Genomic DNA, 69,793 nt, shown 5'->3' with positions numbered 1-69,793 from the left:
ATACTGTCAAATGCATGCCACAGTAACTCATTCGAGAAGTATCGAAGGGGAGCCTGTGTAAGAGCGAAAAATCAAAGTATTCTAAGTGTCCGTCAATGTGGAACGGGTAGGGTAAATTGTAGGACTATGGGACACTCCCTAGACCTTAAAAAGAAAGCTTGTGGGGGCGCGTGGGTGGCTCAGTTAGTTGAGCGCCTGCATGCAGCTTGGGTCATGGGGTTCTGGGATGGAATCCCACATCAGGCTCTCTGCTCAGCAGGGAGTCTGCTTCTCCCTCTCCCTCTGCTGCTTCTGCCACTTGTTCTCTCTCTCAAATAAGTAAATAAAATCTGAAGGAAGGAAGGAAGGAAGGAAGGAAGGAAGGAAGGAAGGAAGGAAGGAAGGAAAGAAAGAAAGAAAGAAAGAAAGAAAGAAAGAAAGAAAGAAAGAAAGAAAGGCTGAGATGTCTTTAGCTGATTCAGAACAACTTGAAAAACATTTTATGTGAAAAATACCACCGAGGAGCAGGAGGGCACATGGGATCAATCATTAACGTATAAATAAAAACCATTATGTGGTTATACAAATGGTAGGATATGCATCAATTCTTTTTTTTTTTTTTCCTGGAGGGAAAAATAACTGTGAAGACATTGCTTGAGGTGGAGAACTGATTGGAGGTGGCACGTGGTTCTGGGTTGTGATATGGGGACATGTTGTTATCATCCCTATCTGTAATTCTCACATTTGATAACAGAAGTTTTTAGAATGCTGACATGGCAAGATAGCTGGACATTTTTCTTTTTTCTCTATTCTTTGCTTTAAAAAAACCCAACACGGTACTTAAAAAAAAGTTAAATTACCCCTAAAACCACAATCATGGATGTTGCTAAGTCAACCAGATTTTCCTACAGTTCCTGGAAGTGTCTCCTGCCATCTCTGAACAAATATTTGCACTTCATATAAAGCGTCTTTGTTTTGGAAGGTGTATCCCTGTGGACACTTGGTTAGAGTTTAGATTTGGGGTATGGGCACGTCCATGCCTGAAAAACTCTAGCAACTATTTCTGCAAAGCACATGCCTTGTCACGCTCAATGACAAGAAAAGCTCAGGACAGCTGCCAGGGAAGAGCTCCAATCTCTGCGTGATCAGTCCATAAAAGCAAGTGAATGTTTAGCAACTGAGTGCGTACTCATGTGCCGAGGTGGGGGGGGGGGGCTGGGTGCCTCCCCGTGACTTTGACATTCAGGCTGAGCCATGTGAACAGCTGTCAATGGTCTTAGTAACTTTAACTGAAAAACAAAATGAGAAACCTCCCCACTGCCTCTTTGTCCAGCTCCTGGAGGTTAACCTATGAGTTGCAAGATTAGCTGTTGAAAACTTGTGGTATGAGAGTAACCGAGAAATTTTGGAGAGGACGTGTAAGTGGCAGGGGAAGGGTGGGGTGCCCAGTAAGCGGAGTCTGACTGTAAAATGATCATAAACGTATGACATTCTTAACAGTGTGGTGTCCCCCCAAATATGAGGTTTTTAGGTTTGATGAAGGCAGTGTTATTGCAAATCAGCAGGCAGGATAAGAACCAAGAGGCCAAACCTTTGGAGAATAGAGAACTGAAAGCTGGATTCCTATGTCCCTGTTGCTGAGACAAATTCCTAATGGGTCAAAAACTTAAGTGCAAACCATGGAGCCATCCAGTGCTCAAAAGCACGGTGAATCGTGTTAACTGTACTGGAGTTAAAATAAAAGAAAATAAATGCTGAGTTAGTAGATGTTCTTGAAGTGGAGGAAATGTTTTCCTAAATAGAAAAAGAAAGCTCAGAAGGTATTAGGGACAAGCTTGACACATTTGAATTCTGAAGCTTATACGTGACCAAAGAATCATAAAGAAAGTTTTAGGGGGCACCTAGGTGGCTCAGGGGTTGACCGTCTGCCTTTAGCTCAGGTTGTGATCCTGGGGTCCTGGGATCAAATCCCGCATGGTGCTCCCTGCAGGGAGCCTGCTTCTCCCTTTGCCTGTGTCTCTGCCTCTGTGTGTGTGTGTCTCTCATGAATAAATAAGTAAAATCTTTTTTAAAAAGTTTTAAAAACTGACAGATGGCGAATGCATGTATTTAAAATCATCTTGCTGATGTGTTTTTCTCCTCTCTTTTCAAAACCTTTTTCAAAACCAATGTATTTATCTATATTTAAATAATCTCTGCACCCAGTGTGGGGCTCGAACCCACAACCCGTAGATCAAGAGTGAGAAGCTCTACCAACTGAGCCAGCCAGCACTCCTCACCCCCCAAAAGACCTTTATTTATTGTATTTTTTAAATTGTATTTTCCCTGAACGTTTTGGTGGTTGTTAAATGCACTGGTCTCATTTTCTTTTCAACAGTGCCCTGGCTCCTGTGACCTGGTTTTAAACAGCTGCTTCTTCTACTCTCTGTCACAAAGATCCAGAAGGACACAAGGTGGTGCAGTGGGGGATTTTCTTTTTTTTCCTGAGCAGAATTGCAAAACTCTTGTCATTTCTTATCATAAATGAAAAAGTTATGAGGGAAATACCCCAAATTGGCCAGAATGGAACCATTTAGACTAACAGCAAACCTTTGTGTTCAGGCTCATTACACAAGCATTTGTAGTGATGAAGTTTTTATGTCACCAAGGCTGAATAAATCCTGGGCAGATGCTCCTGTCATTTCTCGGAGCCTGAGGAATGTGAGTGGTGACAGCTGCTGGGTTGGACAATCTCACATGTGTGGACCCGTCGGGGTTGGAATATTCGGATAGGGCTATGTGTCTTATTCAGGCAACAGATTTACAAGAGCGATCAGACCTGCAGAAAAAGACAGAAAAAAAAAAAAAAAAAAAAAAAACAAGGAAAGAGAAAAGAATCACTGTAGTTGCAGCCAATAATGTGGTCTTGGCTTTAAGCACATTTTATTTTTAGGCTGTGGTGGTTTGGTTTTTATTTAATAAGGGCCCATATAAAGAACAAACAAGAAATGACCCATAATCCCACAGCCGAAATAGCCCCTGTGGACATTTTAAAACAAAATATGCACAGCGTTAGGAATTCCAAAAGCACAGGATTGAAAATAGAAAGCACTCTGCCATCGGTCCCCCTTCCCTGCCTCCTTAAAACCAACGACCATAACTCGTTCTTGATTTTCCTTCCAAGAAGAAATGCTTTATGCGTATATCAGCACATCTCTCTCTATGTGTACATGCATAGATGCATGTATTTGTGTGAGTGCGTGCGTATGTGCATATGTTTTTGTAGATACATGTGTAAATGCGTGCAAATGCTTGTATTTATGTGTATGTGTGTATATGTGTGAATACATAATTGTGCATTTGTATGGGTGGACATACGTGTGTGTATATGTGTGTATAAGTGTGTGTGCATGTATATGTATGTTTTGTGTCTACGTGTGTATGTGATTATGTGGGTGACAAGAGGAGAAGCAACAAGGCCTCTCAAGATCTAGCTTGGAAGTCACACTGTATCACTTCTGCCTCCGGCTAGTGGTCAGAGCAGCCACAAGACCCGCTCAAATCCGGGAAGCAGGATCTTTGCCACTGAGTCCTCTCAATGGCAAGTCACACTGTGAAGAGGCGTGCCCAGGGAGGCATGCTTCATCGAGGCCATTATTTTAACAATCTACTACAATTAATTATTACAATGCACTGTCACACCTTCCAAGTTGGGTAGGAGATTCAAGAGTGTTTATTATAAACAGAACAAATAAGGCAGGTGCATACATAAAGCAGACACTAAAGAGCACAGAGGGTTGGCGGGGAGGAGATGAGATCCCAGAAGGGGGCTTATGAGTAACTGAATTCTCTACATTAAGGTCTACAAAATAAAAAACAAAATTCTCTATTTCTCTTTATACTTCGTACATCCGGACCAAAGGATGATTCATCATGGATGTTATAGTTAATTTTGAGCATTTCCCCCAAATTTTAAGATAGCAAACTTGATGTTCTCCTTTTCATTTTTTTAATTTTTTTTTATTTTTATTTTTTTGCTTTTCATTTCTAATCGTTTTTTCTTGAGTGAGTTGTTTAAATGCAATGAAATAGCTAAATATGATTTTTTTAAAGTTTTATGTATTTAATTAATCTCTACACCCAACATGAGGCTCTAACTCACAACCCTGAGATCAAGAGCCAGGTGCCCCTTAAAAGTAGTTCTTTTTTTTTTTTTAAGACTTTATTTATTTACTCATGAGACACAGAGAGAGGCAGAGACACAGGCAGAGGGAGAAGCAGGCTCCATGCAGGGACCTCGATGTGGGACTCGATCCCAGGACCCCGGGATCACACTCTGAGCCAAAGGTAAATGCTCAAATGCTGAGCCACCCAGGTGCCCCTTAAATGTAGTTATTAATGGTTATTTTATATAATGTTATGAATACCAGCGCACTCAATCACTCAAAAAGATTAGACTCGTAGTAAATCACAATAAAGTCTAATATTTTTTAAATATTTTATTTATTTATTCATGAGAGGCACAGAGAGAGAGGTAGAGACACAGGCAGAGAGAGAAACAGGCTCCCTGTGGGGAGCCCAGTGAGGGACTCGATCTCAGGACCCTGTGATCACGACCTGAGCCAAAAGCAGAGGCTCAACCACTGAGTCACTCAGGCGCTCCTAAAATCTAATCTTTATTGTTTGTTCTTTTATTATTTTAAAAATCAATTTCAACTTTGGTTGGCATTATGTCCTTTTTAAATGTGTATCACCAAAAAGAAAAAAAAATGTGTATGGCCACCACATTCTCTAATATTTGCATCCACTTCTCTCTTTAAATATGTGTAAGCCTTTCTTTTGTCACAAAATCAGCTTTCACAATAATCATTTATTATTTTAGCAACTTACTCCTGAATTAATTAATTCTTTCATATTTTAACTGAAAACTTTTCAACACATAGAGAGCATGAGGAGATTTTTGCTCCTAGTTACAAAAACTCAATTAACAGGTACCTGGGTGGCTCAGTGGTTGAGCATCTGCCTTTGGCTCAGGTCGTGATCCTGGGGCCCCGGGATCGAGTCCTGAATCGGGCTCCTTGCATGGAGCTTGCTTCTCCCTCTGCCTGTGTCTCTGCCTCTCTCTGTGTGTCTCTCATGAATAAATAAATAATCTTTTTAAAAAAACTCAACAACTGGACAATGTGCGTTCAGATAATGATGGTAGATGGAAATTATCTCTCTGATCCCCCCCCCCCACTGATGGAATTAGGTGATGGTCACCTCGGCAATACAGTATCACAGATGCTACTGGGTTCAGGGGGACTGAGATGGCTGCTTGGCTTTCCAAAGGCTGAGGCTGTACTATATATCTTGGTGAAATAGACCATGCTGATCCTGCCTTAAATCTCATTATTTCTTACCCTTTTCCATAGGTGTTTTGTCTCTGAGCTCTGTCCCTGTTGCTGTTTTATTGATTTCCAATTCTGGAAAGTATTGTAAAAGGGAAACAAGTGACTCTTTACCCTGTCCCCTTTCTTGGTGATTGGAATTCAGATGTGATGACTGGAGCTTGAGCAGCCAAATTGGGCCATGAAGTGGAAGCTATCTGGCAGAGAATGGTGGAGCCACAAGTTAAAGGGAGCTTGGGTCTTTCATGATTGTGGAGCCACATAGCACTTCTGAGCTGTCAGTCTTCAGATTTCTCTTTTCTCATACATTAAATATTCATACCTTAACTTGAGTGATGTACTAAAGGCATTTTCTTTTATATATATATATATATATATATATATATATATATATATATATATTTTTTTTTTTTTTTTTTTTTTTTTTATGAAAGACACACAGAGAAAGCCAAAGACACAGGCAGAGGGAGAAGGAGGCTTCCTGTGGGGAAGATTTTTAAAATCTTAAAAAAAAAAATCCTTAACATGATCACATCTGGAAGGTCCCTTTTGCCATGTGAGGCAGCAGGGTTCCAACAAGTAGAAAGTAGTGCTCTTTGGAAGCCTTTATTCAGACAATCACAGTTTCTCAAGTCACACCTCGCAAATGCGCTGCAGTGCTGAGATTCGAATCCAGATCCCACTCACTCCCCGACCCCCAGTCCATCAGTCCATCATCTCTCTCCGCGACTGCCAGAGAGGACCCACCACAGGCCCTGCTTTCTCTGGTGCTCAAGCGCAACTTCCCACACTGCTTTGGAGGCCCTCCAAATGTGGGGCGCCGCCTTCCCTACAGCCCCGCGCTCCCCACCCCTGCCACGGGACTCCTGTTCCTGGAACAGACCTTGTTTGCTTTGGTTCTTGGCCTGTGAACACCCTTCTAGGCCTTTCCCTCCCCCTCAGCCTGGAGGACATGCTCTGTTCCCAGAGTTTCGCTCACACAGATCCGGTGGTCGGTGGGAAGGACACGGGCCAGCCAGCGCCAGATTGCAGGGCTCAGGGGTGGTGGTGAGGTGCAAATGGACTGTAGACTGGGAAAGGGGGCCACACTCCCCCCTCTACCCCACTCCTCATGCAAGTCATTCCCTGTCCCCATGCAGAGGGAAAAACATACATATAAAAAACCTCAAACAGCTAGCCTCCTGATTTCACAGAAAATCTAGTACCACAGACCTCAAAGTGTGAAACCCACTCGTTTTTCTAGTAAATTTTCCTCTCCAACCAGTGGTTGGTAAATCTCCTTTGTCATTCAAACGCTCCCACTGTGCCCCCAAGCCCCAGTTCCTGGTCTCCCATCTTCCTTTATTAAAAGCAGAGCCTCCAGTGCCTGGGGGGCTCAGTCCGTTAAGCAGCTACCTTTGACTCAGGTCATGATCCTGAGGTCCTGGGATCGAGCCCCATGTGGGGCACCATTCTCTCTCTCCCTCTGCCCCTGTTCCTGTGCTCTTTCTCTCTCTCTCAAATAAATAAAATAATTAAAAAAAAAAAAAAGGAACAGAGAAGCACAGACATTATGTGGTAGAGTCTAGAGTGTGGATTCTGCAGCCGGACTTCAAGGGGCCTTGCCTCTTACCAGCCGTGTGACAGTTGTGTGACCCTGGGGAAGTTGCTTGGCCTTTCTGCGCCTCAGTTTTTGCATTTGGAGGATGGGCACGAAATGATAGCAATACCCACCTCGGAGGATGATTAGGCAAATAAATTGAGCTGCATTTGCCAGTATGCCTTTCAATTTTTTGTTTTGAACTAATTCCAAACTTACAGTGTGTTGCAAGACTAGAACCCAAAACTCCTGTATACGTGGCACATCCTGCCTCATTTGTGAGCTCATTCCTCCTCTCTCTCTTTGCTCCCTCTGCTATGAGCTGTGTTCCCGCCCCCAACCCCCTGTCCCCCAATCCCCACCAAAAAAGATAGGCTGAAGTCCTAACACACACCCCCAGGCCAAATGTGACCCTATTTGGAAATAGGGTCATTGCAGATGTAATTAGATAAGGTCATCCTGGGGTAGGATGGGTCCCTGATCCAATGTGACTGGTGTTCTTGTAAGAAGAAGTCATGTGACAACAGAGATGCAGCCAGGAGCCCAGGAGCACCAAGGATTGACAGCAGCGCCCCCAGAGCTGGAAGAGGCTGGGATTCCCTTAGAGATTTCAGAGGAAGAAGGGCCCTAGTGACACCTTGATTCAGACTTCTGGCCTCAGAACCGTGAGAGAACCCGTTTGTGTTGTTTTCACACACCTAGTTTGTGGGGCTTTGTCAGGGCAGCCCCAGGAGTCTAACACACCCACTCCTACTGCCCCTTGTATATATTTACATATTTTTCAGAGCTACTTGTGGGCGTCACACTCCCTTACCCCTGAATATGTCAGTGTTCACTTCCTAAAAACAAATAAGTTTTTTTAAATAAAGATTTTATTTATTTATTCATGAGAGACACAGAGAGAGAGGCAGAGACATAGGCAGAGGGAGAGGCAGGCTCCCTGCGGGGAGCCGGATGCAGGACTCGATCCCAGGACCCCAGGATCACGACCTGAGCCAAAGGCAGACACTCAATCCCTGAGCCCCCCAGGTGCCCAAGGCCATCTTCTTAAACATCCGCAGTAGTCCCCAGGACGAGACGCTCAGCACTCAGCCCACACACCATCTGATCGGCAGCTCCCATCAGTCCCGCCGATCGGCCCAGTCCTTCCAGGCTCCAAAGGGGTGTCTGTCCTAAGCTGCACTGAGTCCTGGTGTCTTTCCGATCTCCTTCACGCTGGAGCCCATTCTGTCTTCTCTGGACTTTTGTGGCCTGACACTTTGAAGAGTACAGGTCAGTTACTTCTTTTCCTTTCTTTTCTTTTCTTTTCTTTTTTTTCTTTTTCCTTTCTTTCTTACTCTTTTTAAGGTTTATTTTAGAGAGAGAGAAAAGCAAGTGGGAGGAGGGGCAGAGAGAGAAGAGGGAGAGAGAGAATCTCAAGCAAACTCCCTACTGAGTGTGGAGCCTGACTAGGGGCTTGATCTCACGACGCTGAGATCATGACCTGAGCTGAATTTAAGAGTCAGAGGCCACCCAGGCGCCCCCAGGCCAGTTATTTTCTAGAATGACCCTTGCTCTGTCTGATATCCCCTCCAGATTAGGTTTGGGGGCTGCACTTTGGGAGGGAGCTCCTCAGAAGGGATGCTGTGTCCCTGAGAGTGCATCAAAGCAGGAGCACACCATCTCAACGGGTCCCATCCCTGGGGGTGTTCACTCCGATCCCCTGATTAAAGGGGTGTCTGCCGGGCTTCTCCCCTGCAAGTCACTACTTCTCCCTGTATAACACCCCCTGTGGCTTTTCTTTAAAAAACAGTGTCATACACTTTGCTTTATCATGTAAGCAATACTTCTTAAGATGTCAGCAAGTCAATTCATAGGAAGGGAATCTTTCTATATCAGTGTAGAGAGAACTCCCTTCCGATTTATATATCATCCTGATATATAGGTGATATAGATCTATTATATATATATATATATATATGAGATGATGATATGATGATATATGATGATATATACATATCATCCATTCCATGGGTGCTAAACTGTCCTCTGTGAATGGATATGTAGTCTAACTGCGATCTTTTACTCTTATTTTCCAATCTTGGGGGTCTCCCACTCCTCCCTCCCATACGATCCCTTTCTATGCTTCCTCCTCCTTTGCCTGACATTGATCCCCAGTGGGGCCCTGGGGGCTTGAGCCTGGGCCATCTCTCTCCTCTCCGAACACTGTCAAGATGAGCTCATCCAGCCCCATGGCTTAAAATGCCTCCCATGTCCCCATGACTTCTAAATTTATGTCCCTGCCCCACGTCTACCCTGAACTCCTGGCTCAGATGTCTAACTCCATTTGGATGTCTGCTAGGCGTATCAAATTTAAGACCTCTAAAAGTGAGATTCCTGATTTCCCAGATCATTGCTCCCTAAAGCTTCCCCATCACGGTGAATGGATCCAAGCCAAAAATAGAGTCATTAAAAAAACATTTTTTTAAATTGTGGTGAAATTCACATAATAAAAATGAACTTTCTCTCTTGGAAAATGAACCATTCTAACGTGTGCACAAGTGGCATTTAGTACATTCAAAGTCTTGTGCAACCATCATCTCTAATTCCAAGAACTTTCATCTCCCCCAAAGGAAATCCTGTAACCATGAAACAGTGATGAGCCACCCGGGCTGCCCGACTGCCCATTCTCCCCTGCCCAGTCCCTGGCAGCCACTAACCAATTTCTACCTCTGAACTTATCTATGTTGGACATCTGTTTTTTAATTTTTAAAAAAAATTGGGGTGCCTGTGTGGTTCAGTGGTTGAGCATCTCCCTCTGCCTATGTCTCTGCCTGTCTCTCTCTCATGAATAAATAAAATCTAAAGAGAGAGCACAAGCTGGGGGAGGGGCAGTGGGAAAAGAAAAGCAGTCTCCCTGCTGAGCAGGGAGCCCGACATGTGGGGTCCCCAAGACTCCGGGATCATGACCTGAGCCAAAGGCAAACACTTAACCTACTGAGCCACCCAAGGCACCCCTACATATGTTGGATATCTAATCCAAGTGGAATCATACATGTGGTCTTTTGTGCCTGGCTTCTTTGACTTAGCATGTCTTCAAGGCTCATCCATGTTGTAGTGGGGGGGTCAGTACATGACTCGTTTTTGTGGCTGAATGTTATTCCATTGTGTGGCTGTACCGCATTTTGTTTATCCATTCATCCATCAATGGATGGATCTAGGTCTCTATGAAGGTACGGGTATCAAGGCAGAAGTCTACAACACACTTTATTTAACAGCTTACTAATTTGATTGATAACATTTAAATATTTAACCCTATACAACCTAACAACAACAACCAAAACCCAATTCAGAACAGGCAAAAGAGTTGAAATGACATTTCGCAAAAGAACACATACAAATGGCAACCAGCATATGAGAAGATGCTCCACATTATTGGTCATTAAGGAAATGCTCATCGAAACCACAATGAGATACCACTTTACACCCACTAGGATGGTTATAATTTATTTTTTAAGTGAACGGAGGGTCACCTGGGTAGCTCAGTCAGTTAGGTGTCCCACTCTTGATTTTGGCTCAGGTCATGATCTCAAGGTCGTGAGATGGAGCCCCAGGTCCAGCTCCACGCTCAGCAGAGAGTCTGCTAGAGATTTTCTCTCCTCCTTTGCTCCTCCCCCCATGCTCTCTCTCTGTATCAAATAAGTGGATAAAATCTTAAAAGAAATAAAAGCGAACAGAGCCTAACAAGTGTTGGCAAGGAACTGGAGCAATTGGAATCTTTGTGCATTGTTGATGGGAGCATATAATGGTGTGGCGTTTGTGGAAAATAGTACGTGGTTCCTGAAAAGATTAAATGCAGAATTGCCATATGATCCAGCAATTCCACTCCTAAGTACACACCAAGATAATTGAAAGCAGACACTCAGACCAACACTTGTACACCAGGGTTCATAGCAGCATTATTCACAATAGCCAAACAGTGGAAGCAACCCAAATCTCTAAGAGCAGATGAATAGAGAAACAAAATGTGTATTCCATACAATGGAATATTAGTCACAAAAAGGAATAAAAGGGTGACACATGCTACAACATGGGTGAACCTTGACCACATTAGACTAAGATAAGTCAGATACAAAAGGGCAAATATTAAATGCTTCCGCTAATCTGAGGTTCCTAAAATAGGCAAAGCCATAGAGACAGACTAGAGATTATCAGAAGCTGAAGGGAGGGCTAGTTTTTGTTTAATGGGTACAGAGTCTCTGTCAGGGATGCTGAGAAAGTTCCAGAAATAGTGGTGATGGTTACACACATCCTGAATGTAGTAAATGCCACTGAACTGTACTTTCATAAATGGTTAAAGTGAGGGGCGCCTGGGTGATTCGGTTGGTTAAGTCTGCCTTGGACTGGCGTCATGATCTCAGGGTTCCTGGGATCGAGCCCTGCATCAGGCTTCCTGCTCAGTGGGGAGCCTGCTTCTCCCTCTCCTTCTGCTGTTCCCCCTGCGTGCGCTTTCTCCGCCTGTCAAATAAAAAATAGATAAAAGATATGAACAGAAAATTCACAGAAAAAATCAAATTGTGTTCTTAAAAATTCACTAGCTGTGTGGCCCTAGATAAACACCTTAACCTCTCCTCCGATCTTCATTTTTCTCACTTTAAAAGAGGAGATGCACAGTAAACATTTGTTCAGTGAATGGACAACTGAACCAAGAAAATAATATCTAACTCATGGATTTTTGTAAAACCAAATGACTCAGTAAAGATGGTGGGCTTGGAATATTATCTGACACATAGCATGCCCTATGTAAGTGATAGCAATGACTACTTTTTTAAAAATAGTGTTATTGTTGTGGTTATGCATACTTCAAGGTCCCTTCCAGTGTTACCTCCTCAAGGAAGCCTTCCTGGATGAGGCTAGACAAGGCTAGTTGCTCAATGCCACCAAAAAACTTTTTGCAGTCCTCTCTTTAAACTTTGGCCAAATGTGCCCCAATTAGTATATTCCGTATTTTATGCCCCACGCCAGAGATCAGTACACATATCCATGATAATTACAGGGCTTCTCTATCTAACTGTAAACAGGCTGACTTAGCCTGTCCCAACCACCAGACCAAGCTCCTAAAAGCAGAGCTTGTCTCACTCACTCCAGTATGCCCAGCACGTTGCCCAGAGCCTGGAACAAGGAAACTTCTCAGGCAATATTGGGGGATCGAATAAAGGAACCATTCTGTCTCCTGCTTCTCAATTTGGAATGTGCATAAGCCCAGGGATATGCAACGGAACCCCAAGGATTCATTAATCTCTGGCAATACTTTTTTTAAAACATCCATCACTATACATAGTTATAACACATTTTTTTCTTATGGTGAGAATTTTTAAGATCTACTCTGTTAACAACTTTCAAATATTCAACATAGTATTACTAACTATCGGTACCATGCTGCACCTTACATCCCCAAGACTTATTTATCTTGTAAAAGGGAGTGTGTACCTTTTGACTACCTTCACCTATTCCCCACCTCTGGCAATCATGTGTATATACCACATTTTCTTTATCCTTTCATTCATTGAGATGGATACTTCGGTTGTTTCCAACCTGGCAGTCGTAAAAAAATACTGCAATGAACATGGGGTACGGGCATCTTTTTGAGTTACTGTTTGCATTTCCTTTGGATAAATACCCAGAAGTGGAACTGTTGGATTCCATGGTAGTTTTAATTTTTTGAGGAACATCCCTACTGTTTTCCATAGTAGCTGAGCTAACCTACATTCCCCTGACAAATATTTTTGATTGCCAATTTTATTTCATGTTTTGAGGAAAAAGCCACCTTTGCATTAAAATGAACAATGGGGGGCACCTGGGTGGCTCAGTGGTTGAGCATCTGCCTTCAGCTCAGGGCGTGATCCCTGGATCCTGGGATCAAATCCCACATCTGGCTCCCTGAGAAGAGCCTGCTTCACCCTCTGCCTGTGTCTCTGTGTCTCTCTGTGTGGCTCTCATGAATAAATAAATAAAATTTTAAAAATTAAAAATAAAATGAACAAGGGGCGCCTGGGTGGCTCAGTCAGTTAAACATTGGGCTCTTGGTTTGGGCTCAGGTCATAATCTCAGGGTCTTGAGATTGAGTCCTGCATCAGGCTCCATGCTCAGCTTGGAGTGTGCTTGAGACTCTCCCTCCCCTTCTCCCCCTCTCCCTTGAATGCTTTCTCTCTCTCTCTCAAATAAATAAATAAATCTTTTTTTAAAAAAGAACAATGTCATGTTATGGAGTCAAATGTGAATTTTTAGCAATAATCATGCCTCCGGTAAACCTCATTGGCTACGATACTGTCACTGTCACAAATCTTCAAATGTGAATCTTTAATGCCAAAATAAGACTTCAAAGAAATCTCTGTCAAAGAGCTGATTCCTAAAGCCCCTAGATAAGAGGGCACATTTTCGCTCTCTCTTCAGGAGGACTTGAAAAGCAATGCATTAATCCAAACCTGTCATCTTATAAAGGAAGAGTCCTGGTTGTTTATGATCAGTCAGTGCCCATTAGAGAAGCAGGTGCACTGAGAGTGACCGGGAGATGAGGATCTCCTTACGGCAATTGGTAGGACTTCTCGATCATCCATGTGGACCAAGCAGGGAGAAGCACAGACCCAGAAACAGCAGGTGGAAACCTCAAAAAGTTACTAATTAGGGACCTTGAGGGTTTTGGGAGGACAAGTATATGCCAGGTCTGCGTCTCTGTAGCTAGTATTGGATATGAAGTGTCTGTCAGTCAGTCGGATGCATAAATAGTCACTCCTTAATTGCAGTTCTAATTTCTGGGGTTTTAGTTACCTGCAGTCAATTGTAACAGGGAACCAAATAGTCCTCCTTCGTTGTGTGCAATCCTCCCAACACCTGCACCATTGACCTCATTTCACCACGAGAAGTAGAGTGAGTCCAATCCAATAAGATATCTTGAGAAAGAGGGGGCACCTGGGTGGCTCAGCGGTTGAGCATCTGCCTTCGGCTCAGGTCGTGATCCCGGGGTCCTGGGATCGAGTCTCACATGGGGCTTACTGCAGGGAGACTGCTTCTCCCTCTGCTTATGTCCCTGCCTTTCTCTCTGTGTCTCTCATGAATAAATAAACAAAATATTTTTAAAAAAAGATATTTTGAGAAAGAGACCAAACTCACATAACTTCCATTACAGTAAATTGTTATAATTGTTCTATTAACCATTGTTGTTTGTCTCTTCCCCTGCCTAATTTATAAATTAAGTTTTATCGTAGGTATGTATGGAGGGGAAAACATTGGTATATATAGAGTTCAGTACTATCCACAGTTTCAGACATCCACCATGTATAAGGGGGGGACTACTGTAGCTGGGATGCTGGAACCCTTTAAGAACAACCTGGAACCCATGAAAATGAACCGGAAGCCCTATGTGTCTCTTATCTCCAACAACCTCAATTCTACGCGTGATGTGCAGGAGAAGCTGGTCCCCTACCCCCCACAGAGCCACGTAGGCGCCTGGCCCAAAATTCACAGAAGCTGGAGAGGAACAACCAGCAGGGGCAGGTGAAGCTGAGGTCTGATCCCATCCCAAGCCAAGAGATGAGACAGCAGATCAGTGGCAAGATGCATGAGCCACTGCGGTGCCTGGGTGCTGTGCAGACCTTCCTTCTATAGTGACTATCTGCCATTTAAACCCCATGCAAAATTTTCTTTTATTATTTATTTATTTGAGAGAGAAAGAGAGAGAGAGAGAGCAGGAGCAGGGGAAGGGCAGAGGGAGAGAGGGAGAAGCAGGCTCCCTGCTCAGATCGGGGCTTGGTCCTGAGCTGAAGGCAGACGCTTAAACTACTGAGCCACCCAGACGCCCCCCCAATTTTTTTTTTTTTAGATAGCTCTAACCCAGAGCCACTCAGGGAAAGGTACATAAGCCCTGCTTAGCTAAGTAAGATAGAACAAAATCACCACACAGCCCAAAGAAGGAAAGAATGAGCTGCATAACTTAACTTATCCTGACCAATAGAGAAGTTAACCAATCAATGTTAAAACTACTGGTAATAAGGCAGCCCAGGTGGCTCGGCGGTTTAGCGCTGCCTTCAGCCCAGGGTGTGATCCTGGAGACTCAGGATCAAGTCCCGTGTCAGGCTCCCTGCACGGAGCCTGCTTCTCCCTCTGCCTGTTTCTGTTCCTCTCTCTGTGTCTTTCATGAATAAATAAATAAAATTTAAAGAAAAACTACTGGTAATAGTTTTAGTATTTGTGGTGGTGTTATTATTGTCAGCATCAATATTGTTACAGATCCTCAATCTGGCATCAAACAGACCTCAACTATTCTCTACTTTCTTCTATACCTGAAAGTAATTTAGCTCTGCTAATGGAGGAACCATTGTACACATGGGCTGGAAAAAGGAAGAAATGACATAAGGGGAAGAAGTGACATAACAGGGTCTAGAATGGTGGGAAGGGGAGAGGAGAAAAGATGAGATCTGAGGGGTGTTCCCACTAAAGGCATCAGTGAGGTGCAGGGGAGCTTGACACAGAAGTGAAGGTTTCTGTGCCCAGGACAACTTGGTATCTACACCATTAATGGTTAAATCCCTTTGTGGAGAATAACTCAAAGATGTTGAAGGGTGAATTAATTAAAAAAACAAAAACAACAAAACAAACAGTGATGCATTTAATGGTGTAAATTAGGCGTGTCAAGGGCACCTGGGTGGCTGAGTGGTTGAGCATCTAGTCCCGGGGTCCTGGGATCAAGTTCTGCGTTGGCTCCCCACAGGAAGCCTGCTTCTCCCTCTGCCTCTGTCTCTACCTCTCTCTTTCTGTCTCTCATGAATCAATAAATGAAATCTTTTTTAAAAAAATTAGACCTGTTCAAAAAAAAAATAAAAATTAGACCTGTCAAATTCTAGCACCTACAAAGACAATGTAGATAATGTAGATGCATAACTATAGAGTGGGGTGGGGTACAACTGGGGCTGATGGGGTCTGTGAAAAACTAGAGAGCAGGGATTCCATTAAAGACAGACAAGCTTCTCAGCCTCAACAGATTTTAACAGAATGAGAATAAGGGTCTATGTTGACAGATTCTCTCATTTTTAAGGGAAGCCAGAAATCTGTATTTTATTCCAAATTTGGAATTTAAAAGTTGGCTATTGATTCAAATTTTTGGAAAGTAGGGTGGGCCAAATAAAACTGATATGGGGGTGCCTAGGTGGCCCAGTCAGTGGAGCATCTGCCTTTGGCTCAGGTGATGATCCTAGGGTCCTGGGATCGAGCCCCATGTCGGGCTCCTTGCTCCATGGGGAGTCTGCTTCTCCCCCTCCCCCCGACTTTGGCTCATGCTCTCTCTCACTTTCTGTCAAAGAAAAAACAAATAATCTGAAGTCTAATTTCCCGTGTGTAGGCTTGCAGCTGGTGGCCTCTGACCTAAGCAATTCCCTCCAACTTACAATGGATAGTCCCCAAGATATTGTCCAAGGTCCTTCTATCACCGCGCGCTGCCCTATGTTCTCACTGACTTAACACACCAATCATTCAGTGTGGCCACTCACAGATGAAGGGAGGTGCCATTGTGAGGCGCTGGGGGCAGGGTCTCCTGGAGAGGCCAAATTTGGAGTTCAGGTTGACTCCCAGTTAAAGGGTTTTTCGTATCCTGGGTCACCTCCAGGTCCCTGCCAGTCCTGCCCTCAAGTTCACATGTTCTTTTTTTCTTTTTGAAATTTTAAAAATTTATTTATTCATGAGAGACACCAAGAGAGAGGCAGAGACCTAGGCAGAAGAAGAAGCAGGCTTCTTGGGGGGAGCCCAATACAGGACTCAATCCCAGGACCCCAGGATCATGACCTGAGCTAAAGGCAGACACTCAACTACTGAGCCAACCAGGTGCCCCATGTTCACACATTCCACTTGTATATTCTGCTCCCAAGATAACTCAGAGGAGGAAATACTTTGAGAGTTGGAGAGGTGTCTTTGAAATTTAAGAGAGAGGGCAGCCCGGGTGCTCAACGGTTTAGCGCTGCTTTTAGCCCAGGGTGTGATCTTGGAGTCCTGGGATCGAGTCCCATGTCAGGCTCTCTGCATGGAGCCTGCTTTTCCCTTTGCCTGTGTCTCTGCCTCTCTCTCTGTGTGTTTCTCATGAATATGTAAATTTAAAAAAATTTTAAAGAGAGAGCGAGAGAAATTTCTTTTTTTTCTAATTTTTATTGATTTATGATAGTCACAGAGAGAGAGAGAGAGAGAGAGGGGCAGAGACACAAGCAGAGGGAGAAGCAGGCTCCATGCACCTGGAGCCCCATGTGGGATTCGATCCCGGGTCTCCAGGATCACGCCTTGGGCCAAAGGCAGGCGCCAAACTGCTGCGCCACCCAGGGACCCCGAGAAGTTGCATGATAAATACTAGCCCAACATTGTGCCTACATAATATAATTTAATCATGGCCACAACAATTACAAGGTGTGAAAAAGACAAAGCAAATGTTGCATGCAGTAAATACTTGGAAGTCTCTCTGTATTAATGAAGCTGCATTTTGGATACAAGTTGCAGAAAATCCAAGTCAGATCAGCTTAAAGCAATCGAGACAATATGCAGATTATATAAATTACAAATCAAAAATTAAATTAAATTAAATTAAAAAACTACAAATCAATAAGGAAAAGTGACAATCTCATTGTTAAAAAAAAAAAAGTGAAAGACTTTAACAGACTCTTCACAAAGTATCCAAATGGCCAATATGCCTCTGAAAAAAGTATCCTCAATGTCACTGGCCATCAGGAACATTCAAATTAAAAACACAATGAGATTCCACTCAGGAGACACCACAGGGAGAGACACACACCCAAGTTGCCAAAGTGGAAAATTCTGACAATAGCTAGTGATAGTGAGGATGTGAAGGACCTTGAACTCTCAAGTACTGCTAGGGGAGTGTAAAATTATACAACTACTTTGAGAAACTGGGAGTATCTACTAGCTTAACATCTGCTGAGGCTTATAACCAACAGATACGTACAAATATGTTGACCACGAACCAGACAGTGGGGGTGTCTGGGTGGCTCAGTGGTTGAGCGTCTGCCTTCAGCTCAGGTTGTGATCCCAGGGTCCTGGGATTGAGTTCTGAGTCAGGCTCCCCACATGGAGCCTGCTTCTCCCTCTGCCTATGTCTCTGCATTTCTCTGTGTCTCTCATGAATAAATAAATAACATCTTAAAAAAAAAAAAAAAAAGAACCACAGAGCGATTCCATTTATGTAGAATACAAAACCAGAAAAGATGAATTTATGCTAGTGAAACTCAGGGATGTGACTACCCTTGACAGGATATAGTGACTTGAAGAAAGCAGAGGACATCCTTCCGGGGATGCTGATGACATTCATTTATTGGATTTGGGTGCTGGTTATACAATGTGTTCAGTTTCTAGATTTTCCTTTATAACTTGTACACTTCTCATTATAAATGCATTTCATTTAAAAAGTTAAAAATAAGGTTTCAGAGGGTTCGACTTCAGGCATGGTTTGATCCAGAAGTCTGTGAAGACAGCGGGGACAATGGTTTGGTTTCTCTGTGATTCCCGCCGCTCTGCTTTCCTCTGGATGTGGAATTCATCCTCAGAACAGCTTCTCTCACGGTTTCAAGATGACCTCTTGCACCTCCCATATTGGTTCTTTCACATCTATTGGGAGGAGCATAATCCTCATAACTAGTCTCAAAACTCCAGAGCTTCATTTTAATTGCACTGAGTTCAGGTGTCCAGCCCTTAGCCAATCCCCGTGAGCAGGGAGATACAGCACACTGACTGGCTTAGGCCTGGGTTACCTGGGTGACCATTTTTGAACCAATCACTGTGGCAAAGGGGTGGGATTATGCTAATTAGTTCAAGCCATTCCTCGCCCAACTCTTGAGTTTGGGAATTTGTGGAGGATGTCGATCTAATTCAAACTCTGGCTTTTGCTACTGGGACAGAAAGGGGGAGAAATGGACATTGTGAAGGGGACCAGACGTGCGGGGCACTTCTTTTTTCTTTTTGAAAATAGCTCTGGGATCCCTGGGTGGCGCAGAGGTTTAGCGCCTGCCTTTGGCCCAGGGCGCGATCCTGGAGACCCGGGATCGAATCCCATATCGGGCTCCTGGTGCATGGAGCCTGCTTCTCCCTCTGCCTGTGTCTCTGCACCTCTCTCTCTCTCTCTCTGTGTGTGACTATCATAAATAAATAAAAATTAAAAAAAAAAAGAAAATAGCTCTGAAACAATCACAAATTTACAGGAAAGTTGCAAGTACAGAACAAAGGACTTTTTTCCCTTCTGAACCATTTTGGGAGAAAATTGCCAGTATGGTGCCCTGCATGCTGTAGTGGGTGTGACCTACAAACAAGGACATTCCAAGGGAAAGAGACACTTGTTCCTTTTGATTTGTAAGTTTTCTGTGAGACAACGTATAGCCCACACTTCTCCACCGAACTTTCCATTTATTAACTTTTTTATAACTACACAGACTCATGGATTCTTATTCTATCAAGCGGTTTATTATCTCATTTTTAAAAGATTGTATTTATTTATTTATTTATTTATTCATTCATTCATTCATAAGAGACACAGAGAGAGAGGCTTAGACATAGGCAGAGGGAGAGGCAGGCTCCCTGCAGGGAGCCCCATCTGGGGCTGGATCCCAGGACCCTGGGATCATGACCTGAGCCAAAGGCAGATGCTCAGCTGCTGAGCCACCCAGGTGTCCCTATGATCTCATTTTTAATACTGATGCTCAAATTGTCCCCGATTTGGCCAGTGGGAGTCCTTCAAGCTAGCTCTCTGTACTTCCACCTGTTCTCATCATTCTTGGAGCATTTCCTTACCTTCTGACCCAGAAAAAGATGTTCCAGGCTCTTCTTGCATCTTCTCTGTCCCCTCTCCCCTGGAATCAGCCCTTTTCTCAAAGGAGAAGGGAGGGTGCTTTCGAAGGCAGATGGCTGACCCCTCACCCCTGAGTGACCCCCCTGGACTCTGATTTCAATGCGGCCGGCCCCAGCCAATGGCAGAGGGGATGCTCCAGCGGTTGCCATGGAGACTTCAGGGCCGAAGAGCGGAAGGAGGCGGTGGTGACGTCACTGCGGGAGCAAGTGCAGCAGACACATCCTTGTCTTAGCAGGGCCACAGGGCACCGAAGGCAACCTCCGGCCCAACCGCCAGAGACCAGCCACCCTGCTTTCTGGGCCCTCACCCACGACACCCCGGTGGCAGCAGCCCCAAGGAGGTCCCCTGTCCCAGATCTGCCGAGATTGCCAGGACCGGTGAGCCCTTTGGAGACCATCGCCAAGAGAGGCGAAGTGCATCTTCAGACCCTCCTTGGTACGGCCTTGCCCGGACCCGGGACCCACGCCAGCCAGCTGGCAGAGAACACCTCTGCCTCCTGCCGTGTAAGTCCCTGGGAATTCCCAAGAGCCCTCTCGGGAGAAGGTGACAGAAATCTGGACGCTGCAGCCCTGAGGGCAGGGCCAAGAGCATCCCTGACTGGAGTCTGGACAGACCGGCCGGTGAGGCCTCTCTCCTCCTTAGCCTTCGGGAAAGATCGTGGCATCCTGGATCATTCCCTGGATTCCCGAGGCAGCTCGGGTGTGCACCAGCGGGCATACTGCTGCCTCCGGGAGCTGGGCAAGATGCTCTTTGGGGTGAAGGACATTGCTCTGTTGGAGCACGGCTGCAAGGCCCTGGAAGTGGACAGTTACAAGTCCCTGATGATCCTGGGCATCCCGGAGGACTGCGACCATGAGGAATTCGAGGAGATCATCCGCGTGCCCCTGAAGCCCCTGGGCAAGTTCGAAGTGGCCGGGAAGGCCTTCCTGGAAGAAGAGCGGACCAAGGCAGCCATCATTCGGCTGGAGGAGGACATCAATTATGCCGCGATCCCCAGGGAGGTCAAGGGCAAGGGCGGCATGTGGAGGGTGGTCTACATGCCCCGGAAGCAGGACATTGAGTTCCTGACCAAGCTGAACCTCTTCCTGCAGAGCGAGGGCAGGACGGTGGAGGACGTGGCCCGGGTCCTGCGGCAGGAGCTGTGCCCCACGGTGACGGGCCCCAGAGAGCCACCTGCCAGAAAGTGCCGGGCGCCCGGGCCCGGGGAGAAGCCAGGGGCCGGGGCCACCGCGGGCGCGGGCGCGGGCGCGGTCGGGGCGCCACCTCCGGACCCCGCGGAGAAGCAGAGCAAGGCTGGAGACGACAAGAGAGGCAAACGGAAGCACAAGAAAAACCGTCGGCGACACCATGCCTCCGACAAGAAGCTGTGAGGTGAGGTGGGGAGGGCGCGAGGGGCAGCGGGGCGAGGGGCGGTGGCGGCCGAGTGAGCAGGGGGGCATTTCCACCCGAGTGAATAACTTGTGGGTGACATCTGAGTGAGGTGGGGAACGTCTGGGTGAGCGTGGGCCATTCAGTCATTCCACAGACATCTACTGTGCACCTGCTATGTCCCAGGCACTGTTCCAGGAGCCAGGAGCCGGGTGCAAACCCAACACAGAAACACAGACCCTGCCTTCACGGCGCTGGTGGAGTCTGGGGAACCCGGGAGTTACTGGGGTACATCTGGGCGTGGGTTCCATTTGAGGAGACAGAGGCAACATCTGGTTGAGTATGGATCACTCCGCCTTTCAACAAACGTTTTCGGATCGCCCGCAGTGTATACCAGACGCTGTCCCAGGCGCTGGGCAGGGAGCAGAGAGACCCAGACCTTGGCCTCCTGGCACCCTTATTAATACCTGAGTAGGTGCGGGTACATCTGAGTTACTTGAATACTTGAATGAGCATCGTGCTGTTTGAGTGCGTGGGTAGCATCTGAGTTTGAACCCAACGTATGAGTCAGAGCGGGTAATATTTGAGTAGTTGTGGGTAACCTGTAACTGTGGGAGTGACACCTGGGTATGTGTGTGAGTGTCGTCTGAGTGGGCGAGAGTGAACACCCGGCAAACGACGTCTAACAACCGGGAGACCCCAAGGGACGAGCCGGGAGGTCGCTCGCAGTCTTAGAGAGAAGCACATCAGCATCAGCATCACCATCATCGCACTGTTAACCTGGAGATTGCGGGCTTCCCCACCCCCACCTCCCTGCATGAGCAGGTGTTGGCAGGAAACCACAAGAGGAGAAACGGGGTCCCAGATTTCAAGGGTTTGCAGAAGGTCTCTTGCCAGAGTTGAGGAAAAGCCAAGCAGGAGGAACATGGGGAAATCCGCTGCTGGAGAAAAGCCACTTATCTCCTTAACCATCACCTGCCCTCCTGTCCCCTCAGGCCTGATGTCGGGGACAGCCCCTTTTGCTGAGTACCTGATGCCAGGAAGACACACAGACTTTTAGCTTTGGGCCTTGCTGGAAATCCTGCTATTGCAAAGTCTAAACACCGCCCCCCCCCCTTTTTTTTATCTTTTAAAAGGATGGACTTTGAATGCACCTCTGGTGCAAACTCATCCAGAGTGGGCCACACTGTTTCACATGTGGCAAGCAGAAGCCATGCCTGACAAAGTGAGTTGCCTGCTTGCCACACCTGAGAAGCTCAGTGCTCTGTGTCCTACTCTGTCAAGAGCTATCACTGTTCTGTACACGCTCAGTCTCCCTTACAAGGACAAAGGATGGTCAGACATAAGACTCTTCTGCTCTGATTGGCACATGGGGTTAGGATATGGGTCTCCCCAAATTCAACTCCAGAAGCTCTGACTTGTGCAGAGGGGGCTCCCCACTCTAAAGAACAGAAGGCAAGACCTTCAGGAAATAGTCCAAAAGGAGGTAAATAATTAAGAGGTCACCTACAAGAGTTACCCATTAACAACATTAACTTTGGAGTCTCCTGTGATGGTGGAGGAAAAAAAAAAAAAAACAGGCAAAAAAGTGAATCAAGTAAAATCCAAGTGTCCATGGGTAGACAGAGCTCTATTTCAGGGAGATCTGATTTGTGATTTTACAAACTTCCATTAGTTCAGGGATTTGCAAAGGTTTGAGTTGAAGTTCTTTTGTTTTTTGTTTTGTTTTGTTTTTTGTTTTTTTTAAAGATTTATTTATTTATGATAGTCACACACACAGAGAGAGAGAGAGAGAGAGAGAGGCAGAGACATATGCAGAGGGAGAAGCAGGCCCCATGCACCAGGAGCCTGACGTGGAATTCGATCCCGGGTCTCCAGGATCGCGCCCTGGGCCAAAGGCAGGCGCCAAACCGCTGCGCCACCCAGGGATCCCTTGTTTTTTGTTTAAATACAATTTATACACCACACCCCCAGAGGCTCAGATTCCTACCTACCAAATCGTAAGAGTGGAGACTCCTAATGTATTACTGTGGTGGGCATCGGTCACTTTTATGACTTCCAGCATCCAAGCCCTGTTCTTATTTCTGTGAGGCTGCCCCTTGGGGCTCCCCTAACAGGGCCAAAAAGTGGAGATTCTCTACCCACCTCTTCACCTTGGCAATCAGGGTACAGGCAACGGATCCACCCTCAGGAGGTCAGAAATTCCTCCTAGGCCCCTGCATTCCGAGCAATGGTCAAGACAGAAGGGATTTTTAGAGTTCCCTTGCGTTGACAACCTAAAATCTGGAAGACTCTGATTTCTGTGAACTCCCCCAGCTGGCTCTGAATCATCGCCTCAACCATCTTTTCTCCTGTGCAATGGTTGGGATCCAGCTTTTCCTGCCCTCCCCACACATATATTTACTCTTCAAGTGCATCTGTGGTCTAGAAGTTTGTAGTCCTCTCTTGATCCTTTTCGCCCTTGTAACTTTCCAGCCTGAGCAAACGTACTCACGGTGTGTATTGTGCTACTGCGTTCACTGTTTCCTCAGAGTCCGGGCTTGAATAAGACCTCAGGCACATTTGCTTGTTGCATGCTGTTCTCCCACCAAGGCACAGTCATTATATCATGACAAGGGACAGTGTGACGTTCCTTATAGTCTTATTGCAGTATCAAGACTGTATTTGTGCTTATTGTGAGTTTCAGGTGTTTCCCCATATAACGTTCATATTTGTGATACACAACGTGAATGTGTGTCAATGTTCATTGTTGCCCCCAGAACCAAATCTACCAGTTCTCAAGGTTTTCTGGAAGAGTTTCCTAACACAGCAAAGCAAGCAGTTGTGCAAACCTGTTACCATTTGAAATCAGTTATCTGTGTGAGTTGAGACCTGGCTGGCACACAGCAAACCCTATGTGAAAATGCCCCCCAAAATTGGACGTGCTGGCTGATATAGAAGCCTGCAGCTGGCCTCGGTGAACTCCCATTTCCAAGAGTGGGTTCCGTTATAATTCTTCACTGTTCTTTGTGGTTGATGCTCTATTGTACAAATATGAACTTATAAAATAAATGTATGTTAATGCGATCACAGTATGCTCTTTGATATGTTGGGGGAATCTATGCTAGATCTAATTTAGAAAAATAATCTAGAAGCGCCTGAGTGGCTCAGTTGGTTAAGCATTTGGTTCTCGATTTCGGCTCAGGTCATGATCTCAGGGTCATGGGATTGAGCCCCACATTGGACTGCACGCTCAGTGGGGAGTCTGCTCAAGATTCTCTCTCTCTCTCTCTCTCTCTCTCTCTCTCTGCCACTCCCCTCACTCGCACATGCTCTCTCTAAAATAAATCTTTTTTAAAAAGGGAAAAATAGGGGCCCTTGGGTAGCTCATTTGGTTAAGCATCTGCCTTCGGCTCAGGTCATGATCCCAGGGTCCTGGGATCAAAACACACGTCAAGCTCCCTGCTCCCCAGCGGGTCTGCTTCTCTCTCTCCCTCTGCCTGCCACTCCCCCTGCTTGTGCTCTCTCTCCATATCAAATAAATAAAATCTTTCAAAAAATAAATTTAATTAAAAGGGAAAAATAATCTAGCTGCTAAAAAAATTTTTTTTTTTGAAAACTGCTTCCATGGGTTGCCTGAAGTTTTCCAGGGCTATATTATCTTTTTTAAAGCAGTGTCATCAGATCTCATGGCCAATAGAACACAAAACACACAACTTTCGGCTTCTAGTGACTGATGGAAATGGTGAAATGGTTTATCTGGAATAAGATAATAGCCATTCTGTATTCCAGGCACTGTGCACAGTCTTTCATACTCATTAATTTGTTATATCTTCCCAACCCCCAAAGTATGACACTATAGGTCCACAACCCCTTATCCAAAATCTTAAGTCAGACATGCTTCAGAATTCAGAAAGTTTGGGGATTGCCTGGCTGGCTCAGTTGGAAGAGCATGTGACTCTTGATCTTGGGGTTGTGAGTTTGAGCCTCACATTGAGTGTAGAGATTACTTAAATAAACTTAAAAAAAAAAAAAAAGGAATTAGGGATCCTTGGGTGGCGCAGCGGTTTGGCGCCTGCCTTTGGCCCAGGGCGCGATCCTGGAGACCCGGGATCGAATCCCACGTCGGGCTCCCTGCATGGAGCCTGCTTCTCCCTCTGCCTGTGTCTCTGCCTCTCTCTCTCTCTCTCTCTCTCTGTGTGTGTGACTATCATAAATAAATAAAAAATTTAAAAAAAAAGGAATTGGGAAGCCTGGGTGGCTCAGTGATTAAGCATCTGCCTTCAGCTCAGGTCATGATCCCGGGGTTCTGGGATTGAGACCCGCATTGGGCTCCCCTCAGGTAGCCTGCTTCTCACTCTGCCTATGTCTCTGCCTCTCTCTGTGTGTCTCTCATGAATAAATAAATAAAATCTTTTTTTTTTTAATCTTAAAAAAAAAAAGAATTCAGAGAGTTTGGGATGTCAGAAAACTGATACAGTGACTATATCTTGTATTGTGTAAGGCACCCCATGGGCAGATTTGGGCAGTTCCCATAATCAAACCCATTAGTATTCTGTAGGGAAATGTAGGATATTGACATTAAGGGAAATAAATGAAGAATATAAATAACCTTATGTAAATCTAGATCGTGCCTCTAAATGCTGTTCCTTGCTTTTATGGAGGGAGGGCGTGATGCAAAGCTTTCTGAGTTTTTTTGGATTTCAAAAGAGGAGATTAGTGATTATGAGCTGTATATTATTACTTTATCTCATTCTATGAATAAAGAAAGGTTAAGTGACCTGCCTAAAACAACATAGGAAGGCTCAAAAGGACAGAAGCCTAGGTCTTTCTGAGGACAATCTGTGCTCCTGGCTCAGGACTGGGTCTCTTTGAGGCTCCTTCAACAGTGCTCGTTGAGGGCCAAAAATTCTGAAGGAGGGCTCAGAACCTCCGAGAAGCCAACCTATATGTGATTCCCATGGGCTGGCGCTGGTGATTCTCCATGGGTTCCCCAGATTGCTTCTTTGTGCTTCTCCACCCTGCTCTGCTCCCCAGGAGGCCAACTTGGAGCCCTGTATACCAAAGCTCCTGTGCCCTAAGACTTCCTTGTTGGGATCAGCCAATGGGAGGCAGCGGCAGGAGTCAGAGGGCAGGAGGAAAGAGAGGCTGGGGTATTTCTTCCCTGTGCTCTGGCTACTGGGCTCCCTCTGCTTTCTGGGGACTGCGGTATCCCTCTACAACGATAAATCAAAATCAATCGGTGTGGTCACTCCTCTGCTTACTCCATCCCCGTTCAGAAGAAAGTTCGACATCTTTATAGCCCAAAGATCCCCACTTGCCTTGGCTCTCCATTTCTAGCCACCCCCAGACATACTCCTTCTCCCCTCCTCCCCCACCCAAAGAAATTTTGTCTCTGTACTGCCTCTGCCTAGGATGCTCTTACAGGACTCCTCCGACTCTTAACCCTCAGGTCTCTTCTTCCAGGAAGCCTTCCAGGCCACCCCAGGATGGATTATTCCCCCTATTTTATCTCCTCATTGTTCCCCTATATTTTTCTGGCTTGATATATCTCTCGATGGTGATTAATTTGTGTAGATTTTGTTAAATGCCACTGTGGTTTCTGCAGGCAGGAGTGGATGAGACAGGATAAGCAGACGCGACTGGCTAGTTTGAATAATTTCAGCAGATTTTGGGGTCTAGGGGCTGTCCCTAGTTGTCTGAGACTTGGCCCTGGGGTGAATAGCACAGGTGGATGGTGCCAGAATGGGAAGGTTGCTAAAGGAGGTAGTTGGAGGTGTGGGCTCTGGTTTGCATTTCAAGAACATGCTCAAGGGCAAGTACTGTTTACTTTCTCTAGGAATTGCCTGACCCCAGGAGGGGCAGCCCCTCAAGAGCCAGCCAGGCCCCAGATAGCAAGGCATCAGAATATGGAAAATAAAAAAACACAGTTATTATGGCAATAAATATAGAATGCAGATAAATATCTATGACGTAAATAAGGAAATCGAATCAGAAATTCCTCTAAATTGGCTTTCTCACTAGGCAACCTGCCAGTTAAGGCAGCAGATGCCTCCGCCTGGTGTATGGAGGTTTGGAGATGAAGGCTAGTGTTGGATATATGGCCTGGGTTCAAGTCCTAACTCCTCTCCCTCCCAAAGCATGAGCCTGGGCAAACCACTGAACCTCCTGTGTCTCAGGGTTGCTAATTTGAAAATGGGGATAGTAGTAACCTGTTTCACCAGGTGTGGGGAGGACTATATCCATTCAGACATATAAATGACTTAGAACAATGGCTAAGATGGAGGAAGCTGTTAAGCTTTGGCCACTGGGATCCTGGGTCCAGTGACCATTGTGTTTTTCATCCACAGAGAACACATTAGCCTGGTTTCATAGCTCAGATTCCTGAACTAACCGTGTGCCCAGCTTCCTAAGACAATATGCTGTGTTCTGACAAAAAGGCTGCTTTGGAATCTGGGCAAAGTAGTGAGTACACCAGGGTAATACCCCTCGGTAGACAGTACCCAACCTGTGCCCTAGCATCACCAGGGCACACGATGGAGAGAGCATCCAAGGATTCAGAGCTGCACACACAGACCTGGGTTCAAATCTTGACTCTGCCACCAACTAGTTGTGCGCCTTCAGGGAGGTGATTTTACTTCTCTGGGCCCTGTTCCCTTATCTGTAAAGTGGAGCTGATACTACCCATGCCACAGTTTCTTTGCAGCAAAGAGAGCGTACACCATGCATCAAAAACGTATGCTCTGGAGGGGGGCCTGGGTGGTTCAGTGGGTTAAGCATCTGACTCTTGATTTCAGCTCAGGCCATGATCTCAGAGTCGTGAGATCAAGCCCGCATCCAGCTCTGTGCTGGGCATGGAGCCTGCTTAATATTGTCTCTCTCCTTCTCCCTCTGCTCCTCCATACTGTGCACACATTCTCTCTCTCTCTCTCAATCTCTCTCTCTTTCTCTCTCTCTCTCTTCTCAAATCAATCAATCAATCTTACCACATGGAACATTAAAAAGACTACATTGTATAAGTATACCTCCAATAGAGCTGACTTTTTTATTTTATTTTATTACTTTTTAAAAAGATTTTATTTATTTATTCATGAGAGACACAGAGAGAGAGAGAAAGAGAGAGAGAGGCAGAGACACAGGCAGAGGAAGAAGCAGGCTCCGTGCAGGGAGTCCGATGCAGACTCGATCCCGGGACTCCAGGATCATGCCCTGGGCCAAAGGCAGGCGCTAAACCTCTGAGCCACCCAGGGATCCCAAGAGCTGACCATTTAAAAAAAAAAAAAAATGAAACTGGGATGCCTGGGTGGCTCAGCAGTTTAAATGAATAAATAAATAAATAAATAAATAAATAAATAAATAAATAAATAAATAAATAAAATCTTTAAAAAAAATGAAACCAAGAGTGGGGCAGTTGGGAGGTGGGCTGCCTGGGGGAAGTACTTCATTTCCATGCCTCAATCTCCTCATCTGTGAAATGGGTTGATAATAGTACCCATTGCTGAGGGCAGTCATAAAGATGCAAAAAGAGGCATCTTTGTGGGAAAATTAGGTATGTAATGCCAAAGTTTTCACAGACTCCTGAGAAAAGAGACATCTAGTGTTTGGATCACCCTGGGGTGAGGCTAGCAATGAGGGGCAGGCAGCAGAGGGAAGTCCACAGAGGGGGGACAGCGAGCATGTGAAAACACTTCCACAGGTCTCATCACCCATATCTGATTCTGGGGGTCAGAGGACGGCACGATAATTCTTTCACCTCCGGGATAATGGTTCTTAAGAGACAAGGTCACACAATAAAACTTGGATGTTTTCATTTGGAGCTTTCCTCATTGGAGTCTGGAGAATTAGCGGCCACACTGCAGGGTCGGGGGCGGGTCTAGACTTGATCCTGTGCCTGCTGTAGCAAATCGCCACAAACTGGGTGACTCAGAGTAACACAATCTATTCACTCAGGCTTCTGGAGGCTAGAAGTCCAAAATCAAGATGTGAGCAAGGCTGAGCTCTGTCCGAGGGCTCTAGGCAGGGGAGGCTCCTTCCTTGTCTCTTCCAGCTTCTGGTGGCTCCTGGTGCTCTTTGGCTCGTGGCCACATCACCCCCATCTCTGCCTGTGTGGTCACCCCGCCTCCACTGAGTCTTCATGGCTTCTCGTCTGTGTCTGTTATCTCTCTCTGCTTCTTTCTTATAAGGACACTCTTGAAGTCCTGCCCAGATAATCTAGGCTAATCTCATCTCAAAATCCTTCACAATATCTGCAAAGATACTTAGGTCCTTTTCCAAATAAAGTCACATTTTCAAATTCCAGGGATTCGAAGCTGCAATCCATGGGCATCCATCATCCAAACTATTACAAGATCTCAGAGATTCCCATCCCTCACCCCCTGTAAGGGTCCCTCTATGTTGCTAAAATTGGAGAAACCCTAATTTCCAATCTGGCTCTTTTGCAGGTGCCGGGTGGTATTTCCAGCTGGCCAAGGACCTCCCTTGCCTCTGCCCAGCCCCACCAACCATCACCTCTGTCAGAGTCATTTGGGGAGATTATTTTTTTAATGAAATACCCCACCCTAACATTCTCTGATCCAGTAGTTTGGACTTGAGAAATTGTGATTTCTAAAATTCTCGCTAATGATTCCTTTTTTTTTTTTTTTTTTAAGATTTTATTTCTTCATGAGAGTTACACAGTGAGATGCAGAGACACAGGCAGAGGGAGAAGCAGGCTCCGTGCGGGGAGCCTGATATGGGACTAGATCCCAGGACACTGGGATCACACCCTGAGCCGAAGGCTGACTCTCAACCACTGAGCCACACAGGCGTCCCTCACTAGTGATTCTAATGTGCAACCAGGTTTGGGAATCTGTGCTTTAGAGAAATGTGCCACATGAATGAATGAATGATTTTTCAAATATACAGCTATTCTGTCAGCTTTGCTTCCACACTCACCAAACAGCTTCCAAATTTTGTGCTGAAGAGGTGGGAGGCAGAGGTGGCCCAACTATGTGGCTGGTTCTGGAGGCCAGAGTGTGAACCATAAGGCTCCTTCCTGCTGTACTTCTTGAGGACCTACTATGTGCCATCAATGAGCCCACTGGTTAAAAAGTGTGGATAATCTATATCCCATTCATTCTAGGCAGGGATCTGATTTCTGGGCATTTGAGACTGAAGACAAATCTAGTGACTGTGCCAAAGTTTACAAATGTCACCTGGGAGAGAAGTCTTCAGGGATTGCTCATCAACCTTGCTCCCCATCCTCTACCCTCCATAGGAAACTGGGAAAATAAAGGAGGCATAAGAGTACAGGGGCTGGGATCTAAGGAACCCAAGTGATTCAAAGCTCTGTCACTTACAAGCTGTGTGGCTTTTTTTGGCCTCATTTTTTCTCATCTGGAAAATGGGAATAAGTATTTATTTAAAAGGGGTCATAAGGAGTGGGGCAGCTGGGTGGCTCAATCGGTTAAGCCTCAGACTCTTGGTTTCGGCTCAGGTCATGATCTCAGGGTCATGAGATTGGGGTTGTGAAATTGAGCCCCCCCCCCCCACCTCTGAGCTCAGCAAGGAATCTTCTGGAGATTCTCTCTCCCTCTGCCTCTCCCTGCAAGTGCGTGCACATGCACTCTCTCTTTCTCTCAAATAAATAAATAAATCTTTTTTAAAAAGAGGGGTTGTGGGGATCCCTGGGTGGCTCAGTGGTTGAGCACCTGCCTTTGGCCCAGGGTGTGATCCTGGAGTCCTGGGATCGAGTCCCACATTGGGTTCCCTGCATGGAGCCTGCTTCTCCAACTCTGCCTGTGTCTCTCCCTCTCTCTGTGTCTCTCAATAAATAAATAAAATCTTAAAAAAATAATTTTAAAAAGAGGGGTTGTAAGGAGTAAAAGAAAAAATGCAGGGGGACAGGGACAAAATAGGTGCTCAATCAAAGTAAATTATCAGTAAAAAACAAAATTTATAGGAATATATCTAGTGCAATCCTCTCCTTCATTCATTCAGCAAACATTCTGAGCACCTACCAGCACCGCTCTAGGTTCTGAGAAGTCAGCAGTGACCAAACCAAATATCCCTCCCCTCTTGGGACAAGTATTCCAATAGTGTGAGACAATAAATAAATAAGGAAATACTAGGAAGTGGTAAGTGCCATGATAAAAATAATTCAGGATGATGTGAAGAATCCCCTGGGGTAGATTCTAAAATTACACATGTAAGCATTTTTTTTCTGGAAAAATACAGAAGTATTTCACTGTAATTACTTTGCCGGGAGACACTGGAGGCTCGAGGCTGGGAGAGGGGACTTGGTTTTCATTTTATACCTTTTTGGCACTTCGTTTTCTTACATGTGTCACTTTCAGTATGATTTTTTAAAAGTGGCAACCAAGTGTCGCTGGGTGGAGAGATCTAGGCCATGTTTTGCTTTCTTCCCCCATTCTTTTTGGATTTTTCATGTCTTTTAACCAAGTATAAAAGTGGGAGCTGTGATAATGGTTTGTTCTGGGCCGGCTGGCGAAGGCTCTCCCCTGCCAGAGATCTGAGTAATCTAAAATACCCACAGTGGAACTGCTCAGGGGTTGGCAATTTTTGTAAGAATGTTGGATATTTGAGGTTTTCATTTCATTTCGAGGATAATCTTCCCCTCCCTACCCCGGCCCCACTCCCACACATAAACACACACACACACACACACACACACACACACACACACACACCTTTTACCAATTGCAGAACACAAATGTCTCAACAGGCGAGGTCATTCCACTTGGAATTCTTGACTTTGGGGACTTGGGTTCATAAATCGGCATTCCTCAAACGGGTAAGCCTAGGGATTTTGAGTTTCCGGTAGCTTTTCAGGAAGCTGAGTGGGGGGAATCAGGCCTAAGGAAGGGGTGAGAAGCTCAGAAGAGGTGCTGGCCGCCCCCACCTCCGGACCCTCGCCTCCCATTAGGGACTCGCTCTACAGACGCGGCGGCTCGTTGCCGTGGAGACCGCAGGGCGGCTCTAAACGCGGCACAGGGGAGGGGCGGGGCGGTGGGAGGCCAGGCCGGGGCGCGCGAGCCGGCTGGGCTGGAGCTTGGGAGAGGGAGGAGAAAATCCAGCAAAGCCTATCGACCCGGCTCCGCAAAGCAAAAACAACCCGAGCGAGCCAGGAATTGTGCAGAGGCCTCGCTGAGATCTCCACCAACCCCACCCGCCAAGCATCCTCCTTTTTCCCCTCTCTCCCTTCCCTCTTTCTCTCCACATCTGCCGGGTTCCTTCAAGAAGTAAAATCCCACATCGCCAGTTAAATAGAATTACAGGCGTTCCTTCTTTATACCTTTGTATTAAAGTCACTCTCTCACAGGGGTTTTTGCCGTTGTTGAATTTTTTTCTTTTTTAACCGTTGTTAAAAAAAAAATTGTATTTCATTACAATTGGTTTCCTTTGTCATCCAGTGGATGCAATTCTATGCATTGAAAAACTTTATCATGAAAAGAGCCTCATAGGATTTAGAAAGGAATAAGGATTCCTGAGATAGGGTAGAGGCCACTTCTGTAGTTGAGGGGGGTGCAGAATGACCTCTCTAAAAAAGGTGTCATTTGAGCAGAGGGAAATCTCCAAAGAGAAGGTGGGGCCATAACATTCTGGAGGTTGGGAAGGGCAAGTGCAAAGGCCCTGAGGCGGACATGAACCTGGTGTCCTTGATGGACAGTGAAGAGGCAGGTGTGGCTGGAGTGGAGTCAGTGAGAAGGAGAGAAAGCGAGAGGGAAGTAGAGGAGGTGAGGCCTTTAATTTTACTCCAAGTAACATGGAGGATTTTTGAAAGAGTAGAGATAGATCTGACTTAGGTGTTTTTTGTTTTGTTTTGTTTTTAATTTTATTTATTTAATTGAGAGAGAGAGTGAGCAAAAGACAGAGCCCACCAGCAGGGGCAGAGCAGGGGCAGAGGTAGATGGAGAAGAAGACTCCCCTGCTGAGCAGAAAGCCAGCCAGTGGTGGGGCTCGAATCCAGGAGCCTGAGCCAAAGGCAGTCGCTTAACCAAATGAGCCGCCCAGGCGTCCCCTGACCTAAGTTTTTAAAAAATTCCTCCAGCTGCTAGGTTGGGGTCACTGCAGACCGTGAGGGGGAAAGCAGGAAGCTGTTTGCATGGATCCACCCTACCAGATAGTTCTTTTTTTTTTTTTTTTTCCTACCAGATAGTTCTGAGAATTCCTAACAACAGTCCCATTTCGCACACAGCAGGGTGCCTGATGTCAAGGAAACTCTTCCTGCAAGTTAACTGCTATTATTACTAATGCCTTGTGGTGCTCATTGTTGCCGAGCTAGCTGCCTCAGAGTTACCTGGGAAGCTTCACACATCCTGGGCCCCACATCCCAGGGATCCTGACCTGCTGTGTCCATAGCCAAGTCTGAGGAACTTTTATTTAATTGACGAGAGACACAATGAGAGAGGCAGAGACATAGGCAGAGGGAGGAGAAGCAGGCTCCATGCAGAGAGCCCCATGTGAGACTCGATCCCAGGACCTGAGGATCACACCCTGAGCCAAAGGCAGATGCTTAACCAATGAGCCACCCAGGTGTCCCTGAGGAACTTTGATTTAATTGAACTTGCTTGGGTGTCAGGTGGCTCATTGGTTGAGCCTCCATCTTCTGCTCAGGTGGTGATCCCGGGGTCCTGGGATTGAGTCCTGCATTGGACTCCCCACAGGGAGCCTGCTTCTTCCTCTGCCTGTGTCTCTGCGTCTCTCTCTGTGTGTCTCTCATGAATGAATAAAATCTTTAAGAAAAAATTTAACTTGCTTAATTAACAGTTCTGACTCCTAAAAATCCAAGCAATCCAAAAAGATATTGAAGGAAAAGTACATGTCTCTGCCAATTCTGGGACCCCCCAGAAACAGCCACTGTTGGCGGCGCTTCTACCTGAGAGGTGTCCCCTGACCTAAGTTGCATATCTAGGCCCTTTGCCTAGACAGGATGCATAGATGCATATCTAGGCCCTTTGCCCCCCAACCCCATACACACAAGTCAGACTGTTTCAGATTCAAATCCAGGTTCCATTACTTCTGGCAGTGGGACCTTGAGTAAGTGATTTTTTTTAAAAAAAGATTTTATTTATTTGAGAGAGGGAGCATGAACAGAGAGGGAAAAGCAGACTCCCTGCTGGGCAGGGAACCCAATATGGGACTCGATCCCAGGACTCTGGGATCATGACCTGAGCCAAAGGCAGATACTTAACTGTCTGAGCCACCCAGGTACCCCGAGTAGGTGATATTTACATCCTCAGCTATAAATGGGAATGATCGGACCCCTGGGTGGCTCAGTCCGCTAAAGCGGCTGCTTTGGGCTCAGGTCATGATCCAGGGGTCCTGGGATGGAGCCCCACCTCTTCCTCCCTGCTCAGCAGGGGGTCTGCTTCTCTTCTCTCTCTGTTCTCTTTCTCAAGTAGATAAATAAAATCTTTTAATAAAATAAAATAAGGGATCCCTGGGTGGCGCAGCGGTTTGGCGCCTGCCTTTGGCCCCGGCGCGATCCTGGAGACCCGGGATCAAATCCCACATCAGGCTCCCGGTGCATGGAGGCTGCTTCTCCCTCTGCCTGTGTCTCTGCCTCTCTCTCTCTCTCTCTCTGTGACCATCATAAATAAATAAAAATTAAAAAAATAATAATAAAATAAAATGGGAATGATCATATTACCTGTATCATAATGTTATAGGGAGGATTTCATGAGTTAGTCTGCAGAAAGCACTTAGAATGGTGTCTAAGGACGCAGGAGACGCTCCATAAAACCTGACTCTCCTTTTCATCGGATGCTTCTTTTTACAGAGCTGCATAGTCTTTCAATGCGAGAACCGTACAACCAAGCCAGCGCCTCCTGATGAACACTTCGGTTCCTTCCTTCACCCCCACAATCTTTATTGAGCACCTACCGTGTGCCAAGCCTGGTGCTAGAGGCTAGCGCAGTTACGATCCTGGTACCAATCTCTCCACCGACCTGTAAGGAGGTCGGAACCTGTATGGCTAAAGAGGTAGGGACCTCTTGGTACCCAAAGTCACATGATGTGAAGTGGTCACCTCCAGTGCCAGTGGCTGGTACCCAAGGTCACATGGTGTGAAGTGGTCACATCCAGTGCCGGTGGCTTTCCAAAGGACCGCCCCGTGAGCACCGCCACCTCCAGGGCTCGGCTGGAAGCCCCGGCTTTAGCAGGGCAGGTTAGGGAACTGCCGCCTTTCCCCCAGGGAAGGTGCTGACGTGGGCCCCGGCGGGGGCGTCCGGCTCGGGAGCGGTGGCCCCAAGGAGGCCCGGAGCGCGGCCACACCCCTGTGGGGGAGGGAATAAGGGCGCCCCGAAGGGAGTGGACAGCCCCCCTGTCAGTCTTCCCGAGTCCGGGAGTGTAAGATGAGAAGGGGAAGGTGGGCCTCCCCGAGGGGAGAGCGAGGAGGAACTTCCTGCCCGCGCTCCTCGGCGCTGAGCGCTCGGGCTGGGGAGGCTGTGGGCGCGTCAAGGTCGGCCTGGGACTGGGGTGGCCGCCTGCCCGGGGGCGGGAGACCCTGGGGGGCCGGGCTGCGGCCCCCAAGCGCCTCGGCCTTATTGAAGAGCCGTCTTCGTGTGCGAAGGCCTCTCCCAAGCTGCGGGCGCGTCCCGAGGCAGGAAGAGCCACGGGGCAGCCCGTGCGCCCCCACTAGCTTGGAGCCGGGACTCCACGTCTGCAGCTGGCGGTGGGCTTCGAGCCCCAGGACTCGCCTCTCCCGGGCTCACGTAAGCATCCTGGGGATTGATTCCCGCCAGTCCTCGGTGGTGGGCGGGGAGCCGGACTCGGTCAAGACTGGACTTTGTGGCGGGCAGAGGAGTCGGGAGGGGCTGGCTCATCCTTGGCTGCAGAGGTGAGACCCTCCCCGGGGGCAGTTCTGCTGGGACCCCCACCCCCAAGACTCAGGCCTATTTGTAGTTTGGGGTCGTTGCCCCCAGCCCAGATTTCACCCTGGAGATCTTAAAGACCCTCGAGAAAAGCCACGTGGGGGGCTGGTTCCCCTGGGGCTTCCTCCCATCCCCCGACTCCCTGATCCTCTGGAGCGTCCCTGATGTGTGCAAAGATGTGGATCTGGACGTCCTCGTGGAAGCCTTGAAGCCCGTTGGGACCTTTAAGAAGATTGGCAAGGTGTTCCGCAGGGAGGAGGACTCCACGGTGGGGATGCTGCAGATCGGGGAGGACGTCGACTATTTGCTCATCCCCCGGGAGGTCAGGCTGGCCGGAGGCGTGTGGAGGGTCATCTCCAAGCCTGCCACCAAGGAGGCGGAATTTCGGGAGCGGCTGATCCAGTTTCTGGAGGAAGAAGGCCGCACATTGGAGGACGTGGCCCGCATCATTGAGAAGAGCACCCCACACCCGCCCCAGCCCCCCAGAAAGCCCAAGGAGCCCGGAGGGAGGAGGAGAGTCCAGCAGATGGTGACCCCTCCCCCACGCCTGGTCGTGGGCACCTATGACAGCAGCAATGCCAGCGACAGCGAGTTCAGTGACTTCGACACCTCCAGAGACAAGCGTGACAAGGGTGACAAAGGTCACAAAGGTGCAGGGCGCAGCAGGAAGGTGCGCAAAATGCCAGTCAGTTACCTGGGCAGCAAATTTCTAGGGAGCGACCTGGAGAGCGAGGACGACGAGGAACTGGTGGAGGCCTTCCTGCAGCGAGGGGAGAAGAAGCCCAGCGCGCCACCTGCCCGCCGCCGGGTGAACCTGCCAGTGCCCATGTTCGAGGACAACCCCAGGCCGCAGCTGTCCAAGGCTGACAGGTGGCGAGAGTATGTCAGCCAGGTGTCCTGGGGGAAGCTGAAGCGGAGGGTGAAGGGTTGGGCGCCCAGGTCCAGCCCCGAGGTGGGCGAGGCCCGGCAGGCCTCTACCAGGCTGGAGAGGGTTGGGGCGTCCGTACTGGGCAGAGCCAGCCGGGGGGTTAATGTGGGCAACACAGGAGCTGAGCAGGTGCCTGAGAGTCCCCCAAGACGATGGAGGCCCAAAATCAACTGGGCCTCTTTTCGCCGTCACAGGAGGGAAGAAGCAGCATCCACAGAGGAGGTTGCAGAGGTTGTAGATGATCAGAGAGCAGAGGCTGCAGATGATCAGGGGGCTGAGGCTGCAGATAATCAGAGGGCAGAGGCTGCAGATGATCAGAGGGCAGAGGCTGCAGATGATCAGGGGGCTGAGGCTGCAGATGATCAGGGGGCTGAGGCTGCAGATAATCAGAGAGCTGAGGCTGCAGATAATCAGAGGGCAGAGGCTGCAGATAATCAGAGGGCAGAGGCTGCAGATGATCAAAGAGTAGAGGCCATACCTGTCCAGGGGGCAGAGGCCATAGCTGTCCAGAGGGCAGAAGTTGCAAATAGTCAGGGGGAAGGGGCTCCAGATAATCAAAGGGCAGAGGTCCCAGTTGTCCAGGGGGCAGAGGCTGCATCCGATGGGGCAGAAGCCATAGCCAACCAGAGGGCAGAAGCGGCACATAACCAAAGGGCAGAAGCCCCAGCTGCCCAGGTGGCCACAGGGACAACCCAAGGAGCTAAGGCCCGGAAACAGGTCAAGACAGTGAGGTTCCAGACCCCTGGACGTTTTTCATGGTTTCGCAAACGCCGGAGAGCCTTCTGGCACACTCCCCGGTTGCCAACCCTGCCCAAGAGAGTCCCCAGGGCAGGCGAGGCCAGGAGCCTTAGAGTGTTAAGGGCAGAGGCCAGAGCAGAAGCAGAGCAGGGAGAGCGAGAAGACCAGCTGTGAGGTGAGGGCAGGGGTGCCCTGGGGCTCGCAGCCACCTGCCATACCATCACCACTCTGGGCTCGGCCCTCCCTCCCCTGCACTTGGGTGGAGATGCCCTTCCTGCCACCATACTTGAAAATGCAAGTGGACAAGGGTCAGGCAGTGGTCCTCCCATCTCCACCCAGCACCCATCTTTCCTGTTAAAAGTTTATCTTTCATGCATTGATTTTTTTTTTTAAAGACTCTTTCTAGTCACCCAAGGAATGTAAAGAAACAGAGCCATACAAAGGGGTTGCATCACTCATGATTTTAACTTCTCAAATGCGACTCTAGGTGCTCAGCTTGGCGGGGGCAGGATGCTAGGGAGAAATTTCCTCCCCTCCCCCTTTCTCTTCTTTTCTCCTGCACACTTAACATTGACCGCCTCCTTGAACTTAAGAAAAAAGGGGCTCGAGCCGACATGCAAATAAAATGCTTACCACGTGATTTCCTGGCTCTGGACTGGGCAGCTGAAGAATGCTCCAGGGTTATGCTGTCACTCCCTTGTGTCCCCTCCACTCCCACCCTCCTGGATGGTGACCTGCCTGTCTATGTCACTTTGCTCGCCATCCCCATGCCCCTGGGTTCCGGCCCAGGGCCTGCACTTTTATATACTCTCCCCAACCACCACCCCCGCCAACCTTGGTTGCAGGGTCCAGAAGTATCTGGGAAATGTGTCCGAAATTCAGATTCCGGGGCCCTTCATGCCAGAGCTGTGGATTTGCTGGAGTGGGCTGTGTGCCCCCGGAATCTGTTTCGATCGAGCCCCCAAAATATCTCCTGGGGCAGACTGATCACTGGACACATCGAAAACTGCAATAGGAACAGGCCAAAAAGCTGGATGGTGGTATAGTGTGTAGTGTGCTGTGACTGGCGCTTATAATCAGGGAAAGACTGGGTTGTTAGGGCCCCGTAGGCCCTGAGGGACCTCTCTCTGTATTGTCTTGTGTCCCCCAACCCCAGCCCCGCTGAGGGCGAGAGCAAAGAGAAGTCAGGGAGGAGAGAGGCCTGAAGGCCAGCTCTGTCTTGGCTAAGGCTGCAGTCCTGGCCTAAGCCTCTTAGTCTTTTTCCTCTGGAACTAAAAGAATTACATGCCCGCACCCACTTCCACCCTGGAAGGAGGAGCTGCTGGTGCTCCTTCCGAGTGATGCTAAGAGCTGCTTTGCACTGGTACAGTAAATGGCTCAAGCCTGGCAGGAAAAAGGGGATTTAGAAGACAGGGTGTGGACCCCACCTGGAGGGATGGACTTTGCCAGGGGCTGGGGAGTTACCACGCTGGATGCGGCTGGCCCTGGAGTGCCCAGTGGGTGCTCTGGATGCCAGGCTAGTGGTAGCACTTGGGGGGGGGCGCTCTCCATAGCTGCTGCCCCTCTGGGAGAAGAGCAGCCACATGATCACGAGGGCCTAGTCTGTTTGGGGTCCTGGAGGATGAAAGAAAGTGGGAGTGGAGATGGTGAGATATACCAGGAGAGATATGGGGGCAAATCCACCCCACTCCCCACCCCCTGCTGATTCTCAGTTTGTCCCTCCCATCCCCAGTGTTCCAGGCATGAACATCCAGTAATGCCCAGGAGTCAGAGGTCCCTTGGGTTCCCTGAAATTGTACCAGGGCTTTCATATTTTTAATCCAAGGGGATTTCATTTAACACCTGAATGGCCCAGGCCACGATGCAGCCCACTGATGCCTCCAGGATAGTGCTTTCAAACATGCAAGGATTTTCATGAGGGGGGGGGGGAAGCACCAGAAAACTAGAGTTTTGTCCCCAGACTGGCCTTTATCTGGACACCCCTAAGTGTCCCCAAAGAGAAAAACAACAGAACATGGCCATAGAGGTGCCACCCTGCAATAGCAAGGACTTTCTGAGTGCCCCATGTTGGTGTGCCTTGACAGGAGGAACCATTAGGGAGACAGGGTAAGGAGGTATTTGGGCTTATATCACCCCTAGCACCACCCCTCACAAGCTGTGTGACCTTGGGCTGGCTAATTTATGCCTCTCTGTGCCCCTATCTGAGATGATTGAAGAAGACATAATGTATTAAAGCTCAAATCAGCCCCAACAGACATCATCTCTCCTTGTCCTATTCCTGTTCCACATCAGAAGCAGCCAGAACTTCACCAGATGTCTCAGCCCCAATTGGGGCCCCCAGGACCCTGGTTCCCATCCTGGCTGGTAGGTGGACCGACCAGGGAGGTTCCCAATACCCTTGGCCAGCCTGCATACGCAGAGATTGTCATGCAAGTGGTACAGGGTGAGGCTGGGGCTCCCAGAGCCCTGGGGCTTGCAGGGTGATTCCAGTGTGCACCCGGGACTGACCACTGCTACCCCAGGGCTCCGGGAGATGACCAGACCCCACAGCAGACCCTCTCCAGCTGGTCGTGCAGCAGAATCCTTGGGAGGCTTTCAAAACCACAGACTGCTGGGTCCCAAACCCAAGTGATTCCCTAGGTGTGGGGTGGGCTCGGGAAGATGCATCTCGTCCAGCTCAAGCTCGGGGTGAGAGCAGCTGGTGCTGCTGATCCCAGGACCTCACACGAAGGGCCCTGCGCTACAGAAACGTGCACTCTGGGCAGCCTGACGCTCCCAGGTGGAGCTTTGACCTGGACGGCCCTGGGCCAGGGTCTGCAGCGTCCCGCGCCCTCCCCGAGCGATCCTGGAGCGCCCCCTGGCGGGAGCCGCGGCGGGTGCGGGCGCTCTCCCCTCTCCGGGGGCGGGGGGCGGATCCGGCGGCGTCTGCTGGCCTCTGGTCGCTGGATCTTCCCTCTAGAAGCTCTGGGACCCGACCCCATTCGCAGGAGTCCTGGGACTCGAGCGGGCCGAGGGGCCGGCACGGGGTGGGGGGGTGCGGGGGAGGCCTGGGGGGGGAGGCGAGGTTGGTGGGGATCAGCGGGGCGGCGGACACTGAGGCCACAGGTTCAGAAACGTTAAGCGGTTCTGCGAGGGAGCCCCGGAATAGGACAAACCCGGGTTCGAGCTCCCCTCCCCGCCTCCTGAGCCTCACTTTCGTCACCTGGGAAACGGGAGTGAAAACCTGCCTTCGCCCATCCTATCTCCCCAACCCTATTCTACGCACAGGATCAAAAACAGGACACACACGAGCCAGCCCCAATCTCGTCACCCCACAGACCCCACAAGGACACACACAGCACGGGGGTGGCACTGGAGGGGCCCGGGAACACCCGCGAATGAGCCCTTGGCTCACGGGCCTGCTCGGGGCTTGTGCCCCGCCGTCGGGCGGCCTGAAGGCGCCTCCCTCGGGGATCCCCTGCCCTAGGCCTCACCTCTTCGGGTCCTCGCTCAGCCGCACCTGCTGCGAGAGGGCGTCCCCCAGCCCTTCTCCCTCCTCACCCCCACCCCCCACCCCCACCCCCACGGGGGGTGCTGGCACCCTGCCCCGCCGCAGCTAGCCGGCAGCCTCCGGGGTGCTGCACAGCACGCACTGCTCCAGACGCGTCTCCCCGGCGCCCCCGCCCCCCGCGCCCCGCGAGGGTCCTTCCCGCCGCCGCACTAGCGCCGAGCACCGGGCGGGGCTCCGTGTCCCCGTGACCCGCACGGTCCCTGCCGCCTCTTCCTGAGTGCCACCTCCCGCCGCCGCCTCCAGGCTCGCTGTCCTCGGGGCTGCGGTCTGGGTGGGGGCTCGGGTGGGGACCTCCTAACCTTGGGGCCACCTGACATTCCCTTTCTGCACTTGGGCCTGAGGTACCTGTGTCACCGATCCCTCTACTACACCCCCTGACAAATAGAGTCAGCGGGTCATCTGGGAACAAATTAGTGTCGCAGGCGGCAACCAATTCGAGCTTGAAAAAGTGAGATGTGTGGGAAGGGCTATATTTTTTGTAGGGTGGTCAGGGAAGGCCTGCCTGGGAATGTTTGACAGTTGAACAAAAACTGGCATGAAGTGAAGGGTGGAGCTATGCAAATATCCTGGGCAAAGGCACTCCAGGCCAGGGGAAAGTGCAAAGGCCCTGAGGTAGGAATAGACTCCACATGTGCCCTGAACAACAAGATCTGGGCATCTGAAGGCACGAGAGAGTGCTAGCAATAAGGCAGATAAAAAGGCTGAGCAGTGCTGTCCCAGAGAATTTTCTGCAATGATGGAAAAGTCCTATTCTTGCACTGGAATGGTAGCCAGCAGCCACACAGCTCTTGAGCACCTATAACGTGACTGATATGGTTGAGGAAATGGATATTCCATCTTATTTAATTTTATTTAAATTTATTGTTCCCTGGGACCAGGTATTACCTTATTGGACAGAGCAGGTCTAGACCACTATGAGCTTCAGTTTAACCTGTGGGGACAAAGGAAGCCTTTGAAGGGTTTGGAGAGGTTGTGAAAGAATCAAACATTAGACTGAGTTCTAAGAGGGCCCTTCCGGCAACCTCGTAGCCTTGAATGGGAGAGGGGCAAGGGGAAGAGGCCGGATCCCAGGAGTGGAGGTAGGATGGGTTTAGGGCAGATATTTGGTGCGAGGGCAGTCCTCATGGTGAAGTGTGGGAGTTGGGAGCTGGGTATAGAGGGCTACACCACAGAGCTCACGGGACCACGATGGGAATAGTTGGGCAGAGACTATTGTGGGGACTAGGGAATAGAGCAGAGACAAGGATCAGATTAAATGTGGAGTAGGGTGGGAACCAGATTTAGGGGTGATGGCTGAGCCCCAGAAAGTGCAGTTGGATGGGCCAAGGAACGACATCCTAAAGATTATGGAGTGCTGGGACCTGATAAGATAAAATATAGCGACAGCCAGCTGCGTTTGAGTTGGAGAGGGAGGCCAGGAGTGGGGGCAGGTAGACTAAAGCATGGAGGAATTTTATGGCTGCAGTTAGGTCAGGGGCTGAGCCAGGTACAGCCAGTGAGGAAGCAGAGGACCCTGGGTACAACAGTGACAGGGTGTCCCAGGTGTGCTGGCTGAACTTCCATTAGGACAGGTGGTGCATCTGTTGCCCAACCTCAGACACTCCCCTGTCCCATCATTCAGAGCACAGAGACACCAGCTCAGAACGTTCAACTCACTCTCCTGAGGGTCCCAGTGACAGGTGCACAAGGAGAGGAGCCTACAATGGCAGGGGCTCTCCCTACCCCAGGCATCCACAGAGGCCACTCAGCCCAGGGCCAGCACCCCCAGGGACAAGGGGGTTTCCTCCCCCAGGCCCAGGCCTACCCTGGCTTACTCCATGGTGATCTCAGTAACTGTCCCATGGAGGTCCCTGTGGTCCTGAGGCAGGCACTTTCTAGAATGGCTGAAGCACTTCCTGAGTCTGCTTCTGCATCTAGGTGTCCCCAGGTGGGGCTCAGGCAGTCCAGTTGGGCTGTGAGGGCACCCCCAGGCCCCTGTGCCTCCCTTGAGACATGGAGGGAGGGCCCTCCTGGCACATGGGCCTGTCACCTCCCAGGGACAGGAACTAGCTGAAACACACACACACACACACACACACACACACAGCCCCAGGACAAGAGGACATGAAGCAGTATCCAGTGGAAAGAGCAACTGAGGGGACAGGCTGAGAGGGACAGGAAGGGCTGATGTCCTGTCCACCACCCACACACTGACACCCACACCCAGACGCAGCCACACTTGGGACAGCAGGAGTGACCCCCCAGCTCTGAGCCAAGAGCGGGGGGAGGCGGAACTCGGGCCTGGGCTGCAGCCCCCACCCCACCCCACCCCAACCCCGGGGCCACCTCCTTCCTCTCCACACCAGTTCCTGGGCAGCTCCTACACTGGCTGGACCAGCCCAGTCCCGGGTGCCCCCTCAGGGTCCCCTCCCATGTTTAACTCACTCAGAGGGAAAACGGGGAACCTTTTGTCGCCTTAAGCCAAGGGCTCCCAGGCCAGTGCTGAGGGGCCAGTGAGGCCACAGGACAGGGGGGACAGCTGTGGGGGCGATGGGGTGGTGAGGTGGTGGCAAGGAGACCACAGCCTGTTGGACATTTGCTGCCCTGCGCCACCAAGGAGGGAAGCCAGAATCTGGATCTGATGTGCCTGAAAACGGTGCCAAATACTTCAGAGTTTTGGAAATCTCTGGGCGGCCTGAGTGACAGATCCTGGCCTTGGCCTTAGGAGCTGGGTCACTTGTCTCAGCTGCTCCTGGGGAGGCAGGGCTGGTGCTCCCGCCCTCTCTTCCTCCTCCTCCCCTGCCCCCCTTCCCCACCCCCCCTCCCCTCTCCCAGAGAACCTGCCCTCCCCTAGGAGCTGCCCCTCTGCCCCTCAGATTCCTCTTCGGGAATCATCTCCTCCCCCAGGCACGGAGGATGGGCCTTCGGGCCTCAGCGCCACGCTGACACCCACTGCCCAGCCGGGCCCCGGCTCCATCCCAGACCCCAGGCCCTTGAGACCGGGCCGGGGACAGTGGCCCACAGACGCTGGCCAGGAGCAGGTGTCTGGAACCCCGGGGGCCTCACCGCCTGAAAGGACCGTGTGGCAGGGCGGCCTCCCCCTGCTCCAGGGCCGCGGCCGCGCTCACCCCCGCGATCAGCCCCCGGGGAGGCCCCGAGACCCCGTCCCGTCACCGGGGGCCGCGGCGGGCTGGAGGCACCCGCATCTCTGTCCTACCCCCGGGTCGCTCCGCCACCTGCGAGGCGGGGACTGACAGGCGCGGGGAGGCCGGCGGTGAGGCGGGGAGGCCGCCCCGGCGCAGGGAGGGGGGGCAGCGCCCCGGTGCGTCCGCGCGGCTCCGGGCTCCCCTAGCGGCACCTGGGGGGCTGCCCCCGCCGCGCCCAGCCTTCCTGCCCCGGGCGGACTCCGAGCCGTGGGCCCCGGCGCCCGCGCGCCCCTTCTTTTGCCGGGGCGCGGCCGCCTGGTCGTGGGCGCGCGAGTCCGGAGTGACGGCCCTTCCGCCGCGGCCTCCCCCCGCCTCCCGCTCCGCGTCCGCCCGAGCCCCACGGGAAGGGGCCGGCGCCCGCCTCGCCCACCTCCCTGCACGCCCGCGGCCCGCGCCCCGGCTCCCCGCGCTGCGCCGCCCGCACGGCCCCCCGCAGCCAGCAGCGCCAGGACCTCGCCCAGCCCGCCTCGGGCGCCGCCGCCCTCCCGCCTTGGCGGCCGCCTTCCCGGGCCTCCCGCGCGGCCAGCAGGCCACGAGCTCCAGGAGGTGCCCCTCGCCGTCCGCCCAGCCCTCGGGAGGCCACGCGGCGCCCTCTCGCCCCGGGAGCGGAGCGCGGCCGGGCGCGGCCAGGGAGCAGAGGACTCCCGCAGGCTCCCGTCGCGCGTGGCCTCCCGCAGCGCCACGGCGTCCACCCGGCGGCCTGCGTCCTCCACCTGCACGCGGGCTCCCCCGCCGTCCCGGGCCATGACGCGGAGGACCTCGGGGGGCGCATCCGTCCGCTCTGTCTCTGCTCCAGCCCAGGACCTCCATCACCGCCGCGATCTTCTGCAGCTCCTCCCGGGCCGATGGGTCCGACGGGTCCGTGGAGGCCACGATGGCCACGAACTCGGGGTGCTCCAGCCCCTCGTCGCCGGGCTCCCCGTGTGGCCGCGGCGGGCCGTCCGCAGCGTCGCCGTCGGCGGGCTCCTGTCCCCCGCGGCTCGCACGCCAAGCAGGGCCGCCAGGTCCGGGACGGCCTCCCGCCCCGGGGCTCCTGCTCGGCTCCGTGGGTCACCGTCCCCAGGGCCAGGAACTCGCGGGGCCCCTCTCCTGCGCGCTCGGCAGGGCCCACTCCTTCCTGCTCAGCTCCTGGGCGGCCTCGTGCAGCGCGGCGGACAGCGCGCTCGGAGCCTCGGCGGCGCTCTCGCTCGGGTCGCCCTGCTCCGGCCCCTGCAGCACGACCCCCAGGCTGCCCTGGGCAGAGGCGTCCGAGGCGTCCGACTCCCGCCTGGCGTCCGTGGGCCGCCCTCCCCGCTCGGCCTGCCTGCCCCCCTGGGACCCCCTGCTGCCTCTGCCTCTGTTTCTGCGCCCCCGGCGGCCCCTCCTCGCAGGGGACCAGCCTTCCTGGCGGCGGGCTCTGCGCCCTGGGCCCGGGTCTCCGAGGAGGCCGAGGCTGCAGACGGGACACTGTCCCCGGGGCCCCCGGGCCCTGCGGCCTGCCGGGGCTCCTCATCCAGCAGGAGGCGTCTCATCTGCCTCAGGACTCCTGTGTCCTCGGCCGGGTCCTGACACACAACCCTCCGGACGCCGTCGGTGCCCGGGATCTCCCTGGGGACGCGCGCGGGTTGATGTCCTCCACAAACTCCACCAGGGCAGCCTTGGCCTTGTGGTCTGTCGCCGCCCGGGTGTTCCACAGCCTGAAGGTGCCCAGGGGCAGGAAGGCCGGCTGCAAGAGGCTTCGATGGCTGCCCTCTCCAGGCCGTCTGGGATGCCGGTGACAGCAGGTCCGGTGCGCGTCCACATGCAGCCCCTGGCACCAGTCCCGCAACAGGCTGGTGGCCATGGTGAGGCTGCCCTCTGGCGCCGATCGCAGGGCAGGGGGGATCTGGGGCGGACGTGGGCTGCGGTGCCGGGTGCAAGTCCTGCCCTGGAACAGCCGCAGTCTTGGGTTCAGGTTCAGGTGAATGTGGCAGGTGGGGCTACGGAGTCAGGGCCTCTGCTGCCTCTAGCCCGCTGAGGCTGAAGCAGCAGCCTGTCCTGATGCCCTGGCTCCTCTCCTGGGCTGTTGGAGAATCCGCAGGGGGCTTACGTGTCACTCTCAGGGATGCTGCAGCCCGGCCGCTCCGACCTTTGTCCCTGAGAATGGCCTCAGTGACGCGGCCCCCTTTCATGGGTAAGGGAGGACTCCACTGTGTTCACCTGGAGCGGCATGGGGGAGGGCAGCCGGGCACGCGCCAGGTCTGGGCGCTCACCCACAGCTCTGAGGATTGCGCTGAGAGGGGTTGCTGGGTCCTACGCCTGCGCGCCTGGGCTCGCCCCTCCCCAGCTGGGCCGGGTCTCCGTGGTAACGCTGCGGGCTGGAGCCGGGGTCCAAGGAGCCGCTCTTAAAGGGCCGCAGGAAAGGAGGACGTGGAGATGGGCAGCGTGGTCGCCTTCATTGATGAGCCCACACAAGTCAAAATTCACAGGGGACGGCGAGACGTCAATCAGGGGGACCCGCATCGTTCAGCCGATCGAGGGCCCCTTCAAGAGAGTACAGGCTTCCATCGGTCATAATCCGCCTCCCTGGTGTACAGGTGGAGGTCAGGATAGGAGGCCTAAGTCAAGGGGGGCTGGTCTCACACAGTGTGTGAGTACCAGACTCGGTTTTGGGTCCAAGCCTTGTTCCGAGTCCCGGGGGTCACTCAGGCCTCACCTGTTAGGTCTATGTATCATTCCGGGTGCGTAGGCTTAGCTCCCGGAGACCAGGTTTCATTCCTGCCCATATTCCTGCAAAAGGAATAGCACTTCAATCAGTCTTGGTTTTGAGCCTTTTTTTTTTTTTTTTTAATTTGTGATAGTCACACCAGAGAGAGAGAGAGAGAGAGAGAGAGAGGCAGAGACATAGGCAGAGGGAGAAGCAGGCTCCATGCACCGGGAGCCTGACGTGGGATTCGATCCCAGGTCTCCAGGATCGAGCCCTGGGCCAAAGGTAGGCGCTAAACCGCTGCGCCCCCCAGGGATCCCTCAGTCTTGGTTTTGTATGTGATTTGTGTATGTGTATGATCATCAGTGAGATCAGACATGAAATTCCAGTTCCCCAAGAAATCATTTCCCCCTGGCTGGGACATGTGAATATCGTAGCTACTAAATACACATTTGCTTCACATCCTTGGACCCCTCACTCTATGTATATCCAGCTCTGTGGTCCAGCTGTGGGGTTTCTATGTTGTTTCTACCCTTCCTGGCGCCTGGATCAGACCCTTCCACTCTGAGAAGATTCCTGAGCTGTTCCAGGCTGAGTTTGCTTGGTGAAATAACAATAACCATTAACCCTATATTGTAGGACCCTGATGGGGGTTAAAGCGGCTGATCCAGGAAAGCACTTGGAAGAGACATTAGCCCAGAGTTGGTGCTCCATATAAGATGGCTATGAAAAGGATTTATTGAGAACTTAACCATTATATAAGTATTTGTTAAATAAATAAGGACTCAGAATACCTTGGTTTTTTGCTTCTTTTTTATGTAGGAAGAGAGTTTACAGCAGTGTTACCATGGCAACTGGGCCTTAGGCAAACCAAATTGCTTACTCACTCCCCTACCAACCCCTCTGTAGCCCTTCTTTTCTCTGTTTTTCTCTTCTCTCACCTTCATGATCCCCAGATGGAGGTTACCCTTCTCTAGAGCAAAGTTGTCCAACAGAAATCTAATTGGAGCCCCAAAGGCAAGAATAGATTTCTTTGGGGGCCTGGGTGGCTCAGTCAATTAAGCATCTGCTGTCTGCTAAGGTCATGATCCCAGGGTCCTGGGATAGAGCCCAAGTCTTACTCCTTGCTGCTAAGCTACTCAGCAGGGAGTCTGCTTCCCTCTCTCCCTCTGCCCCTCACCTCTGCTCTTGCTCTCTCATGCTCTCTCTCTCTCTTAAATAAATAAATAAATAAAAGTATTTTAAAAAATAGATTTCATGTACCTCCAAATATACAAAATATGGTCATTTGCATATGTCATCAATATGAAACTATTAATGAGATATTAAACATTCTATTTTTCACGAGTCCCTTCGGAGCAGCCCTTTAAGGGCTCAGCGGCCACACATGGCCACTAAGAATTTATTCTGAGGAATTTGTGTTGTGTGTGTGTATGGACATGTTCAGTACAAGGATATTTATACTTGTGTTATTTATAACTCTACAAGATTGGAAAACTCAATCACAAAAAAGAGAAACAGAAAGCTGGCATTTTTTTCTATGTCTGGTGTGGATGGCCATGGGCGAGTACTTGTGAAAACGAAGGTGCATATACCTTATAATTCACCTACTCAAGTATACAATCCAATGGCTCTAATCTATTCAGAATTGTGTGGCCATCACAACCAGCTTCAGAATATTTTATCACCCCAAAAAAGAAACCTTGTACCCCTTTAGCCATTGCCACCTGGTCCCCACCAGCCCCTGGCAATCACTAAACTACTTCCTGTTCCCATGGACTTGCCTGAACATTTCCTATAAATGAGATCATACAATAGATGGTCTCTTGTGACTGACTTCTTTCACTTAGCATGATGTTTTCAAGGTTCATCTACATTGTGGCGTGTGCCCATGCTTTGTTCCTTTTTATGGCTGAATACTATTCCATAGTGTGAATATACCTCATTTTGTGTATCCATTCATGAGTGGATAGACATTTGGGTTCCTTCCGTATTTGGGCTATTATAATAATGTTGCTGTGAACATTCATGCACAAATTTCTGTGTGAAGCTGTGTTTTCATTTCTCTTGAGAGATACCAAGCAGTATCTCTGGGTCATGGGGTAATTCTCTGCTTAACCATTTGAGGAACTGAAGGCGTAGTTTTTACAATAGTTGGTTCAGAGCAGGAGCCTCTTTCTACTTCCAACAAAGAAGCTGTAAATGTTACCTAGCCGCCTTGGGAGGGGCAGTTGGCAAACACGATCAGGGCACCACCAGTGTTCAGCGGGCCACCCAGGGATGCTAGGTGAGAGGGATGCCCATGAACAGCCCTGAACTGTGAATCCTTACACATCTTCCATGGCCTTCAGGTCTCTCACCAGGCATTCACGTCTGTGATGGATCGATTTACAATGATCTGAGCTCAGAACCTAACCTTGCTTTACATACAAACACAACGCATCTTTTTAAACATGGTGGGTTTTTTTTTAAGATTTTGTTTATCTATTTGAGAGAGTATGAGAGAGAGAGAGAGAGAGCAAAGGGAGAGAGCAGAGGGAGAGGGACAGAGAACCAGATGCAGGATTCAATCCCAGGATCCTGAGATCATGAAGGCAGACACTTAACCAACTGAGCCACCCAGGCACCCCTAAACATTGTTTTTATCACCAATGACTAAGCCTGCTTTCATTTTAGGCTCCCCCACCCCATCCTTCCTAAATAATTCCATCTGGCTTCCCCTCCTCTAAATCCACATTTAGTTATGAACCACAGGTATGACAATCTGTCCTCTTCATTCTACTTTCTGGTTGCTCTGTCCCTCGGGGGTGGTCCCCATTCATTTCTCTTCTGATGGGGTGGAAATGGGGCCAAGTGGGTGGGGGCATGGTCCCAAAAAATAAGTAAAGAATTAGAGACGCTCAGAAACTTCCAGAAGACTGTGGCATCCAAGATGCTGCAGGTCCCTACAGCATTGCTGAAGCTCCAGGACACAGAATCAAAGTAAGCCTGAACTCTGAGCCAAGTGGACAGAAGATCAAATGGGCAGCAGCCAGGCAGGTCACTGGGAAACCCAAATGTCCTGCCTAGCCCTGGCTACTGCCTCCACAGTTTCCATAGAAACAGCTGGAGGAGAACAGCATATTAAACGTTTTGCATAATTCTCTCCCACCTCCCCATGTTTGGGAAAAACAAAACAAAAACCTGAGCCTGCTTAAGTAGTAATACCACCATTAGGGCAGGGGTTCTCAAAGTGTGGTCCAGGAACACCTAGGGGTTCCCAGAAGCATTTCAGGGGGTTCATGAGATCAAACTTGTTTTCATAAAAGTGCTAACACATTATTTGCCTTTTCCACTCTCATTCTCTCACAAGTGCTCAGTGGAATTGTCCAGAGGCTACATGGGGTGCGATATTGAGCGCAGAAGCAGGTGCGAGGATCCAGCCTCTCCTGTTGAGTCCCATATGAAGGAGATTTGCAAGAACGTAGCAATTATTTTGTTTGGGAAAAATATTGCTATTTTAATAAAATATGTTCTTTATAGGGACACGTAACAAAGATACTATTGCTATTCTAAAAAAGAGTTCGTAAATAAACATTCTTTTAATTTCTCAGTGGAAATTCCTAATACGGGATATATCAACAGACAGAACCCACATCAACAAATGCTCCTCGGGAGGCCCTTGATCATTTTCAATCATTTAAGAGGTCCTGAGACCAAATGGTTTGAGAACCGCTATGTTAGATACCACACAATGTTCCTGGGGGCTCTCCAAATAAAGAAAAGATTTGGGGGGGGCTGTTTTTCTGCAGCGAGTTATAATGGAATCACAGAAGTGAAGTGCATTTCTGGGTTTGTCCCACCCCACTATCTTTCTGCTCCCCTCTCTCCAGCCTCGTTGCCAGGGAAACCATATCAGAGCATCCTCCACCAAAAAAAGGAAAGAAAAAAAAAAAAAAAACCAACACACATTTAACTCGCTGGTGTCTGGATCATGGTAGCCTGCTTGCCTCTCAGGATGTTTATACCCAAGGAGCTGTGGACTCCTCCTGCCTCCGGGTCCCTAAAATGCCCTTGGATCCTCGGCCCCTATTCTTTCTTGTCCCTGGGCAACTCTTTCCACTTTCTATTTTTCCCATGTCCTTTCATTCTCATGCGTTCTTGCAAACTGCACATTACAGTTTTAAAACAAGGCTGCAGGGGTGCCTGGGTGGTTCAGTTGGTTAAGCAACTGCCTTCGGCTCAGGTCGTGATCTCAGGGTCCTGGGATCACCCTGCATCCAGCACCCTGCCCAGCAAGAAGTCTGCTTCTCCCTCTCCCCGCATGTTCTCCCTCTCAACCTCAAATAAATAAAAAAATATTTCAAATAAAATAAAGCATGGCTGCAAGTTCTGTGTCCCCTCTCTAGGTGGGGTCCACATCCTCTTTCCTTGAATCTGAACTTGGGCAAGCTTGGGACTGCCCCCTCCGATTAAGTGTGGCAGGAGTGATGTCCTGGGTTTCCAAAGCCAGCAATAAAAGGCTTTTGCTTCAAACTCAGCTGTGTGCTGTGAGAAAGCCCAAGTCACATGGACAGACCATATATGGGCACGAAAGTTAATAGCACCTGCTAGGAGTCTTCAAGTCACCCCAAACCAGCCACTGGACACATGAACGATGAAGCTCCCAGGTGTTTCCAGACCTTTGACATTGGAGTCACCTCAGCTAAAGCCCCAGACATCGATCGTAGAGCTGAGAGAAGCTGTTCCCACTGTGCCCTTTTATAATTGTTGACCACGGAATCCATAAGCATAAACAGATGTTTTATGCCACTAAATTGGGGGTCGTTCGGTGCATGGCAGAAGTAACTGGCACATGGGCACCTGGGTGGCCCAGTCGGTTAAGCATCTGACTCTTGATTTTGGCTCAGGTCATGATCTCAGGGTCCTGGGATACAGTCCCCCAACCCCCACCAAGCTCCCAACTCAGCGCACTGTCCGCTTGTTTCCCTCTCTCTCTGTTCCTCCCCTGCTCATGGGTGCTCACTCTCTCTCTCTCTCTCTCTCTCTCTCTTTCTCTCTCAAATAAATAAATAAACCTTAAAAAGAAAAAGAAGTAACTGGCACACATCTGTCTCCATCTCTTCCTCTCCCCACATGCCGCAAAAGAGGCCACGATCCACACCTCACACCATCCTTTTGTGCCAAATGAGACTGTCCCTGGCATGCATCCCAGAAGCCCGGCTACCAGGAGGTAGGGTCTGTGTATTGCAAACTCTTCCACGCCCTGCAAGTCACCTTGTGCAATGACCGTGCCCGTCCACACTCCCACCGTTAGCATTTGAGGATTCCTGTGCCCCCCAACCCCTCTCCCCAAAACTGGACATTACCCTGTCTTCAAAGATTTGTCTGTTTAGTGAGTGCAAATGGTGGCTCATTGTTCTCAGACTACAAATAAATTTACACATCTCTTTTTTTTAATCCCCAGGACATGCTCAAAGAGAACAACAGAATGCAGATGTGAAGGGGAGACGGTCTGCCTGGCTGTCCCACGAGGGGGACCTCCGGAGACATTCCTGGTCCCCTGGTGGGGGTGACTATGGGCGAAGGGGTTGACAGATATGGGGACAGTTGAAGTAGATAGAGGGGGTTATTTGGAGTGGGGCTGCCTACACTCCCACCCCTCACTCCCTAACCCTGCACTGCTCCTGGCTACTTACCTCTAAGTGCCATTTAGGTGCCTAAAAATGAGGATTGTGTTCTCTTAGAGGCTTCAGGAAGATGGAAGAGGTGGGGAACACAGGTGCCACAGCTCAAGGAAGCTGACACCCCCTCCTTGCTCTTGGGGAGCAGGAGAGCTTTGTCTACTGTGCTGGGAGCCCCCACTCTTTGCTTCCTGCCATTGTAGGACCTGGAACTTCCCCAAGAGCAGGGAGAGAGTTGAGGGACGGAGGCCCAGGCTGGGCACTGCGGTCTCAGGTTCAAGGATTAGATCTAACTCACCGCCTGGGAACTGAAGGGACTGGTGCTGGAGGTTTGCTCAGTTCAAGGTGTGCCATTGGGCTCCTGCCAGCTCACGTCATAATCACACCAACACCACTAACTCACACACACAGACCGATACACTCACAAAAACACCTCACACACACACTCACCTCTAACAGACATCACACACACTTGCTCACACACACGCTGGTACCCATAGAGGCTAACTGACACACACTTGGACTGAACCACTCTATTCCCCCCTCCGCACACATGCACACACACACACACCAGGAGACACACAGAAACCCATTCACCAACACCGAGAGACCGTCCCACTCATACCCGCAGAGGGATGCAGTCATCGTCACACACAGCACTGGCTCCATCCCCCTCAGCCCCGTGAAGAAGCACCCACACCCACATCTACAGGCATGTGAACAAAAGCACTGGCCCTATGGGGAGACCCCTAGACATGCATCCAGAGACCCAGTGTCCCCTACCTCTCACCCCCTGTAGGAGCTGTAAGGTCTTTCTGCCCAAGTGGAGACAGAGCCTGCCCCAAGTGGCCTGCCTGACTGGCCCTGGGGGAGCAGGGCACAGGGACCCTTGGGCTGTAGAGGCCCCACCACCAGCAGGAGCTCTGCTTGGGGACTGGAGACCTGGGCCAGATCTGGAGGCCTGTGCTGGGGAGCCCCATGGGACTGATTAGCAGACTGGGAATGATCTCTGAATGCAAGGATTAGCAGACTGGGGCCTCCCTCCCGCCCCCCCCCCCCCACAAATCCCCTCTCTGGGTCCATACTCCCGCCTTCAGAGATTCATCCATCTGCCATTCATCCTCCACAGGACGTCACAAACCTGACCCTGCCTCTCCCCTGCTCTAAACCTCTCTGTGGCTCCCCTACCCTCGGGGAGAAAGCACAAGCGCTTCACCGCCGCCCCCCCCCCCCTTCCTCGCGTCCTCCCGGGCATCTTTCCAGCCTGGGGCGCGCGACTGGGAGGGCGGGGATTCCTGGGTCCCCCCCTCCCCAGAGCCCACTGGACTGTGAACCCCAGGAGGGCGGGGCCTGGGCGGCCTCCGTCATCGCTGGGCCTCCAGCCAGGCAGGAGCAGGTCCTGTGAGGGTGCGTGTGGAAGGAAGATCGGAAAGAAAGCAGAGAGGCCCAGCGGTTTAGCGCCGCCTTCAGCCCAGGGCGTGATCCTGGAGACCTGGGATCGAGTCCCGCGTCGGGCTCCCTGCACGGAGCCTGCTTCTCCCTCTGCCTGTGTCTCTTCCTCTCTCGGTGTCTCTCATGAATAAATAAATAAAATCTTTAAGAAAGAAAGGAGGGAGGAAGGACCTCTAAACCCCCTGGTTTCAGCTTTCTTCCCTGAACTGCCGCCATGTGCCCACCAGAGGGCGCGCTGATCCAGCAAATCCCTCTTGCAGAGCGATTATAGGACAGTGACCACTGCCTAAAGCCCGCCTGCACCCTAGCACTGGTCTACACAGCCTCCACGCGTCTAACTCCACGCAGCAGCTTCGAGTAGCTTAAAAAGGAGGAACGTGAGGCTCAGAGATGTTGTTTAACTTTCCCGGTGTCACACAGCAACCCAAACTGTAGAGAAGCTTGCAGCTCTGGTAACCCTACAAAGCCTTCTGGTCACCTCCACAAATCCTCGTGGGCCTGGCCCTGACATTTCCCCCACTCAGCCACACTCCACTACCCTGAGCATTTCAGATATCCCGTTCTCCAGCCGGCCACTGGAGCCTTTGCATATCAACCACCTGGAAAGCACTTCTACCCCACAGAGGGTCACCTCCCCCCTTCTGGCTCATCTGCTGCAGGAGAGAGAGCAGTGACCCTCACCCAGGAGACCCCCAGCAGTTCTGGGGAGGGAGCTGCCGTTCCCTGATCCAGAATCAGCTCCAGCTCTTTTGACCCACAGTCCCTGAAAATCCAGGCCTTTCCCTGCTAATGCTCACAACCCTGTGTGACCATAGTTCTGAGCTTCAGGATCCACGGCCTACCTCACTCAACAGGTCCCCAGCGACCTGCACAGATGGGGCCGAGAATACATATTAGAGAAACATTGAATGAATGAACTCCCTGGGGTGGGGGTGACTTCAGCGAGCACCTAAATGGGTGAATACTCTTCACTCAACCAGGAATCAGAGATTCTCCCCCAAAACACTCACAGGCAAGGAGAGGTCCCATCCTCCCTTTTGGGCTCTCCCCAGTCCAAGTACAGTGAAGCTCACTACTGTCCTTCATCCCCTTGGGACAGAATTTCCAGCTTTTCTGGCCCAGTGTCCACCTCCATCTCCTACCTGGTTCACCTCCATTTTCTTTGGAGAGCCCTCCTCCCCTGCCTATGACCAGGTGGTTCCTGGGGGGGCACCACTAACCCTCCCACCCATGCCTTGCCCTTGCCCCTCCCCCAGACCCATGGGCAGGCAAGTTGTCAGTTGTAGTGTTTGCAGGACAGACCCATGTTTGGGCAGCCTGGTAGCTCAGCCACTAGGTAGCCTGAGGAGAAAGAAATCATGATTCTGGGGCACCCGGGTGTCTCAGTCGGGTAAGCATCTGCATTGGCTCAGGTCATGATCCCAGGGTCCTGGGATCAAGCCCTGAGTCAGGTTCCCTGTTCAGTTCTCCCTCTCACTCTGCCTGCCACTCCCCCTGCTTGTTTCTCTTTCTCTCTCTCTCTCTCTCTCTCTCTCTCTCTCTCTCTCTCCCTCTCTCTCTCTCTCTCTCTCTCTCTTTCAAATAAATAAATAAAATCTTAAGAAAGAAAGATAGTTAAGGGGCACCTGGGTGGCTCAGTTAGTTGAGCATCTGCCTTCAGTTCAGGTCATGATCTCAGTGTCCTGGGATCGAGCCTCACATCTGGCTCCCTGCTCAGTGGGGAGCCTGCTTCTCCCTCTCCACCTCCCCCCACCTGCTCATGTTTTCTCTCTCTTTCTCTCTCTCTCTCTTCAAATAAATAAAATCTTAAAAAAAAAAAAAAAGGAAAGATAGTTAAATCACTGATTTCCCCTCTGATATTTTGCCCAGAGGGAAGGAGAGGAAGAACATTGTTACCCAAGACTCATCCTGTGGCCTGGGACTGGCTCACTACCCATGTGCCCAGATTGCGAAAGGAGGGGAGGACAGGCCTGGGGCAGGAGGGGACCGTTCTGGAGACATCACAGGCTGCAGCCCTGAAACGTAGTCAGGCAGCACTTCGAGTGTCAACGCAGCACTGGAGATATCATTAGAGTGACCTCCTGGGGGTCACTAGGATATGATCATTTGTGGTGTCCTAGAGAATTCTCTGAAAGCCCAAAGGCCCTCCTGTGGGCAATCACCACCTCTGGGCCCCATACCTACTCTGTACTACAGAGAAATCCCGACCGTGGTCCTGGTAGCAGTGGCTGCTCAGAAGTCTGTGGGACCTCGACAGGGGTGGTGCACCAGCACCCAGCAGGCCAGGCCCACAGGGTGAGGTCTGCTCAGCCTGGGTTTCATCCAGCCACCTCTGGCCACATAGCCCTGCCTGGACATGGACCTGCCACTTGCACCCCCCACACCCAGCTTCAGCTTCAGCTTCAATCCAGACCCCCTGGCCCTAAACATAAACTCATCTCAGATCACAGAGTAACCCCCCACTAAAGCCTGCTTTCCTGGGATTGGTCCTAGGTTACTGAGACCTAGTTCTCTGGGTGAGATCTGCCTCCTTGAATCACTGGAAAGGTCCCAGTGAGCTCCTTCAAATGTTCAGCCCCTGGCAACAGTCTCAAAAGGGTTGCCATGGAAATCGAATAGCCAATGGGGGGAAGAAGGATGCCAGCACCCAGCCTAAGCCTGCTTCCTACACTAGGGTTGGCAGAGAGAAACCGCCAGGATGAAGAAGGGGGTGCATGTTCACACTTGGCTAGAGCGGGAGACTAGTGATCCACACCAGGATTGCCCAGCAGTTGGAGGCAGTGGGGGTGGAAAGGAGAGCTGTTGCTCCCTGGGACTTCAACCTGGCTGAAAGCCAGACCAGCCAACCCAGGCCAAACCAGCAAGCAGATATGTAAGCCCCCTGCGGATTCTCCAACAGCCCAGGAGAGGGGGCATCAGGACAGGCTGCTGCTTCAGCCTCAGCGGGCTAGAGGCAGCAGAGGCCCTGAATCCGTAGCCCCACCTGCCACATTCACCTGAACCTGATCCCAAGACTGCGGCTGTTCCAGGGCAGGACTTGCACCCGGCACCGCAGCCCACGTCCGCCCCAGATCCCCCCTGCCCTGCGATCGGCGCCAGAGGGCAGCCTCACCATGGCCACCAGCCTGTTGCGGGACTGGTGCCAGGGGCTGCATGTGGACGCGCACCGGACCTGCTGTCACCGGCATCCCAGACGGCCTGGAGAGGGCAGCCATCGAAGCCTCTTGCAGCCGGCCTTCCTGCCCCTGGGCACCTTCAGGCTGTGGAACACCCGGGCGGCGACAGACCACAAGGCCAAGGCTGCCCTGGTGGAGTTTGTGGAGGACATCAACCCGCGCGCGTCCCCAGGGAGATCCCGGGCACCGACGGCGTCCGGAGGGTTGTGTGTCAGGACCCGGCCGAGGACACAGGAGTCCTGAGGCAGATGAGACGCCTCCTGCTGGATGAGGAGCCCCGGCAGGCCGCAGGGCCCGGGGGCCCCGGGGACAGTGTCCCGTCTGCAGCCTCGGCCTCCTCGGAGACCCGGGCCCAGGGCGCAGAGCCCGCCGCCAGGAAGGCTGGTCCCCTGCGAGGAGGGGCCGCCGGGGGCGCAGAAACAGAGGCAGAGGCAGCAGGGGGTCCCAGGGGGGCAGGCAGGCCGAGCGGGGAGGGCGGCCCACGGACGCCAGGCGGGAGTCGGACGCCTCGGACGCCTCTGCCCAGGGCAGCCTGGGGGTCGTGCTGCAGGGGCCGGAGCAGGGCGACCCGAGCGAGAGCGCCGCCGAGGCTCCGAGCGCGCTGTCCGCCGCGCTGCACGAGGCCGCCCAGGAGCTGAGCAGGAAGGAGTGGGCCCTGCCGAGCGCGCAGGAGAGGGGCCCCGCGAGTTCCTGGCCCTGGGGACGGTGACCCACGGAGCCGAGCAGGAGCCCCGGGGCGGGAGGCCGTCCCGGACCTGGCGGCCCTGCTTGGCGTGCGAGCCGCGGGGGACAGGAGCCCGCCGACGGCGACGCTGCGGACGGCCCGCCGCGGCCACACGGGGAGCCCGGCGACGAGGGGCTGGAGCACCCCGAGTTCGTGGCCATCGTGGCCTCCACGGACCCGTCGGACCCATCGGCCCGGGAGGAGCTGCAGAAGATCGCGGCGGTGATGGAGGTCCTGGGCTGGAGCAGAGACAGAGCGGACGGATGCGCCCCCCGAGGTCCTCCGCGTCATGGCCCGGGACGGCGGGGGAGCCCGCGTGCAGGTGGAGGACGCAGGCCGCCGGGTGGACGCCGTGGCGCTGCGGGAGGCCACGCGCGACGGGAGCCTGCGGGAGTCCTCTGCTCCCTGGCCGCGCCCGGCCGCGCTCCGCTCCCGGGGCGAGAGGGCGCCGCGTGGCCTCCCGAGGGCTGGGCGGACGGCGAGGGGCACCTCCTGGAGCTCGTGGCCTGCTGGCCGCGCGGGAGGCCCGGGAAGGCGGCCGCCAAGGCGGGAGGGCGGCGGCGCCCGAGGCGGGCTGGGCGAGGTCCTGGCGCTGCTGGCTGCGGGGGGCCGTGCGGGCGGCGCAGCGCGGGGAGCCGGGGCGCGGGCCGCGGGCGTGCAGGGAGGTGGGCGAGGCGGGCGCCGGCCCCTTCCCGTGGGGCTCGGGCGGACGCGGAGCGGGAGGCGGGGGGAGGCCGCGGCGGAAGGGCCGTCACTCCGGACTCGCGCGCCCACGACCAGGCGGCCGCGCCCCGGCAAAAGAAGGGGCGCGCGGGCGCCGGGGCCCACGGCTCGGAGTCCGCCCGGGGCAGGAAGGCTGGGCGCGGCGGGGGCAGCCCCCCAGGTGCCGCTAGGGGAGCCCGGAGCCGCGCGGACGCACCGGGGCGCTGCCCCCCCTCCCTGCGCCGGGGCGGCCTCCCCGCCTCACCGCCGGCCTCCCCGCGCCTGTCAGTCCCCGCCTCGCAGGTGGCGGAGCGACCCGGGGGTAGGACAGAGATGCGGGTGCCTCCAGCCCGCCGCGGCCCCCGGTGACGGGACGGGGTCTCGGGGCCTCCCCGGGGGCTGATCGCGGGGGTGAGCGCGGCCGCGGCCCTGGAGCAGGGGGAGGCCGCCCTGCCACACGGTCCTTTCAGGCGGTGAGGCCCCCGGGGTTCCAGACACCTGCTCCTGGCCAGCGTCTGTGGGCCACTGTCCCCGGCCCGGTCTCAAGGGCCTGGGGTCTGGGATGGAGCCGGGGCCCGGCTGGGCAGTGGGTGTCAGCGTGGCGCTGAGGCCCGAAGGCCCATCCTCCGTGCCTGGGGGAGGAGATGATTCCCGAAGAGGAATCTGAGGGGCAGAGGGGCAGCTCCTAGGGGAGGGCAGGTCCTCTGGGAGAGGGGGGGGGGGGTGGGGAAGGGGGGCAGGGGAGGAGGAGGAAGAGAGGGCGGGAGCACCAGCCCTGCCTCCCCAGGAGCAGCTGAGACAAGTGACCCAGCTCCTAAGGCCAAGGCCAGGATCTGTCACTCAGGCCGCCCAGAGATTTCCAAAACTCTGAAGTATTTGGCACCGTTTTCAGGCACATCAGATCCAGATTCTGGCTTCCCTCCTTGGTGGCGCAGGGCAGCAAATGTCCAACAGGCTGTGGTCTCCTTGCCACCACCTCACCACCCCATCGCCCCCACAGCTGTCCCCCCTGTCCTGTGGCCTCACTGGCCCCTCAGCACTGGCCTGGGAGCCCTTAGCTTAAGGCGACAAAAGGTTCCCCGTTTTCCCTCTGAGTGAGTTAAACATGGGAGGGGACCCTGAGGGGGCACCCGGGACTGGGCTGGTCCAGCCAGTGTAGGAGCTGCCCAGGAACTGGTGTGGAGAGGAAGGAGGTGGCACCGGGGTTGGGGTGGGGGCTGCAGCCCAGGCCCGAGTTCCGCCTCCCCCCGCTCTTGGCTCAGAGCTGGGGGGTCACTCCTGCTGTCCCAAGTGTGGCTGCGTCTGGGTGTGGGTGTCAGTGTGTGGGTGGTGGACAGGACATCAGCCCTTCCTGTCCCTCTCAGCCTGTCCCCTCAGTAGCTCTCTCCACTGGATACTGCTCCATGTCCTCTTGTCCTGGGGCTGTGTGTGTGTGTGTGTGTGTGTGTGTTTCAGCTAGTTCCTGTCCCCAGGAGGTGACAGGCCCATGTGCCAGGAGGGCCCTCCCTCCATGTCTCAAGGGAGGCACAGGGGCCTGGGGGTGCCCTCACAGCCCAACTGGACTGCCTGAGCCCCACCTGGGGACACCTAGATGCAGAAGCAGACTCAGGAAGTGCTTCAGCCATTCTAGAAAGTGCCTGCCTCAGGACCACAGGGACCTCCATGGGACAGTTACTGAGATCACCATGGAGTAAGCCAGGGTAGGCCTGGGCCTGGGGGAGGAAACCCCCTTGTCCCTGGGGGTGCTGGCCCTGGGCTGAGTGGCCTCTGTGGATGCCTGGGGTAGGGAGAGCCCCTGCCATTGTAGGCTCCTCTCCTTGTGCACCTGTCACTGGGACCCTCAGGAGAGTGAGTTGAACATTCTGAGCTGGTGTCTCTGTGCTCTGAATGATGGGACAGGGGAGTGTCTGAGGTCAGGCAACACGCCCCACCTGTGCTAACAGAAGTCAGCCAGCACACCTGGGACTACCCTGTCACTGATTTGCACCCCATCTCCCTCCTGCATCAGTGACTGTACCCCCACCTGCTCACAGCCCCAGCATCATTTCACCCAGCACAAGCCTTATCCCCACTCTGGCTTTTCAGGCCCAGGACAGGGGTGTGTTTGTAATTTGGAGCCTAAGAAGCTCCAATCAAGGCTGAGAATCCACCTGGATCCCTGATCCTTGGTGTGTTCTAGCGGGGATTTCAGCCAGCGGTCCTCTGATGGTGGGATCCTGGCCATCCAGGTTCCAAATATGTTTAGTTCACTTCTGCCTCCAGCCCTCTTCTCCAGAAGAAGTAGAGTTAGTGAAAGAACTAGTCCCCTTTCCAACAATCACTAGCCAAGGGATCCAGATGGAAAGGGTCTTCCCCAGCTCCTGGTTGTGCACACTGACATAACTAATTAATTGAGAGTTCTGAGACTGGGTGGGTACAGAGTGGAAGGTCTCTATGCCTGTATGGACCACCTAGAATCTTCCTTTCCCATTCCTCAATGACATCCTGGGCCCTGACAAATCACATTTGGTGAGAGAAAAGTCCAACCAATCCTGTATAAAATTCCCTCCCTGGGGCACCTGGGTGGCTCAGTGGTTGAGCACTTGCCTTTGGCTCATGTCATGATCCGGGGACCTGGGATGGAGTCCCACGTCGGGCTCCCTGCAGGGAGCCTACTTCTCCCTCTGCCTATGTCTCTGCCTCTCTATGTGTGTGTCTCTCATGTACAAATAAAATCTTTAAAAATGTATTTTTAAAAAATGAAGCACAGGTATGGACTCTTTGGGCATGATTTGAGATAAAGTGAAAAATAATAAAACAAGCTAACAGAATGAGGATGACAGGTCATCTATCCCCCAGGGACAATCAACTCTGCTCCCAATGTACAAAAGTAACAGAGGATATTCCCCGAAACTAGGATGAGGCACCCTATAGGGTTGGTATTGATCACCTATTGCTGGGTTGGAAATTGTCCCCAAGTCCAGCAGCTTAAAACAGGAAATAGTTACTATCTCCCAGTTTCTGAGGGTCAGGAATTTGGAGGCAGCTTGGCTGGACGCTTCTAGCTCGGGGTCTCTCTTGAGGTTGCAGTCAGGATGTGGCTGGGGCTGCTGTCATCCGAAGGCTTGTATGGGGCTGGAGGACAAGCTTCTGCAATAGAACATTCCCAGGGGCTGTTGGCTGGAGGCCTCGGGGCCTCACCACATTGGCCTCTCTGCAGGATCCTCGAGCATCCTCATGACATGGCAGCCAGCTTCCTCCAGAGCAAGCGGTTGCAGAGGGACAGCAAGGAGGCCGCAAGGCCTTATATGACCTGATCTCCAAAGCCACACGCCTGTAGCTTCTGCCACCTGTTAGAAGTGAGCGTCCATGTCCAAACCTACTCGAGGAGAGTAGAATTAAGCTCCACCTCCAGAAAGGAAGAGCATCAAAGAGTGGGTGGACACATTATAAAACCACCACACAAGGACCCCTGGGTGGCTCAGTCTGTTAAGCATCCGACTCTTGATCTCAGCTCAGGTCTTGATCTCAGGGTCGTGAGTTCAAGCCCCACATTGGGCTCAGGCTGGGCATGGAGACTAGTTGAAAAACAAAACAAATTGCCACAGAGACCTCTTTCATTCCTGGCTCATTTTCTGCCTAACTCGTAAAAATTAAAGCCACCTATGCATTGAGGGAGAAATTGCTCCCCCAGAAGTTCCTGGGAGAGCAATGGGCTAGCTGATTTTTCTCCATTCTTCATCCCAGCCCGTGCTCACACATAAGGATTTGGCTTAGAGCTAAGAGGAAAAAGGTGTGCAATGGGCTCAAGGGCAAATTCCCCCTTTTCTGAATAGCACCTTCTGCCTATGTAGAAATCTAGTTTCTGCCCTATGTAGAGCTAGGGAACAGTGAGACAGGTAGTGAAATTACAGCAGAGAATCATTACCAGGCAAAAAGGAAGCCCAGCGCACCATGAAGAAGATTTTCTGGGAAAAATCAGGGAATTTCCAGCTAATAGTGGCTCAAACATAGCAAGAAAGCCAAGCAATGGAAGTTGTTGGAGTTGATCTAGCAGGTCAGCAATGTCAGTTTCAGAGTCTGCAATTTTCCTGGTCTCTCCTCATTGTCACAAAATGGCTGCAGCCACTCCAGCCATCATGTCCACACACCATGTCCAAAGACAGGAAGCAGGGGAAAGAAAGGAGAAAGCAGGGAATTTCTCCTCATTAAGGGTGGCAACACCTTCTCCCAGAATTAGTCAGCAGACCTCTTTTTATATCTCTTTGGCCAATACTGAGTTACATGGGTACCCTCTGACCAGAGTGGGGCTGATTAAGATCAAGGAAGCTCTGGCTTATACTTGAACAAAATCTAGGTTCTGTTAGGAAGGGAGAGGGGTGGGGAATGGCTTTGTGGGTAAGCACTAAACAGTATTCCATACGTGTCTGGTTTATCTATTGCTGCACACCAAACTGCCCCAAAACTTAGTGTTAGAATCAACATTTGGGGGCCCCCGATGGCTCAGTGGTTGAGCATCTGCCTTTAGCTCTAGTCGTGATCTCAAGGTCCTGGGATTGAGTCCCACAGGGAGCCTGCTTCTCCCTCTGCCTATGTCTCTGCCTCTCTCTGTGTGTCTCTCATGAATAAATAAAATCTCAGGCAGAGGGCAGAGGCTGGCACTTAGTCCTGCAGAAGCCTTAGCTGCTGTTGTTCATGAGATTATTCTCTGCATGGTGACCAGAGGGATCTCTCCAGGGCACAAGGACACCTGCAATTGCTGGAGATGGGAAAAAGACTCCCCAGTATGGGTGTTTCCTCCTCAAACTGAGTCAGGTCTAGGGAGCCTTGCAGAGTCCTGAGGTTTTCTGGTTACTCGGGATGCATCAGAAACCCCGATGATGAGCCACACACAGCAGGTACGTGGGCCACACACAGCTGGGCCCACAGACAAGCTTTCCTTGCCATACCGTGTTCTTAAATTTTTAATTCACAATATTTGCATCAAGAAGTTCCCCACACCAACCTGCATTTCTGCTGGAACTGAGTCCTGGCTCCCCCTTCCGTGGGGCACACATCCTCCACTTGTCAGAGTCTCTGTCCTGCCCACTTCTTCCTCCTCACACCAGCTGCCTGGTCTCTGTGGATGCTTGAGTTTGGGAGCCCTGCTCTAGTGCAATTTGGAAGGCAGTATGGGATCAAACATCAGCCAGGGATGTTTCGGCTACAAGTTACAGAAAACCAAACTGACAGCAGGCATAAATGATAAGGATATTTCTTAGTTTCTTGATTAAAATTTTGGAGGAGAAAGGCTTCTGGGTTTAATTAGCAGGTCAAAGAACCTGGGTTCTTGGGTTTACAAGAATCCAGATTCTTCTCATTCCTCCTCTTGTTGCCCTTTGCCTTCCTGGGGTTGTTTTGTTTTGTTTTGTTTTGTTTTGCTTGCCTCATGGTCACATTATGGCTGCCAAGCCCCAAGCACCACCTTCTCATGTAACAGGCAAAAAGTGGGCACGTGGGGATGGTGACAATCCTCTCCTGTCTTGCTTCTCCCCTTTTATCCAGTAGCAAACGTATTTCCCAAAAGTGGCCAGCACACTCAGTGGCCAGAACTGGGTCACTGCCTACCTGCGGCTAAGGGAGTCTGGGAAAGAAAGGATCGGCTTTCTTCACCTCTTTAGTATGAGGTAGTAAATGGGAGAGGAGATGGAAGTGATTGTCCCATCAACATTATCAGGGACTGAGATGCACTCATGTCCACTGCAAAAATAATTTTTAAACACGGAGGTGGGGGGAGGGGGGTGGGGAGTGGGAGAGAGATGGAGCTATTCCTTCTCTCCTGCAGCTGCTGTGGGAGGGATAGATACTATTTTGCATCATAAAATCCATCTGGGGGGGGGGGGAGAACCAGCTTCGATGGGGACCTGAGTGGTTCAGTTGGTTGAGCATCTGCCTTTGGATCACATCGTGGTTCCAGCCTCCTGGAATTGAGCCCCATGTAGGGCTCTCTGCTCAGTGGGGAGCCTGCTTCTCCCTCTCCCTCTGCTTGTGCTCTCTCTCTCTCTCTCTCTCTCTCTTTGTCAAGTAAATAAATAAAATCTTAAAAGAAGAAGAAGAAGAAGAAGAAGAAGAAGAAGAAGAAGAAGAAGAAGAAGAAGAAGAAGAAGAAGAAGAAGAAGAAGAAGAAGACAGCCCAGGTGGCTCAGCAGTTTAGCGCCGCTTGCAGCCCAGGGCCTGATCCTGGAGACCCAGGATCAAGTCCCACATCAGGCTCCCTGTGTAGAGCCTGCTTCTCCCTCTGCCTCTCTCTCTCTCTCTCTCTCTCTCTCTCTGTCTCTATGAATAAATAAATAAAATCTTAAAAAAAAGAAAGAGAAAGAAAGAAAGAAAGAAAGAAAGAAAGAAAGAAAGAAAGAAAGAAAGAAAGAAGAAAGAAAGAAAGAGGAACCAGCTTCAAGAAAATGACAGATTGAGACCATCCCCAAAACATCCATCTTGTTTGCTGCGCAGCCAGGAGGCTCCATTACCAACCTCCTCTGCTCCCTGTTCTTTTAAGCCTGTCCTTGGGAAGAATTTGAGCAAGAGTTTGGAAGACTCTCTTAGAAATTGTTGCAATATTTGAAGAAAAATGACCTCCCCAAGAAGCCTCCATTTCTGATGGGCTATCTTCCTTGATTATTCGTTGCCATAGTGATAATGTGGTCAAATACTCTTTTTCTTTCTCTTTTCTCTCTTTTCTTTTTTAAGAATAAATAATCATAGGTCTTCTCTGTCAAATCAGGCAAGGATCACTTCTCTTCCACAAACATGATGCAATAAAAGCCCAGGGCTCTTCTAGATTTGTTGTTGTTGTTTTTTTAAAGGTTTTCTTTATCCACCTTTAGAGAGAGAGAGAGAGAGAGAGAGAGTGCAGGAGCAGGGGGTGCGGTAGAGGGACCTCGAGGGAGAAGCAGACTGTCCCCTGAGCAGGGAGTCCAGACACGGGGCTCATCCCAGGGATCTGGGATCATGACTTGAACCCAAGGCAGACGCTTAACAGACTGAGCCACCCAGGCGCCCCTAGATTTGTTTTGTAACAAAGAAATTGCAGGTCTCGGGGATCCCTGGGTGCTCAGCAGTTTAGCGCCTGCCTTTCCCCGGGGTGTGATCCTGGAGTCCTGGAATCGAGTCCCGCATTGGGCTCCCTGCATGGAGCCTGCTTCTCCCTCTGCCTCTCTCTCTCTGTGTGTCTCTCACGAATAAATAAAATCTTTTTAAAAAGAAAAAAAGAAATTGCAGGTCTCCTCTCAACCAAGGAACAGAAGCACTTAGCACACGGCTGAGTCAGCGCGCCTGCTGAGGGCAATTATTACTATTAGGTCCAGCGCGCCATCTGGTGGTCGATGGGAGAACAACAGGACTCTGCGGTGGAAACCCAGTGTGGCGGGGGCGCGGACTGTTGGGGCAGTAATAGCAAAGCAACGCAACAGGTTTCTTCCTGGTGCTCTTAGACTGAGCCAGGACACCTGCCTACTTTGACCAACAGGATATGACACAAGTGACATTATACCAGTGCTGGATCTAGCTTTAAGAGGAAAAGTAGCTTCCTTTTTTTTTTAAGGATTTTATTTATGAGAGACACAGGGAGAGAGGCAGAGACATAGGCAGAGGGCGTAGCAGGCTCCCTGCAGGGACCCCAATGAAGGACTCGATCCTGGGACCCAGGGATCACGACCTCAACTACTGAGCCACCCAGGTGCCCCATCTTAGTCTCTTAAAGCTGTAAGAGCACTGTGCAGTGGGAAGGCTCCAGAGAATCCAAGCTCCCAGCCTGTGAGTGAAGAAGCCAACTGGAAAATGGATCCTCCAAGCCCCAGCCACCTCAGCTCATGGTGCACAGAGCGGAGATGGACCCTTTCCAAATTCCTCACCCACAAAATCATGACTACTTAGGAAGAGAAACCACTACTGTGCTGCTTTTACAGAGGAAGAGACCAAGGTCCAGAGAGGCCCACACAACTGGGAAGCACTGGGACCAGGATTGGGAATTGGGGACTGCCTGGCCCAGAGCCTCAGAATTCTTTCCCACTACACTATTTAGGAATAGAGATGGGCTTTGGGCCAGCACAGACCTGACTGAGGGCAGGAGGGGCCTCTGGGCCCTGTAGCAGCTGCCCCTCCTCTGATTGCTGCTTCCTTTAGAGGCAGAGTTTCTACAAAACAAGGTTTCTCCCACTCACCCTGATTTGTCCTCGTGCCAAAGGAGTTTATGTAGGAGAGATAAAAACCAAAGACCTGGCAACAAAGACCTGGCAGAGATAAAAACCAAAGACCTGGCAACAAAGACCTTGCAGTTCTATGGGCTACTTGAAGACAAGTGACATTGGGGAAGAGGGTGTCACTCTCTGAATGGTACTTAAGGATCCAGGACCTGGCCTTGCCTTCCTTCTTCTTCTTCTTCTTCTTCTTTTTTTTTTTTTTTAATGAGTTACAAAAGATCTACAGATAAATCCACTGGGGCTCCTTGATGCAGCATGGCCTTGTGGTCAGGAGCCCTACCCTTGGGCTCACACAAACCTATGTTCAAACCCCCACTTTGCTACTACAGCCTCAAATTTCTTTTTCTTTTTCTTTTCTTTTAAGTAATCTCTATGCCCAATGTGTGGGTCAAATTCACAGCCCTGGGCTCAAGAGTCACCAGCTCCACCGACTGAGCCAGCCAGGCGCCTCAGTGTCCTCATCTTTATTTTTTCTTAAGATTTTATTTATTTGAGGGAGAAGAGAGAGAGCACAAGCAGAGAAACAGACTCCCCACTGAGAAGGGAGTGTGATGCACTCAGTCCCAGGACCAGGACCCTGAGATCATGACCTGAGCCGAAGGCAGGTCACCCCGCTGAGCCTCCCAGATGCCCCCAGAATGGAAGATTTTGAACACCCAGCATAAGCATGCCCTGGCTGGGCCCTGACCCATCCCTGTCCTCAGAGATGTCATAGTCCAGTGAGGGGGGAGGAGGGCACTAAACAAATGTATTGGGTATCTACTGTTGCATAACGGATTACCCCATAGCTTAGAGGCTTAAAAAGTGAACATTTATTATCTCTCCATTATCCAGTGGTCAGGAATCGGCCTAGCTGGTCACCTATAGCTCTGTGTGCCTCACAAGGCTGCCCTCTTATCTCAAGGTGGAAGATCTGCTTCCAAACTCCCCCAGTGGCAGTGGGCAGGCCTCAGGAGCCTGCTGGGTGCTGGTGGGAGGCATCAGTCCTCGCCTCTGGACCTCTCCATCCGGCAGTTCCCAACGTGGCAGCCAGTCTCCGCAGAGCAAGTAAGACACAGAGGGTGGGCGAGACAGAACCAGTCTTTTTGTAACCTAATCCTTGAAGCAGCATCCCACCCCTTTCACCGTGTATTTGTTAGAAGCCAGTCCCGGTGTCCTGCCCACACGCATCCCAGAATCATGTGAATATCAGGAGGGGGGAGTTCTTGGGGCCAAGTTAGAGGTTGCCTATCTCGCGGACAAGGTGATCATCCATGTGACCAGGGCTCCATCTGGTGGGAAGGGATGGCAAACAACAAGGCATGTGACAAGATGGGAAGTTTTACTGGTAACAATTTTTCTTTTGAGATTTTATTTATTTCTTCATGAGAGACACACAGAGAAAGAGGCAGAGACACAGGCAGAGGGAGAAGCAGGCTCCACACAGGGAGCCTGATGGGGGACTTGATCCCGGGACTCCAGGATCATGCCCTGAGCCACCCAGGTGCCCCTCCTGATAACAATTTTGATTCTATGGTTGTGTTGTCAGGAAAAAAAAAAACACAAATGGGCAGCCCAGGTGGCTCAGCAGTTTAGTGCCTCCTTCAGCCCAGGGTGGATCTAATCCCATGTCAGGCTCCCTGCATGGAGCCTGCTTCTCCCTCTGCCTGTGTCTCTGTCTCTGTCTCTCTCTCTCTCATAAATAAATAAAATCTTTAAAACAAAATAAGTTTAAAAATAATAAAAAATAAAACACAAGCTAAATTTGAATTTTGAAAAAGAATTTTCAGCATCAGTATATCCCATGTAACATGTGGGATATACTTATACTAGAAACAACTCATTGAACATCCAGAGAGGGGCATCCAGGAGGCCTTTGGCAACTCAAGCCTGGAATTCAGAGAGAAGGCTGTGTGATACACAGAATCCTGAGCCCCAAGAAATACCCACATCCTAATCCCTGGAACTCATGAATGTTATGCTCCATGGCAAAAGAAAAAGAATGTGCAGCTATGTTTAAATTAAGGCTAGTGGATATGGAGAGATTTTTTTGGGATTATCTGCGTGGGTGGGCCCATTTCCACCAAGATGCAGGCAGAGAGCATAGTTAAGCAGCCACAAGCCAGAGACCCCAAGGCCACCCCTGGAAGCTGGAAGCTGGAAGCTGGAAAGTCTGCTGAAGAAGCAAAGAAAAGCCCTGTGGGCACTTCAGTTTTGAACTTCCTTTTTTTTAAAAGATATTTATTTATTTGTTTGTTTGTTTATAAGAGGCACAGAGAGAGAGGCAGAGAGACAGAGGGAGAAGCAGGCTCCTTGCAGGGAGCCCAATGTGGGACTCAATCCCTGGACTAGGATCACACCCTGAGCCAAAGGCAGATGCTCAACCACTGAGCCATCCAGGCGTCCCCGGTTTTGAACTTCTAACCTCCAGAACCATGTGACAAGGCACTTCTTTTGTCTCAAACCAGCCGGTTTGTGGTACGTGGTGGTTACTGTAGCCCTAGAGAACCAATATGATAAGGAAACAAGGGTACAGGGTGGGGGGTGATGAGGGAAGCAGAGGCCAGAGAGGAAGATGCCACCTTGCTGGCTTTGCAGGTGGAGAGACCACTGGCCAAGAAGGAAAGCAGGTGCCTCTGGAAGCTGGAACAGGTTAAGAGGTGCATTCTCCCCTGGGGCTTCCAGAAGCAACAAGGCCCTGGCAGCAGTTAAAATAAGCTCCCCGCGACCCGTGACCGATTGCTATGCTCCCGAACTGTAATAATACCTATGCGTTGTTTTAATCTGCCACATTTGTCAC

At 51.2% G+C, this 69,793-nt stretch overlaps 3 protein-coding genes, 2 long non-coding RNA genes and 2 pseudogenes across 7 annotated transcripts in view; 4 read left to right on the top strand and 3 right to left on the bottom strand.

The window, feature by feature from the left end:
• LOC140603581 (uncharacterized) overlaps positions 1 to 5,663 on the top strand; it is an 11,502-nt gene extending 5,839 nt beyond the window's left edge. The window contains exons 2-3 of the long non-coding RNA XR_012006511.1: positions 2,357 to 2,432; positions 5,373 to 5,663. This is a non-coding gene — a long non-coding RNA (uncharacterized lncRNA). The remainder of the gene's footprint in view (positions 1 to 2,356; positions 2,433 to 5,372) is intronic.
• Positions 5,664 to 13,132: 7,469 nt separating this feature from the next.
• Positions 13,133 to 13,252, bottom strand: LOC140609131 (U4 spliceosomal RNA; annotated as a pseudogene).
• A 4,997-nt stretch (positions 13,253 to 18,249) lies between these two features.
• LOC140603573 (uncharacterized) lies at positions 18,250 to 20,231 on the bottom strand. Its single transcript, XR_012006507.1, has 2 exons — positions 19,738 to 20,231; positions 18,250 to 18,561 (listed from the first exon to the last, which is right to left on the bottom strand). It is a non-coding gene; the product is annotated as an uncharacterized lncRNA (long non-coding RNA).
• On the top strand, positions 19,954 to 54,375 carry PNMA8C (PNMA family member 8C). 3 transcript variants are annotated; one of them, XM_072773933.1, is made up of 2 exons: positions 19,954 to 21,166; positions 52,528 to 54,375. In XM_072773933.1, the coding sequence occupies exon 1, from the start codon at positions 20,539 to 20,541 to the stop codon at positions 21,163 to 21,165; it is 627 nt and encodes a 208-aa protein (XP_072630034.1). In that variant the 5' UTR covers positions 19,954 to 20,538; the 3' UTR covers position 21,166; positions 52,528 to 54,375. The 3 variants fall into 3 exon arrangements, with proteins under 3 accessions (XP_072630034.1, XP_072630030.1, XP_072630032.1); XM_072773929.1 differs by lacking the exon at positions 52,528 to 54,375 and adding an exon at positions 34,923 to 35,348; XM_072773931.1 differs by lacking the exon at positions 52,528 to 54,375 and adding an exon at positions 22,159 to 24,229.
• CCDC8 (coiled-coil domain containing 8) lies at positions 35,541 to 39,936 on the top strand. Its single transcript, XM_072773919.1, has one exon. The coding sequence runs from the start codon at positions 36,290 to 36,292 to the stop codon at positions 37,853 to 37,855; it is 1,566 nt and encodes a 521-aa protein (XP_072630020.1). The 5' UTR covers positions 35,541 to 36,289; the 3' UTR covers positions 37,856 to 39,936.
• Positions 45,073 to 47,159, bottom strand: LOC140603537 (uncharacterized; annotated as a pseudogene).
• Positions 54,376 to 56,894: 2,519 nt separating the features above from the next.
• On the top strand, positions 56,895 to 59,167 carry PNMA8B (PNMA family member 8B). The gene is given in 7 exon segments (XM_072783968.1): positions 56,895 to 57,368; positions 57,370 to 57,416; positions 57,419 to 57,526; positions 57,529 to 57,762; positions 57,765 to 58,341; positions 58,343 to 58,554; positions 58,557 to 59,167. Coding segments are annotated over 7 exon segments (1,848 nt in total). The 5' UTR covers positions 56,895 to 57,309.
• Positions 59,168 to 69,793: the final 10,626 nt, after the last annotated feature.

This window comes from Canis lupus, chromosome 1, assembly GCF_048164855.1.
Source record: "Canis lupus baileyi chromosome 1, mCanLup2.hap1, whole genome shotgun sequence".
Classification (NCBI taxonomy): Eukaryota; Metazoa; Chordata; class Mammalia; order Carnivora; family Canidae; genus Canis; species Canis lupus.
Note: the sequence above shows the minus strand (reverse complement) of the source record. Positions and strands in the feature narration are given on the sequence as shown.

Excerpts from the sequence above, each read along its gene's own strand:
- PNMA8C (XM_072773933.1), top strand. The coding sequence starts at position 20,539 with ATGCTCTTTGGGGTGAAGGACATTGCTCTGTTGGAGCACGGCTGCAAG.
- CCDC8 (XM_072773919.1), top strand. The coding sequence starts at position 36,290 with ATGCTGCAGATCGGGGAGGACGTCGACTATTTGCTCATCCCCCGGGAG.